We start from the raw sequence: 72089 nt of genomic DNA, 5'->3' as shown, positions 1-72089 counted from the left end.
ATTGTGCACATGTTTCCAGGTTATTCAGGCTGACTTGTCCATAACAGTGTTAGAAGCATTAAATATTGTAAAGGCATCCCAGGGGCTGGGCTGGTTAGGAGGCTTCTATTCTTTGGCTTAGATGGGCTTGCAGGGGGGGCCTTTTTCTGGTGCGAGCAGGTCAGTTTGGATCTGATGGGATTAGGCAAAGGGATGAACTGGGTCTGACTATGGTCATATCTAAAAGACGGGGAAGGAAAAGAGGGTGCAGCCTCCATTTTGTTTGACTGATTTTCTCCATTTCAGTATCTTGTAAGCTAACAAACCCACAAAAGACTATGAAAGCTGGAATGGGTTGGGTCCACAGGGACTTGGCAAATGAATGGGCAGCAGGTGGACAATACAGAGCTGGGCCATCACACAGCACAATAAAAATAAACATTCAGAATCTGGCTCATAAGGGGCTCCAAATGCTTACAAATATTGTAACTTACCAGAAGCAAAAAAGGGGGAAGTTAAAAATTGAATAGCCTTTTTTCTTTTTTGTATTTAATTACTGTCAAATTTGTCTTCCTTTTTTCTTTTTTCTTTTACAATATGCACAAACAATATTAAGTAAATGGCTTAGGACCTGGGTACTTACGAGATCACCTTCTGCTACCGATAGCCTCCCACCGGCCAGTTCGCTCCCACAGAAAGGGACCCCTCAGGGTACCGTCGATCAAACAATGTCAACTGGCGACACCCAGGGGGAGAGCCTTCTTTGTGGGGGCACTCGCCCTCTGGAACGAATTGCCCCCAGAGATACGGATGATTCCTGACCTGCGTACCTTTCGTCGTGCTCTCAAGACGTTATTGTTCCAACAAGCTGGGTTGGCCTAAATATTAATTTTAATGGGTTGTTTTTGTTTTAATGATGTCGGGGCCAAATTATTTAATATGTTTTTAAATCGTTTTTAAATTTTATATATGTACTTGTTTTTATCTTTGGCTGTGCATCGCCCTGAGTCCTTCGGGAGAAGGGCGGTATAAAAATTAGATTAAAATAAAAATAAAATAAAATAAACAATACAGCAGAGTCTTTAAAACTAAGTAATGAGCTTAAGAACAAAACCTTTATCATACAACAAATACTTTGATGCAACCTCAGATACATTATTGATAACTTAAAATGTTCTTTCAAATAATAACTACATTTGGTTTAAAGGAATTTAATCTTTTGTTACAAAGGGAACTGATGTTGATGAACTCTAATGTTGCATACTTCATCACTGTGAAAAAAACTAATACTGAGACAAGAAAAGGAACCACCAACACTGTTGTGGTTTTAGAAATATTGTTTAGTATACGTTGTTATCATCATTATTATTAGGTTCTTATTCTACTCTGTTTTTAAATCAAACTCAATGTAGTGAACATACCTAATACTCCTTCTTCCTCCTTATTTTCCCCACAACATCTCTATGAGATAGGTTGGGCTGAGAGATAGTGACTGACTCAAAGTCACCCAGCTGATTTTCATGCTTAAGGCAGGGCTAAAACTGCTGTTTCCTGGTTTTTAGGCCAGCGCCACACATTTTTTCTTCCCTTTATATAACTTAAAAATAAAACAATGGTAATACTTGATAATGTTTCAATTTCCCCCTTTTGGGAAAGGCAATGAAAAAAGGGAGGGAAAGGGAAATATTTCTTACCACCTAATCTTTCTGAGTTTTTTTTCTTCTTCATCTTTTCCTCTCATGCCTTCCCATCTCTCCTGTTGTCTCTACATCCAAATATGGTACACAAAGCACTTAACATAATTTTGGATAGGCTGGGCACACCCTAACTCTAGGGTATGTATTACCGCTGAAAGTTTTTCCGGACTATGCCAAGCAAAATAACATCTGGATTTTGTTTTAAGAGAAAGAAGCAAAAAGCTTTCTCCTACAAATGAATGGGAAAGTGGGGAAAACAGATGTATTTACAAAAAAACAGGGTAAGCTCACGAAAAGTTGCCTAAGTTATACTCAGAATTAGTCACACTAGCTGCAATAGGATGTGGTTATAGTGTAAAAGAATTTTGGGAGGGTGCAATCCTGCATAGAAATCAGGCAAAGCTTCAGCCCCAGATGGTAGATTAGGAAGAAGTGAATGAGACACCCACACATAATACCTTCTTACATGCTTGATGATGTGGAATTTGGGAAGACATTGGGGGAGGATGGATTTACTATATGAGTATTTCCTTATTCCTAAAGGTTCCATTAATGAAACATGCAGAGAAGAGGGAAATCCCAAACTGCCAAGGAATATTTTGTGAGGCAAGATCTGACTATCCTTTGAGTAATGCTAGCAAGATAAGCTTATCAGGAAACAAGCTGACTATTGATGGGCACTTTAAAAAAAGAAAAGAAGCATTAGAGATAAATGCGTCTATGTGGTCTCTAAAAGTTGGCAGTGACTTCACCGTCTATATTCAATCAAAGGTAAATGATTTCAACTAGAAACACAATGTGTGTGTATACAAATGCACCACATGACATACATAAGTACAAAGGAGAGGAGCTTTGATCCCAGCAGAAGAAGACAAAGTGGATGCATAAAGTGGAAAATCTGAATGGATGAATTCTGTATCTACATATAGACAGGGAACAGAAGGGGAATACCCAAATGTGGCAGAAAGGCTTGTGCCCAGAGTCAGTTGGAGATATGGGAATATGCTACAACAACAACCAGCTTCTTTGTGTAAGTTCAGAGCATAAGAGAACAGTGGCAAAATGTTAGCAGGAAACAGCGAAAAGGGGTACAAGGCATAAATCCAGGTATATTTCAGTTCCATCTTCTCCAATAAGAAGTTTGATGAATGTGAAGAATAGGTTGATCAAGCAAGACTGAGGGGCACCTGCCTTCTGTTCCCCCTACCTACTATCTATATAGCAAACAGAGTGGTGCTCACTAATTATATTGATCCCCTTAATAGCAATAGCACTTAGATTTATATACCTCTTCACAGTGCTTTCCAACCCTCTCTAAGTGGTTTATAGAGTCAGCATATTGCGCCCAACAATCTGGGTCCTCTCTTTAATGTTAGATGTAGTAGGATTCTTTGGCGAAATTGGATCAAATAAATTCTCCAACATTAGGAGTTTCCTGTTTGCATAGAAGAAAAACCGAGCTGAGCTATTCAGGCCATCTGTGTGATCTTCCCTAGTTAAGCTCATTTGTTAAGTCATGCGCCTAGGTGCATCAGGGAGTGGCTGATGACGTTTGCCAGGTCAAAAAGTTAACAGCACAGAAACTCCTCCATTTGGATTTATTTCCTTTTCTTTCTTTTTTTTCTAACCTCAGGCTGTATGAGTGCATGCACTAGTTTCTTGGCAAATTCAGTATAGTGAGGAAAACTGGGAATATTTTGAATGGAAAAACTGACATGAGAAATAGTCACATGTTTCTTATGGAATCACTGTCCTAGTTAGTACTTTGGCTCCTGATCAAACTTTAATTCACTCCAGTTTTAAAAAATAAGTTATAGTATTTTAAAATATTAAAAGGAAATTAAAAATAAACATTCCAGTCAAGCTTATTTGGGAGTATGCCTCATTCAGGTTAATAAAATTTGAACCCAGATAAGTGGATATATCCACTTACTTGGGAGTAAATTCCAACTGAACACAGTAGTATTCACTTTGCATGAAAATAGGATTGAAATTTCAATAGTTAGGGTTTTTTTAAACAAAAATTCTAATGCCATATTCGCATCCTTTAGTTTAGCATAGTTAGTTTCCAGAAAATGTTTTAATAGTGGTGATGATAATAATAAAAGTCTCTTTAAAAACCACAAGCACATTACAGTATAAAAAAACTGTTTTATTGGAAAACAACACATATCCATTAATTCTTTAGATATCAATAGAACAAATTAGATTTCTGGATAATGGATACTACTTTATTGCCATTATTTCTACTTCTTAGTTTTTCAAAAATGGCTGGAAATAAATGATAATAGCGACTTCTAAACCAGAGGACTTTGGAGATGGTGGGGGGGGGGGGAATATGAATTTGTATACCAAATAATTTATTTTGACTAACCTATAATGGAAATTCATCTTTTCAACAATGAATGTCGGCAATGAAGTTATTTTTTGGCTCTCAATTCCAAAAAGTGTTAATTTTAATACATCTCACTATCAAAAACTATTATACACAAAAAAGCCTTGTTGAATTACTATTGATTCAATGCATTAATAAAGATGCACAGATATTTATATATATATTTTAATACTTTGATAAGTGTACTGGTGCATAATTGGTGTCCTTTGTAATGCAATCCATATTCATGTATTTATATTTTTCGGAAGAGGAATCTGAGGTTTCAGACCTTTAAGACTTCAGATTTTTAAACGGCTTTTTGCTCTAAGCACTGAGGAGCAAAAGACACAACTGCTACTAGTCCTGCATAATAAAAAGCTACTCACCTGAGCTCCATACATAAGTGAAAGAAATAAATTAGTCTCACCTAAGTTCTTATTTCATACCGTGTGCATTTTCCTAACTATCTGGAAATCTAAGCAGTTCCAGGATGGGGAATTGAAAAGCCATCAAGTCACCTTCCCCCTTAGAATAGCTTAGAAGCCCAAAACCCGTTAAAATAAAATGGAGAGTTCCCATTGAAACTGAACATTCCCAAAATTCTACAGCATTTAAAAGAAAAGGTAAGTTTTAGTGCTGTTTTGAATATGCTTCCACTGAGACATACCATAAATAATTGGGCTCCACTGCTAAAAATAAATGAGAAGGTGGCATCACTGAAGTAGGGAATCAGTTTGGATTCAGTGACACATGCCCAGTGGAAGTCCTTTATTTAAATCCCATCAATTATCAGTGGAAATAAAACAGGCTTTTCCGACCTGACCTGACCTCACAAACATTTTGGATTAATATTCTCATAACCCATGACCGGTACAGCATGTAGCACCGGACTGAGGAAGATGTATGACTAACTTCTTCTAGTTCTAATTAATACAAGGCACACTTCAAGAGGAAGAAATAATCTAAACCACAGTGTTCTTGTTTGCTTTATGTAAACATCTTCAGATTATGAGAATGATTAAATATCTTAAATTAGCAAATTTGTTACAGGTGCAGGAACACCTAATTTCTCATTTAACTCCTCCAATTTTCTTTCTTTTCTCTTTTTAGGCTCTATTTTTTATTATGTTTAAAAAGGATAAGATTAAAAAAAGAAGGTTATGGAAAAGAAAGGTAAAAGAAAAAGCAAAAACAGGGTGCAAAAGGAAAGAAAAAGAAAAGAGAGAAAGGAAGAAAAAGAATAACTTCCAATTTTCTTTGCTACAAATACAGATATAAAATACATTAACCTCTTACATGAGAAACAACAGTGATACACAGTATTTCTAATGTCATAAACAGTTTAAACATCAAATCCCAAAATTATATTTGACACTCCCTTATACATCTTAGTCAACTCTAATTTTCATTAAATTGGTGGAGCAATTCATTAGGCATTCTTCTGTGGGGTATATGTGGAGGGGGGAGGAAATATTCTTTTTTATAACAATTATTTGGTTAAGTTGTACAGTTGGGACTCCTTTTTTTTCTGTGAAGAAAATTTTACTAGCTTCCTGTTATGCAGCAAAATCACCTATGCTGGAATGGCTGTACGGATTTGGGACTTTTGTACCTATCCTTATGGATCCATAGAAGCGGAGATATAATTCATGTTTTATTCTTTTGCTAGTTCTACACACAGTTAAAGGGATAAAGATAGGGGTGAAATCCAGCAGATTCTGACAGTTCTGGAGAACCGGTAGCAGAAATTTTGAGCAGTTCAAAGAACCGGCAATTATCACCTCTGGCTGGCCCCAGAGTGGGGTGGAATGGAAATTTTGCAATATCCTTCCCCCAGGAGTGGGGAGGGAATGGGGATTTTGCAGTATCCTTCCCCTGGAGTGGGGTGGTCCACCAAGCGACGCCCACAGAACCGGTAGTAAAAAAATTGGATTTCACCACTGGATAAAGGGTGACCTCAAGGATGATTTTTGTTTTAATTCTTGCATGTTTTTTGAATTAATTATTTTTACCATTGTTTACCTACTGTTTTATCTAACATTTTCATTGTTGTTTGTCTACTGCTCTGGACAGACTCTTTGGAGAGGAACAGTGCTAGTAATAATAACAACGATAATATCTAGATAGGGATTGGAACCTGAAGAACCACTTGATTTAAGTGATCATAAAAAAAATTATTACAAAAATTATCACAAAGCTAATTAGTGCTACAAAGTGAAGTTTAACTCCATGGATGGATGCATACATCATAATTTGCTTCCCAGTCAGAATTTTTCCAAGGATAATTTTTCTCAGGAGTAATTTCTATGATATTATCAATCCACTGTATCTACTGCTTCCTATTTTATTTTTCTCAGCCTTCCCAAGCATATTTTTTTCTGGTACATCATATATTCAAAGTGTGTGAGTTTCAGTTTGCTGGTCATCAGACTGCCTAACTACCCTGTTTCCCCCAAAATAAGACATCCCCTGATAATAAGCCCAATCGGGCTTTTGAGCGCATGGCAATAAGGCCAAGCGTTTATTTCAGGGTTCAAAAAAATATAAGACAGAGTCTTATTTTTGGGGAAACATGGTAGTATAGGGAATTCAAAAGGTTAAGGAAAAGAAAGTTACGAATCTTTTGAATATATTATTGATCTGTACATGTTATACATGTGTTGTTTCTGAGCATAGTTTCATTATCAGTATCATTCTTTTTTCCCTCCTGTAATGGTTTATGACTAAACAAAGTTATTTGTGCTTTCTATAATTCCTATGTCTCTCTTGATCATTTGGGAGAGCATCGCATTCTAGATCAGTTCCTTAAATACAGTATCCTATATTTTTTTCTTTATCAAAGGATCTCAAAGTATTTATATGGTAGATTGATGAAATGTACATGGTGGAAGGCTCAAATCTCCTCTTTCTGAAGTTTTCTGGGTTTTCATATCCTGATCAGTGGTGAGTTTCAAAAATGTTTACTACTGGTTCTGTGGGTGTGGCTTGGTGGGTGTGGCATGGCTTGGTGGGCGTGGCATGATAGGCATGGCAGGGGAAGGATACTGTAAAATTTCCATTCCCACCCCACTCCAGGGGAAGGTTACTGCAAAATCTCCTTTTCCTCCTGATCAGCTGGGACTTGGGAGGCAGAGAATAGATGGGGGCGGAGCCAGTCAGAATTTTTACTACTGGTTCTCCGAACTACTCTAAATTTCCACTACCGATTCTCCAGAACTGGTCAGAGCCTGCTGAAACCCACCTCTGATCTTGACCCAATTGCTGGCTTTGAATAGTGGCCTGGCAGTTCCTGCTGCAATCAGTTACCTTTCAGGTGACACCTTACCTGGTGCCCAACCCACAAGCCCAAAGTATGAGAGAGAAGAGAGAAGATATCTTCTGTTATTTTCTTGGTGAATAAAAGGTCAACTTCTTCTGGCCATGTAGTGAAGAAGTGCAGTAATGGGATCAATCCTTCCTTTGGGAACCACCTCCACCTCACAAGAAAGAAAGAAATCTAATTGTATGTTTTAAAAAAAGAAATAAAAACTAGAAAGAATTATGATTTTTTTACTAGGCATAATTCCAAAATGTATTAATAAAAAAATCACAGTTTACTAAAATATATATTAACAACCACAAGGATAAACTTAGGATATCAGTTTGAAAAGAAATACATTACCAACAATATAAGACTCGGAACTTTAACTTGGAAAATATGAAGTAATGGGAATTCAACAGCACATATTCACAACACAGGTTTAACAAATTTAAGCAAGAGTAGTTTCTATATATACCCTATATTATGCAGCAAGGCAAATATAAATATTTAAAGAATAGTTTTTAAGAGGAAAAAGAATTGACTAAAGGACTTAGAAGAGAAATACAGGAACATTTTAAATGTTTATAGCATTGTATATTGTAGGAGTATAACAAAGGGGAAGTTGGAAACTAAATATTTATTTATAATGTTTTTAGAAGCCTTTCTTTTTTCTTTGTATCTTTAAATACAAAATAGTGGAGATTTGGGCACTCAGATATTTTCTCCTATTGTTAAATAATTCAATTTACTTCGTTCTTTTTGGTTAATTTCCTTATCATTTGAGCACTGACTGTACAACCTTCATAACTGCTTGGTCCACTTACTGATATATTTCAGCATTAATTATTTTTATCTCCTTTGTTTTTTCTTTTTATTTATTCATTCTCTATTTTTAAAAAAATGATTAATATGTTTAAAAAGGCAAACCTTCATAACTGTACAACCTTTATAACTCCTTGGTCCACTTACTGATATATTTCTGCATTAATTGTTTTTATCTCCTTTGTTTTTTCTTTTTATTTATTCATTCTCTATTTTTTAAAAAATGATTAATATGTTTAAAAAGGCAAAGGCCTGTTTTACTTTAAGTATGACAATGTAGTATCAACATAAATTATAGAACTGCCCAGATCATGTCATGCGTCAGTTTACAAATTAATTTTAAAAGAAAAAATCCAAACAAAAATACCATATTCCAGACAAACCACAGGATGATATGGGCCTGGGACAATGGAAAATTGTCTGCCTTAATCTCTTTAAAAAACTAGAGTGGTTTCAGATTATTATCAGATCACAAGAAAATTCTAACAGAGAAAGATATATCATCCTGAATACAGCCTGAAGGATGACGAAAGGCTGAAATTATACCCAATTCTCCAAATTTTACAGAGTATAAAGCATCATACAGAAGAAAGAAACCCTAAAGCAAATTCCTGACTATACAATTTATCATTTGTTTGTGGCTTTCCAGTCAGTCCTGTCTTCTGGTGTCTGCCTTGATTAACCCCTGAGGTTTTCTGAGCAAGATTTGTGAAATGTTTTTTCCTTGCCTTCTTCCAATGGTTGAGAGAGAAGGATTGGCCTAAGGTCATCCAGGTAACTTCATGATGAAGGCAGGAACAAAACTTCCAATCTCCCGTTTTTCCACCTGGTGCCTTCAACCAGTATAGGTAGTCCTTGATTTACGACCACAATTGAGCCCAAAATTTCTATTGTTAAGTGATACATTTGTTGAGTGACTTTTGCTCCATTTTACGACCTTTCTTGCCGAAGCTGTTAAGTGAATCACTACAGTTGTTAAGTTAGTAACACAGTTGTTAAGTGAATCTGGCTTCCCCAATGACTTTGCTTATCAGAAGGTTACAAAAACTGATCACATGACCCCAGGACACCGCAACCATCATAAATATGAGTCAATTGCCAAGTATCTGAATTTTGATCACATGATCATGGGAATGCTGCAACGGTCATGCGACAAATGGCCATAAGTTATTTTCCAGTAACATTGTAACTTCGAACTTTCACAAAATGAGCTGTTTTAAGTCTAGAAGTTCCTGTATAACAAACTGGGTCTTAACCAGTGGTGGGCTGCAAATTTTTTAATAACTGGTTCTTTGCCTTAATGACTGGCTGAGTGAGTGTGGCTGGGTGGTCATGTGACTGGGTAGGTGTGGCCAACTCACCGTCACTCATGGCAAGGTGGGGTGGCGCAGGCTGGCTGATGTTGCAGAGACAGGCTGATTTCCTATGTACCATTCTGAGCCCCTTCCCTCCCCCTTCTTGGGCTGACAAAATAAAAGCCTTTCTAAAGATTGCGACTGCCTGCCGAGCCTGCCTGGCGCATGCTGGCAAAAGGAGGTTCTTGCACAGAAAAAAAAAGAGGTGGCGGCTGCAGGCTTCTCGGGGGGGGGGGACATGATGAGGCGAGGCTTCCTTTCGGGTCCTGCTCTGGGCTTCTGCCTGCTCAACCTCTGCTCCGCCTTGAGTTCCGCATCCAGCCCACAACAAGGGGGGCAAGATGCGGGCTGGCGGGGAGCCGAACAGTGACGGCTCAGCCCTGGCTTGCCTTCCCCTCTGCCACCAGCCGTGGAAGGAAGGTAAGGTTGTGGGACGAAGAAAGAGACAGTCATGGGGGAAGAAGCGGGGAGATTGAGTAAGGGCCAAGGCCTCTGAAAGAGAGGAAACGGGTTGACCCAAGGCGAACAGAGAGCGGGCGGCATGCGGGAGGAGGCCCCGGGAAAGGCCAGAGCCGGGGACTGGCATATCCCCCAACCGAGATAAATAGAGAGCAGGCGGCACGCAGAGGAGGCCAGGGAAAGGCCAGAACCAGGGACTGGCGTGTCCTCCGACCCGAGGCGAATGGAGAGAGGGTGGCATGCAGGCGGACGGATGGTGAGAGCCAGGCCCGAAAGGCAGCAGAGCCTTGCCATTTCCACTCCGAGTGGCCCTTCGGCTGAGCGCCTTATTTTCATGGACAGCTGCTGTGAGCAGAACGGGCATGGTGCGGATATCAGCTGGGCCACGTGGCCGGCATGGTAGGCCGCAGCGAAGGCAGGCAAGCAGACGAAGCATGCAGATCAGCTGGACCACGTAGTCTGGGTGAGCGAGTGAAGGAGCCAGAGAGTAGCTGGGAACGGGCATGACTCAAGCCACCAGCCAAGGTGGATGCAGTGAGATAGGGTGGGGTGGGGTAGGAGGGGCCATCCAGTAGTGGCATTTGCCGGTTCGGCGAACTGCGCATAATCTTAACTACCGGTTTGCCTGAACCGGTGCGAACCAGCAGCAGCCCACTCTGCTCTTATCTAAGTATGTGTATAAAACTATGGAAGTTTCTTTGTTTACTTTCCTACGTTTCGCCAGCTGCATCTTTATGGAAGATAAAATAGATTGGTCTGAAGAAAGTAGTGCTACACTGTGAAAGTAATACTACATTGTGAGGCAAGCCCTGTCCCCTTTGTAGGTACATTATGATGTCACATGCACATCAAAAAGGGAAAGATCTTGCAACATAATGCTGCTTTCACCATTCCAGAATGAGACTGCAGAAACCCATTTCCCAAACTTTAATTAGAGGCTGATGGGAACATGAAAATCCTTTTCCAGCCTTAGTTCATGAATGACACTGGAGTTCTGCCCACCAAAGGTAAATCAGAGAGACAGAGATTCTTTCTAGGAATGGCAGAGGTTGGAGAAACTACCTGAATCACAAAGCCATCTCTCATTAATAGAGGTGTGCAGTGTTCATCTAATTGTGCAGGCTGGCACCAGATGGATTTTAAGCATAGGTTGGATGTATTTGGTATCTACTGCATATATTTTGCTGTTGGGATTTCTGGATTTCTGTCTTGTTTATTTCTTGTACTGTCTTTTTCTTTACCTTGTTGAGTTTTAGCTTGTTCTCTTTATACTGCAAACCGCCCAGAGTTGGTTTGGAGTGAGGTGGCACTGAAGTGGACTTAGTCAATCAGCCAATAAATTCACAACAGCAGCAGCCTAAAGAAAAAAGGATGCATTTTCCAGTTTAAAGACAGAACCTACGGTCACCCTTCCTTTCTTTAATTGGTTTGCCAAGAGAGGGAGGAGGATCACAATGTCACCTTGCTGCATTCCCAGAGTAGTAGCAACATTTGACCTTTGAGCACCAATTTCCTTAATGTAAGAATAAGGGATAATTATTTGTTGGTTTCAGGAGGTCTCTAACACTAAGTTTATAAACTGAATTTATGAACTAAGTTACTATACTGTATGTCCAAGTGAGATTAGTTCCAAATATTCTAATATTTCCATTAGGAAATGTTAACTATAGACATGATAGTAACTGGATTGTTCCTCTGGGACAGTTTTTTAAAAATGTTATCTGAGGACCCCTGGGGCTCCCTCAAGACCATCTAAAGTCCAGGAAATCAGAAATATTTGCCTGATATTAGATACTTGGAAAGATATTTAAAGATAAAACAGTTACTCTTCTTATGTTTTGTTATACACACACACACACACACACATTAATACCTAATAGGTTTTAATATTGATATTTTTACATGATAAAATATTCCATGAATGAATATTAACTTTTAATATGGTAAATATGATAAATATAACCCATACAAGCCAAAGTTCTTTTGGGATCCTCCATAATTTTTAAAAGTGGGGAGGGTCCCAGACTCTAGGACATTTGGGAAGTCACTGAAGGACATCGCATCCCCACCTAGTTGATGGAACCATCTCTCCTGACCTTCTGAAAGTCCCTTCAAATCTGGTCCTGACAACAGGCTTGGGGAATCTCGCAAGAGAGCCATAATTTGATTAGACAGCTGTAATTGGACGCTGTCTCTTAGCCTTCTAAAATATTATTTTTGGTCCTTTTTGAATATTTCTAAAATTGTTTTGTTGTTGTGCGCCGCCGCCCGGAGTCATGCCAATGTGCGATGTGTGGCCATATAAAATACGATCAAGCCATCAATTTATGAGCTGTTTTTTTCTGGTGAATTGTAATTGGAGCAACCTTCTTCCATTTTGCCCCCTCTCCACGCTCTATCCCTAGCAATCCGGCCTAGCTGTGCTACAATGGTAATTGAGACAAATCTGGAGTCCCTGGGATTAGCCCACGGCTTCCTCTTTCCCGAAAAAAAATCCCTCCTAGAAGAACCGGAAAGAAAGAAAGAAAGAGGTGGAAATCTTTCGGCAACCCCTTCGGGCTGAGCTGAAGCCAGGTGAGGAAAGACAGACACGCGAAAGCTCGCTCTCTTTCCAGCGAAGCCTGCCAGGGTCGGGCTGAGGTGAGGCCCAGGAGCGGGGGCGGAGCGCTTCAAAAAGGGGCTGCGGGCAGAAGAGAGGAAAGAAGGGCAGCGCCAGCAGCACCGGGGGCCGGCAAGAGAGCGGAGGCGACAGGAAAGCGGGAGAGCGGCACAGACAGAAGCGCGTCGGGGAAAGGGCGAGTGAGCGTCTGCCTCCGTTTGCTCCTCCGGACCATGGGCGCCTTCGTCTTCGGCGCAAGCTGGCTGGGTTTTCTCCTGTTGCTGCTCCTGCTGTTTCTGCTGCTGGTGGCCTCGCTCAGCGGGAGGACTAGGTGAGTGTCTGGCGGGATCCATCCCGCGGGCGTCCAGGGAAGGGTCGGGACAGGTGGGATCACACCATAGCCCAGAAACAAGTTTGGGAGATCGGCATTGAATGTGGCTTCCGTCCCTGACAGGTGAGATCGGTGCGATGGTTAAGAGACCTTACAGGTGAATCATAATCATAATCATAACCTTTATTATCACTGCACAACATATGTCCAATGAGATCGGTGAATCACTTTACGGTGCTTGGAATGGGTAGGAAGTGTAATAGAAGGCAAGAGCTTTGCGGGAAGGGAGTAATTTGATGGAGGGAATAATTTGAATTACGAGGTGGAGAAACAGGATCGGGTAAGTTTTTCTCCTTCATCAGACAGGAAAACAAGCTCATCCAACCTGACTGATGGAAAAGTCAATGCTAGGAAAGGAAGTACAATACTTTATCCTATCATTAATTGCATGGTTATACTTTACCCCATCACTAATTGCATGGTTAATCAATGGAGTTAGAACAGCATTGAGGTGGCTTCAGTTGATCTCAAAATAACTAAGCCTGAGCCTGGTTAGTAATTGGATGGAAAATCACTTGGAAATACCAGGGTTTTTGGCGCAGGTAGGAAATCTCAAAAACATCCTCCATGAAGCAGTGGTAAGCTAGCCTTGAAGGCTGCCTGCCCTTTTTACACATACAATCTTGTTTAACTGTAGTTTATAGAATAAATCACAATTGGATAGATTCATACAAACGTTAAACCATTATGTCGTGAGTTAAACTATTATGTCGTGAGTTTTAATACATAATAGTTTGTGTTGACATTTGTGTCAACCCAGCTAATAAACGAGAGGGCTTTTTAATAAGAATATTAGACGATTTTTAAAAAATCATATTGATTTTGATTGCATTGTTCCCGGGAACAGAATCATAAGCCTATCTGCTTTAAATAGGAGCTAAAGGCTCTGACTATATAGAAGGGAGCTTTTATGCTTGATAGATTCCTGGGACTTCCCAGGATGGTGTAGATAAACCTTTTTGGGATGATTCGTTATGCAACTTCTTTTGTTCACGTAGCATGTGCCCGATACGCAGCTCTTAAATCTCACCTGGTATGTGTGGGTGGGTGTTGAGAAGAGAGTTATAGATTATCTAACTACAAAATGTTCTATTTTATGCTGGAGTCCCCAAGTCTGCCCACAGTATTTTCCTTGGCACCCACCAGAGTTTCTACATTTCTTGATTGGTGGAAGTGGTATTATAGTACTGTTGTTCCAATACAAAAATTTTCCAGTCTGGAAAATCCAGTGCCAACTTGTGATGCCAGTTTTATGTCTAAGAACGTCTGTGGTTCTTGAGTGAGCAATAGAGACACATTGTCATATGAAAATGCCACTCACAACTTATTTTGAAAAGCGTGGTTTGTACAATTTTAGAAGATTTAATTTAAGCCAGGTAAGCCATGTCTGCTATATTAGTATAGCATGTTAAGCTTGTTTGGTATTAACCATGGGCAGGAATTTGTGCTTTATGCAAGCTAAATTCATTTGGTGAGTTTAGAATACAGTATATTGTATGAACCCAAAAATGGTTAATTCAAAAGCATCTACAGCTGGTACAAAATGCAGTTGCATGGGCAGTTAAGTCTGCTCTTCAATTAGTGCAGGCTCTATGAGCTGCTGGTTTTAAACTGTGAAGCCCTTTATGGTATGGGGCTGAGATTTTGAAGGGCCATCTCTTCCCCATTATACTGCATCTACCTGTCCCATTGGGTCCAACAGAAGAGGCATATTCCAGAGTCATGAACTTGAGATGGGTAGCTATATAAATTGAGATATTAACAATAAATAAACAACATTAAGAAAGTTGTGCAAACATAGCCATTCTGCACAATCAAAAACAGATAAAATTAGAGTGTGTGAGGAGAGCAGCTAAAAAGGAGATGTGCTAGAAAGATGCTATAGAACAGAACAATTGTCTCCTCCCCCTCCTCCCCCGACGTGGACTGTTTTTGCCTTAGCTAATACACTATGTTTGTTTCTGTATGGAATGTATTTTCCATAATAGTTCAGACTTAGAATTCGTATGAATATTGCAATGGTAAATATCTGTTTTTCTTTCTGAGCATCATCCCTTTGCTTCTGGCAAATAGAGTATTTTGTAATTTTTTGTAAGATTGAATACTTTTGTTTAGCACTTGGCACTCACTGTTCTTTATTCTGTTTCTTGACCAAATAACTTCTCTGCACCCTTTACTAGTTTGCATCCTAGACATTGGGAAAAAATGAGCAAACAACCTATCAAAAATGTTTAACATGACATTTGGCTTGTAGTTCGTTCATTGGCAAATTATTTTTCATTAAAACTAACTTGGCATCCCATCATTTGGAAGGCATTCTGACCCCACATCCCCAACACCCTCACAATGCCATTTCATGGATATTTATTTATTTGTTTGTTTGTTTGTATCTTGCCTTTATTGTTTTTACAAATAACTTAAGGCAGTGAACATATCCAACACATCTTCCTACTCCTATTTTCCCCACAACAGCAATTCTGTGAGGTAGGTTGGGCTGGTTCAAAGTTACCCAGCTGGCTAAGGCGGGACCTGAACTCACAATCGCCTACTTTTTAAGCATGGTGTCTTAACCACTAGACCAAACTGGCTCTATTGCTATTGAACTCATCTTGTTGGTTTGTAGCAAGAATTTTTCTCCAGTTTAGATTGATCTCAGATTTACACTTTTGACCTGGATAAAGTGTACTTCTGAACAATATTTTCTTCCATTTAACATATAGATACAGTTTTCATATGCTTGTACTTACAGTGTATACGAAAATGTCTAATTGGAACTGAAGAATTGAAAACTCCTTTCCTTCAACTTAGTCCTTGAAAGCAAGAAATTAGGCAGTGTCCCTTTACTGAAGGGAGTGCTGATCTTTTCAAAACTAGGTGTATATTATGTGTATACATGTGCGTGTGCATACATACAAAAATTAAGCAATATTGGTGGAATCTGACAGCAACATCTGGAAGCCCATATGGCATTCCGTATCATAAAAAGTTTATTTCTCCATATTATTAATTTTATTAATGTTTTGAAACTCTAATCCCCTCTACTGTAGGAGTGGCTTCACTCATTCTTTTAAGTGCCATTGTGGTTCGTTGGGTTTTAGGTCTAGCATATGTGAAATTCACCATGGGTTAAAATCATGGCTTAGTGCAGTGTACAAATCATACCAATGTGTATTAGAGGCTGTTTAAAAGTAAGCCATAAAAATAATATAGGAAAAGAAATTAGCCCAAATAAAACTGGGGAAAAAAAGGTTATAATAAAGCAAAGGAACTTTCTAGAATAGTTAATCACTATAACCATAACAGAACAGTTTTACCAGATGCTCAAAAGACCTTTTAAGAAAATTAATTGCATCTATAAAGGAATTCTGTTACAATAACAGAAAATTTTACATCATCAAAACTCTTGGCTATTTCTGTTACAACAGGATAATATATTTGTACCTCTTGACAGCTATTTTGATAAAAAATGTATGCACTGATATGTGTAAGTCTTTCCAAACCAATGCTGGAAATTCCAATGTATGGAAAGTAATTTTATATAGAGACTCCAGGTTCTGTCAGTCTGCTTGCCTGCATGATAAGTCTCTGGAAACTGAGCAGAATGGGTCCTCATTCAATCTGTGTAAGACCATCTCTCAAAAGAAAAGCCAAGTTAAAAAACAGATGGACTCCTGCTAGGATCTGGTTAGGGGGAAAAAAAAAGTCAGCCAGTATACCCCAAACACTGCCAATTCCTCCATTCTAAGCTGTCCTCCCTCCTGGTCATATGATCCAGAGCAAAGAATATTTATCTCGTAGACCTCTACACACAAACACAGACAAAAGACAAAAGGAGAGCAGAAGCATGCACATAACACAAGCACCCACAAAAATGTGACATATTATTTCATCGAAGTAGCAAGTTCATACAGATGCTTCTTTATGACCAAAGAGTTGAGAACAAACCCAAAAGTTGTGCTTTTCAATCTTGACAACTTTAAGATATATGTACTTCAACTCCTTAGAATTTCCCAGCCAGCATGGGGAATTGCTAAGGTTGAGAAACACTGCTCTGTACGTTTTTCCTACTTGTATTTTAATTGATGCATTTAGGCCAGAGATTAACAATTTGCAGCTGCAGTGTAGCAACCCCCATTTCTGAGTTCTTAGAGTCACAACTGCTAACAATTTGCATGCTTGCTTCCCAAAAAAAAATAAAGTAAAAACCCTAAAATGGACAAAATATTTGGAAAAGGAACCTTTCCAAACGCCATCCAAAAATCTAGAGAACCACACTTCCTAATCATAATATAATGAGTATTTACAACAGAGCACCTATGGTTTGTACCCATCGGACAGCAAACATCCCAGATGGGAAGAGGGCTCAAGTAGTGAATTAGCCTGGACTCACCACATAAGCATCAGAGGACAAAGTCTGACAACAATACCCCCCCCCATACCTTTGAGCCTTATATAGTCTAGACACGACCTGATCTTTTGTTTTATATCTCCGTCTCTGCAGTTTGTTAGATAATCTGACCACCAAAATGCTCTCCATCAAACTCTTTGAGTTTTGCACAATCTTGGCAAGCCTTTGTTAAATTAAGAATGGCTGCGTTCAACAAGAATTACTCATAGGTAAAAATTATAACAGATGGGTTGTATAACTCTTAATCTCTGGGATTGTATTCTTTGCTCTTACTACAGTATGTCATTGTTTCAGGTCTGTTGGTTATTTTGCCCTAACATATCTAAAATTACTCAAGACATGCATGTTTCTTTTTTAAAAAGGCCAGCAATTGTATGTGCATATATGGATGGTTTAATGCTGTGATGCCATTTTTTAAACTTACATTTTGTATGTTCCAATGTTAGAGCTATCATTTATAAAGAGAAAATAAACTGAGAAAATGTCCCTTTAAGTTTTTAAAAATTCTATCATATTTCAAATTAAAAGTAACAAGTTATCTCTGTATACTGAGTGACATTAAGCGCTACCCAAGTCTTTAGAAATGTGGGTGGATTTTAGATTGAAGAAATTCTCTATTAACTAGGGGGGAAGCTATGTGGTTTTTTATAATTGCATTGTAATGCAATATTCTTCATGTTTATTCAAAATAAGTTCTATTGATTAAAGGTTGACTTACTTGCACCTATATTTAAGATTCAAGATTTATGAGCAAGTTTTTCTAGGATTAATTAGTTGTAAATTATTTTGGCTTGGTCTACCCAAATATGGGAAGGAGCATACTGCTTCCTTTTCGCCTTTCAGCCCCAAACCAGGAGCCCTCAGGCAGTCGCTTTCATGACAAACTATTTTGTGTTAATTTTATATTTACTGACAAAGAAATAAAGGGAGACTAGTATAGATCTATTTCAAGCTATTTAGCTCTTCATCAGCAAGCCATACATACATTCGAATCCCAGAAGGGAATGATTAGCTGATGAGAGCTAAATAGCATGAATAAATTTAATATATATATATACATACATACATACATACATACATACATACATACATACACAGAAGACAAGAATGGATAGGGAAAGCCTTTACAGAATTTTAGCCCATGTTATTCCCTGTCTTGAAGGAAGTAACTGCAAACAAAAAAAGGAAAACCAAACAAATAATTTGTTCTGAAGGATTAAACATTCTGAAACTTTCTTATAATGGGCATATGCCTTCTTTTACAAATGCCAAGTACTTATTTGAAAAGCTGCCAAATGGTACTGATCTATTTAGTGGTATCTTCTATCCAGATAGAAAGTCTACTTCAATTGGAATCCCACATAGATCCTGTAAATAAATAAACAGAAATGAAGAATGAAGAAAAAACAGCAGCAGCGATCTTAAATTGTCTGCTGGCTCCTGAACAAGGTTAACAGAAGGCCTACAAGTCCTTTGGCTGTAGTCTACCCTGCAGTTGGATGCATTGCATTTCCATGCTAATATTTGGATCGTCTCTATCTTCCTCAATCTTGTGTCCCAAAGATGCTTTTTCAAGAGGCAACTGGACTTTTTTGTTTTTCTTTGAAGAGGTTTTGCTTCTCAAGCTCTGACTGGATGGTGGGGAATGGGAGGATTTATACTCCTTGGAGACAGCTAGTCATTTGCATTCTTTTAGTGAGTTGTTAAGCTTCTTGGATGGGAAGCCAAATGTCTTCAAAGAAAAACAAGAAAGTCCAGTTGCCTCTTGGAAAAAGCACCTTTGGGACAACCATGACCTGGATGACTGCGAATCTCCATAGACATCAATCTTGGGTCCATTTCTGTCTTATATCTAAAGTAGGAATATTGTTTTGAAAAGGTCAGCTCAAGGGTATATGGCACTGATGGCTAACCTTTTTGCTGTTGCATGCCAAAAGGGGGAGGGAGTGTGGAAGGGGGTGCGCACGTGCGTGCCCACACCCATAATTCAATGCACCCCCATGCATGTGCGCCTGACACCCCCTCTGGCGCTCCTCCCGCTTTTGGCATGCAACGGCAGAGGCTTTCTTGGAGCCTGGGGAGGGCGAAAACGGCCTCCCCCACCCTCCTGGAGGCTGGAAATGGCCGTTTCCCAACTTCCAGTGGGCCCAGAAGGCCTGAAAATCAGCTGGCCAGCGCACGCATGTGCGCTGGAGCTGAGCTAGGGCAACGCTTGCGTGCCCACAGATATGGCTCCGCATGCCACCTGTGGCAAGCGTGCCATAGGTTTGCCATCACGAATATATGGCATCCCTAGGCCACATTAACTATGGCACCAACCTCCCGCTAATGTGAGGATTTCCATTTTTGGAATGATTATTTTAACATTTTTATGTCCCTACAATAAATTTAACATTTAATCATTTTTCTTCTGGCCTCTTTTTTGAAAAGACGAGAGTTGTTGATGCCCCCTAAGCTTTGGTGCCCTAAGCCAGTGTCTGCTCAACCTTAAAGCTGGCCTGGGGAAGACATACTGTATTAATGTCTACAATGCCATTTCACACATGCCTCTCTTGTCACCAACAGACTCACTTCTTCCCTGACAGTAAATTTTAAAGTTTCAATTTTAATGAAGTGGTAATACTTGGGAAGAGGATACGTTGGGGAGCAAAGTGCCAGCCTATAATCCTTACATTTATTTCCAACAATCCTATCAGGTCTACATAGGGCCCCAGAGCACTGTTAGGAAACGAAAGAGGTGGATTTCATAAATATATTAAATGAAGGGGATTAAATAGCATAATGGACTGGCAAAGAACATCCTAATAGATTAAAGAAATTCACCAGTTGGCATGCTACTGAATAGAAAACACATTGTACCTGGCACTTATTTGTGACTCACCCAACCTCCCACATTACAATCAATTCCGGAGTTAGAAGTTTCAACAAGCTTCCCCTTGTTAAAAAGTTACAGGTCTCACTAAGGTGTGTACCTAAACAGGATCTTGGATCACCACACCAACTTTTTCAGAGGAGAATACTGTACCCCTGTATGGCTTAACAGCTGCCATACTAGTAAGCTAGACGTCAGACTCAACAACACCATGAGGATTATAAGCGGATGTATTAAAACCACTCTGACTTGCTGGCTTCCTGTTCTGAGCCATATAGCACTGCCAGCTTTACAAAGACAAGATGGACTTCTTCTTCTTGTGCCATATCCATCATCGGATAGTGGCAACTAGTGAGAGAATACAGAAAAATTATGAACAACTCACTCCTACCGGTGCATGTCAACTTTTTTCATTTATCAGCAGGAAGGCTCAAATCCAGGAAGCCACCACTGGCACTTGCCCAAGATCTGGCCAACAACATCGATTCCCAATAGAAAGCCAAATGAGTTGCTGAACATCCAGGCCTAGGAAGACATATAAATGACCCCACAAAAAAGGTGACAGGCTTTGAATTACCACGCCAGCAATGGACAATCCTGAATAGGATTCGCACCTCACGTGGCGTTTGCATAAATGGGGCATAGCATCTTCCACTCAGTATGACTTTGGGGTCCCACGTCAAACTGTAGATCATATTGTGACAGACTGTTAGCTGAGGGTATATACTGGTTCAGTATCTGATTTTTTTTTCATATAAACGAAGCTGCACTTCAGTGGTTAGATGGCCTAGACCAGGGATCTCCAACCTTGGCAACTTTAAGCCTGGAGGACTTCAACTCCCAGAATTCTGGCCTACAAAATACATTGGTATTTGAAAATAGATCTTTTTAACCTTTATCTTTTATTATGCTTCATTAATAAAAGTGAAATGTTAATATATATTGCAAGTCCATGCACGATATGCCATACGCTAAACAAACAGCAAGGAATTTAAAAGGAAAAATACAAATTAATTTGCAAACAAATGCATTTCCTCATTACATACTTACCATTTGGCTGGCTTGATTGTTCATAGATTATTATAATATATATACATCCTGGAAAATTATTTAAACATAATTTTTAAAATAATTTTAAAATTTTACATCAGTGTATACACAAAAAGTTGACAGTGAGACGGATGGCACGTAAATTTAATAAATAAGTAAAAATGCTCTAAATGTCTTTTTCGGAGGAAGGCTGTATATTTGGTGAAGGAGGGATGGTTAATGCTCCACTGAGAGCAAACTACAAAAATTTACTTTGTAGGTGTCTTTAGCAAACATTGTACTAGAAATCTTTAGCTTATAAACTTGGAAAGCCGTTCCTTCTTTCTGTCCTTGTTGAACTAGGAAACATCTTTTGTCATTTATTAGTCTCTGGGCTGAAATCTAGAGGAAGGCAGAATGGCAGCACAGCCAAAATAACTTTCTCTATTTTTAGAATCAAACAGCCCGTAGTTTATATTAGTTAAGCAGTTGATAGCCCATAGTTTATATCAGTTAAGTTGTTGGTTAGCAACTGATCTCTATGTGATCTTTTGGGATAAACAGAAACATATTTCTATTAAGAAATGCACTGAATTGAATTTATTCAAGAAATCTGGAAACTAAAACCTAGGAAAATATTGAATTGTGATTGCTCCATCTTTTTCATTCTTGGTCAAAGCAGCTGGCAACCTTAGAAAATCAATGATGTTGCTTTCAGCCATACTTGTAAAACTATTTTCTTTCTTCTCCATGGATTGTTATATATTTCAAGGACAATAGTTGTATATGAACAGATTGCTCGAAAAACTTGAGATCTGTATCTGGGGCTGAACGTCTTCTCAGAGGAGAAGCCATGTTGGGAGGGGTTCACCATTTGGGAAGAAGTTCCATCTAAAGTAAGGATTTGAGGTATGAAAAGAATGGAGAGACTAAAATGCTTTTCATTCAATGTATTAACTATATTTTATTTTAACATTTTTACTGGATGAAAGTGGCTCAGAACCCATGGAGGAAATAACTACACGACCATAGATTGAAGATTGAGCTCAGTCTGAATTTGGTGATATACAATATGGCGAAGCAACAAAATAGCATAAGACTGTCAAGAGAGGATTTCTCGGAGCCTTGAAAATTCTGCTTTGGGGTTACGATGTACCTAGCATTACAGATGAATATGAGTAGATTAGTATAAATGACAGCATTGAGTTCACAATTAAAGAATAGCCTACTGACTGATTCAATAGAAGCTGTTTTGTCTGACCTTTGCTGAGCTTGAAAAAGTAACTTCAGACCTGGTTAGTACATTGGTGAGAACTGCTAAAAAATGCATGATTATTGGCTATAATTGAAAAACATCCAAGAAGAAGGCAGTGGCAAGTTACTTTTGTATTGCTAGCAAGAAAAGTTTGCTAGTTAGAACAATTAATCAGTGGAACGACTTGCCTCCAGAAGTTGTGAATGCTCCAACACTGGAAGTTTTTAAGAAGATGTTGGATAACCATTTGTCTGAAGTGGTGTAGGGTTTCCTGCCTGAGCAGGGGGTTGGACTAGAAGACCTCCAAGGTCCCTTCCAACTCTGTTAATCTATTCTATTCTAAAACTACAGGTAGTTCTTGACTTACAACTCTTCATTTAGCAATCATTCAAAGTTACAACAATACTGAAAAAGGTGATTTACTGGTCCTTGCCCTTACAACCATCACTGCATCTCCACCGTCATATGATCAACATTTATAATGGCTGCAAGCATCTCAGGGTCATGCGACAGGGATTGTCTTGTCCAGTCTACACATGCACACACGAACAGGGTTCAACAGTTTTATTTCACTATCAATAAGCCCCTTTGTCATTCCCCGCTGCAAGTGCAGTCCTTCAGTAGTCTCTTTCCGGCCAGTCACAGTTCACTTGCTTTTACAACACAAAAGAGGGGGGAAAACATGAACCCACCCCAACCCAAGTATGCATGGGCACAACCAAATTCCAGCAAAGTTGATGCCCCTAGGCACACCAAAGTCAATGGGAAATCCAGGAACTCAAGGCATAGAAAAATTCAAATGAAGGCAATGGAGTCAAGACATGGAAAATCCAAACAAAGGTAGTGGAGTCAAGAGCACACACGAATGACGGAACACAAATTATTGTTTCTGACAACCACCCAGTTCCAGACCCTGAGATAAATAAATGCTGACTGGTGCACTTCATTAGGAGAGGAGAGGCTGCCTCCTTGCGAGTAGCCTCACTGACCTCCATTGCGCTTCCCCCCACTCAGCTTTGCACACCCTGGAATCAGATGGGGTGGCAACTCCTCCTCTTCTGTGCCACCCTACTGCACCTGTTTTCCTCCCTGGCCTGTGCAAATGGATGGTTGCCAGCACTGACCAACTGCAGCTGTGCTCCTTGTCCAGACTGCCCAGCCAGCTGTTCATCCAGCTGCGCTCCCTCTCAGATTCTCCCAGTGTTTCCTGCACCATTTTTCCTTGTTCCATTGAGCCCTCCAAGGTCCCCCTAGTGCTCTCCATAATCCCGCTCTGATATTTCCGGAACTGGAACCATTACTTCTTCAGCTGACTTCTGACAAGCAAAGTTAATGGGGGAAGAAGCCAGATTCACTTAACAATTGCAGTGATTTCCTTAACTACCATGGCGAAACATGTCATAAAATTGGGCATGACTTGCTTAACAACTACCTTGCTTAAAAATTGAAATTCTGGTCCCAACAGTGATCGTAAACTGAGGACTATCTGTATATGGACATATCCATATGGGGGCAATAAGCTGACTTTGTATAAAAAAAGGAACACCGCTTTGGGGGGGGGCAAAAGCCCTACTAAGCAGGTATATACAAAAGTATGAAGGCTATTGCTTAACACATTGTAAGACGCCCTGAGTCTCCGGAAAATGGCGGCATATAAATCGAACCAATAAATAAATAAATAAATAAATAAATAAATAAATAAATAAATAAATAAATAAATAAATAAATAATAAATAAATAAATAAATAAATAAATAAATAAATAAATAAATAAATAAATATCCATGAAGTCAGTGTAACAGTAGTGGGTTCCACTTTCCTTCGCTACCGATTCAAAATCGGGAGCGTGCACACGTGCGCGCTTGCTTTGCTCATGTGTGGCGCTTCTGCGCATGCAAAGAACCTTCTGCACATGCACAGACCATCCATGATGACGTCTGGGCGGGTGGGCGGAGCCTCCCAGGGCGAATCGGTAGAAACCCACCACTGCAGTGTAAGCTAAATTCATCTCAAAGGAAATTCTATTTATCTTCCAGTAATAGGAATAGATTAGGAACGAATAGTTATATTTCATTCCAACAAATATAAAATGACAGTATAAAGCAGGGGTGAAATGCTCCCGGTTTGGACCGGATCACCCGATCCGGTAGCGATGGAGGCGGGTGGTTCAAAGAACCGGTAGCAAAAATCCCTGCCCCCCCCCATTGCCCAGCTGAGCCGCGCAATCATCAGAGGCTTCTTTTTTATTTTTAAAAGCTGAAGAGGTTATAGAAAAAATGCTTTTAAAAGTAAAAACAAAGCCTCTGCCGATCAGGCAATTCAGCTGTGATCGTCAGAGGCTTTAAAAGCATTTTTTAAACAACCTCTTCAGCCAAAGAGGTTGTAGAAAAATGGTTTTAAAGTAAAAAAAAAAATTGGCCATGCCCACTCAGTCATATTACCCCCACCCCCACCACCACACCAAGCCAGGCCCACAGAACCGGGAGTAACAACATTTACATTTCACCACTGGTATAAAGTGACTGTTAGTCCTTATGCTTAATAGCAAATATTCAAAGTGGAAGACATCAAATGCTTACAATTAAAATTGCCATTAATTTTGGCCAAATTATGTTGTGCTCTCAGTTCCATCAGTTGAAATATAACCCTTTCCCACGCTTAATTTGCAATTAAATAGGAACAATGCTAAGACTTTATATAGCGATACAATAGCTTTTATTTTTTTCACATGATAGACAAAAATAAAGCATCTCAGGTTGTTCTCCATATGTTTTTTCCTAAGCTAGGAAAAACTACATCCGTTAGACTTCTACCTGTAGTGAAATATTCACCTACCCAGCAAGCCAGAAGTTCAACACATCAAAAACTGTGCTGAACCAAATTAAGTTTCGAAAGATTTATTGAGGAAGGGTAATTCCTTCATTTTGATTCTTCAATTCAGGATTGCGGCTTTCGGTCCTGAGGACTACGTTAAATATATACAAACTTTTTCTGATTTATAATGTGCTTTCAATTAATTTCAGACATCTGCATCCCATTAAATTAATCTTCATACTGCCAAGATGCAGCAGTTAAACATGGCACAATTACTATGGGAAACCCATCTGCTAACCACAAACATGAAACATTTTGACGGGGTTTTTTAAATTGTGATACATTTATCTAAATTATAATTTATCTAACTAGGGCTCTGTCTTCTCAATATGGAGGGTAGTTATCTGAGCCAATAATTCACCCCTTAAAACAGTTTCTTAATTTATTTTTCTCTTTAAACTTCTGCCATATGACGCCACTTACCTCTACCATAATGAGAGGGTTGTTTGTTTTTTTAAAAAAATGGATTTTTGATAAGCTATTATAGGTGACATGCTTTACTAAGTTTAGCACTAGAAGCAAATCACTCTGCAGACGTAACTATTCTTACCCCCCCCCCCACCCCTATCATAGTTAATTTGCTTTGTCCTGAGGATCCCTGATATTCTTAAGCATTTTGGATATTTTCCATGAAAGGTTGTTGAGGATAGGAAGCTGCCTTGGACTGCTCTATACCAACCTTCCCCAATTTTGGTAAAAGGCAAATTTGTGGATTTTAGTTTTTACAATTCTCTGTAATGGCTATTCTGGGAGTTGAAGTCCACAGATGCCCAGGCTGCCAAGATAAAGGAAGACCGATATAAATTAACTGCTTTCTCTAGCTCAATGCTGTCTAAATTGACTGATTCAAAAGAAGTGTTTCTTGGGTTTTCTATTAGTTTTCTAGAAAGCTGTTAGGATTGATCCTGGAAACCTGGAGTGCTGGGTCACAGAAGAATTTCTTTTATACAAAGCTTGTGCTTCCGTGTGATAATTTCACAATCATTGCCTTGTGTAACTGCAGCAAACAATCTACTTTGTTTTGTATAGCTTAACCTCATTTTGATGGGGTTGAGAAGACAATCCTCTGCTGTCTTTAAAAATGAAAAATGAAACTCAGTATTTAAAGGCCAGTCCGGCTGAGGTTCAGTATGAATGTTTCAAAGCTACCTTTCTGTTATAGCCTTCTTGGTGCACCAAGGATACTCTGCATGCTCTGTTCTGTATGCTTTTCTTATACAGGTAGTCCTTGATTTATGACCACAATTGAACTCCAAGTTTCTGTTGCTAAGCAAATCATTAAATGATTTTGCCACATTTTACAACCTTTCCAGGGGTGGGTTCTAAAATTTTTTACTACCGGTTCTGTGGGCGTGACTTATTTTGTGGGCATGGTTTGATGGTCATGTGGCAATTCTTTAGGATTTAGCAGAGGTACTGATCTACCAGGCTTTTAACTGCTTGCAGAGCTGTACCGGTCTACCCATTTGTTCTTGGAGTGTTCCGGTTTACTCATTTATTTTTGGAGGCACCGGTCTACCCATTTGTTTTTGGAGGCACCGATCTACCTATTTGTTTTTCGAGCGCACTGGTCTACCACCACACTGCCTTTTAACACTGATCAGCTGTAGGGCGGCCCTTTGAAGCCCTGCGGCAACAGTTTAAACAGTTTTTTTCCTTCTAGCCGATCAACTGGGACTCGGGAGGCAGCGAATAGATTGGGGGCAGGGCCAAATAAAAGTAAGAATAACGCGGGGGGGGGGGTGGGAGGGCCCAGTTCCCGAACAAAGAGAACCAGTTCGGTGACATCATATCGTCACTGCTACCGGCTCGGCCGAACCAGGCTGAACCGGGAGGAACCCACCATTGAACCTTTCTTGCCATAGTTGTTAAATTAGTAACACAGCTGTAAAGTGAACCTGGCTTCCCCATTGGTTTTGCTTGTCAGAAGGTCACAAAAACTGATCACATGACCACGGGGTACTGCAACCATCATAAATATGAGCCAATTGCCAGGCATCCAGATTTTGAACATGTGACCATGGGGATGTTGCAGTGGTTGTAAATGTGAAAAATGGTCATAAGTCACTTTTTTCCACTGACGTTGTAACTACGAATAGTCACTAAATGAAAAGTTGTAAGTCAAAGACTTCCTATATGCATCTTTAGATAAGATTCAGCCCCACTAATTAATTAGACTTTTGGAACTCTACACGGGGAAGTCTAGCTAGTTAGAATAGTTCTCTTTTTTTAGTAAAGCTGCCAAAAACTCCACCCAACTTCCTTATTTAGCAAAACACCTGGGCTATGAATTCCTCAACTGGCTGTTTTACAAATATCTCTGTCACAGCAGCTGTTTCGCAAGGGCGGGAATTGACACGGAAAAATAAGACAGTAGAAACTTTTATGCTTTTTACTATATACCGTGACATTGTTTACAGTAGTAATATACAACATAGGACGTGTCAGATTTCCTCCTAAATCTCCCTCCTAGAAATTCCCTCTAGTTCTCCTGCTTCCTCTTCCTTTCTCTGCGTCACTTTTCATGAAGCAATTGGACAATCATTTCTTTGAAATGATACAGGGTTTCCTGTTCAAGCAGGGGGTTGGATTAGAAGACCTTCAAGGTCCTTTCCAACTCTGTAATTTTGTTAGTCTCCTTCCTCAGTTTGTGGCCCTGACAGGAGAGAGAATGAAAAGAAACAGTGGGCTAGAATTTGCTGTAGTGAGCTCAGCTTGCATTGACTTCTTCCGAATACCTTCTGCTTGTCCATTGGGGGAAGAACTTTCTCAGAGTCAGCTACCCAGAGTCAGCTCAGAGTGTTTCTCTGAGACCATAGCTCCATGATGGCGAACCTATGGCACGTGGTGCCATATCTGTGGGCAAGCAGGTGGCACACGGAGCCATATCTGTGGGCATGCGAGCGTTGCCCTAGCTCAACTCCAGCCCGCATTGTGCTCTGGCCAGCTGACTTTTGGGCCTTTCTGGAAGTCGGGAAACAGGCCATTTCTGGCCTCCAGAGGGCCTCCGGGGGAGTGGGGAAGGCCGTTTTCGCCCTCCTCAGGCTCCTACAAAGCCTCTGGAGCCTGGGGAGGGCAAAAAATGGGCCTATAGGACCCACTGGACCATCAAGTGCCAAAAGCGGGGTCGCACAGGGGTCGCACATGCATGCACAGGGGTGGGGCGCATTGGATTATGGGTGTGGGCACATGCACGCTTGACCCCCCCCCCATGCTCCCCCCTGCTTTTGGCACGCGATGGCAAAAAGGTTAGCCATCACTGCCATAGCTTATCCACCAACATCTACCCCTCTTGGCTCTTTGGTGAAGCCACTGCCTATGGCCAGTCAGGTCCCCTCTTCTTATTCTTGACATTGGGTGGAGTTTTCATCTCTTTGGGTCTTTACTTTCTGTCTTCCAGGGAAGCCACTCCTGCACTTTTCTTCTCTTCACAAGGAACTAACAACTACTGCACATTTATTTTTTTCTCTCCAGACCATCTCTCTAGCTACTCTGTGCCCCCCCCCACAATGTTTCTCCCTCTCCTCTTCTCCTTCTTTCCTCTCTTCTCTCTCTCTAGTTTTTAGGTTACAGTAGTAGCATAATAATTGAGGAGGTGGAACCCCCAGGGCTCTAGTACTGCCTACCTTTCCATCAAGCTGGACCAATGGGTCTCAACATCTCCCCACAACAGCCCTGGATAGCCCTGGCCAGATTCCTATTCCATTGGAGGTCTCACGCTAGCAGAAGAGCAGCCATGCCACAGCAGTAAAACCCATACGCCACAACAGGGGTGCTATTCAGCAGGTTCTGACAGGTTCTGGAGAACCGGTAGCAGAAATTTTGAATAGTTCAGAGAACCGGCAAATACCTCCTCTGGCTGACTGGGAATGGAGATTTTGCAATATCCTTCCCCCAGGAGTGGGATGGGAATGGAGATTTTGCAGTATCCTTCCCCTACCATACCCACCAAGCCACACCAAGCCATGCCCACCAAGCCATGCCCACAAAACCAGTAGTAAAAAATTTTGAATTTCACCATTGCGCCACACCCTCACTTTCAATTGTTGCTAGAGCTGTCACATGGTAGCTTCCGGCTTTTGTGTTATTTAACTTTAGCTAAGACTTCAGGACAATGTATTTTATGAAACAGTGGAGAATGATTAAATAGTAATGTGGTTAATTGTTTATCTATCTTGATATGGTTTCCAGGCGGCCTGATGAACCTCCACTTGATAGAGGTCACATTCCTTGGCTTGGGCATGCACTGGCATTTGGTAAAGATGCTGCCAAGTTCCTCTCTAAGATGAAAGAGAAGCATGGTGATATTTTCACAGTGAGTATTTATAGGACTTAACATTCTCCAGGGTGCCACAGTTCACCTCCTGCAGGACACAGTGTTGATAGGCATTCATTGAATGCTACCTTGAAAATCTTGTAAACTTCCTGGAGTCCTTATACAGGTAGTCCTCAACTTACGATCACAACTGAGCCCAAAATTTATGTTGCTAAGTGATACATTTGTTAAGTGAGTTTTGCCCCATTTTACGACTTTTCTTGCCACAGTTGTTAAGTGAATCATTGCAGTTGTTAAATTAATAATACGGTGGTTAAGTGAATCTGGCTTCCCCATTGACTTTGCTGATCAGAAGGTCGCAAAAGGGGATCACATGACCCCAGGACATTGCAACCATCATAAATGTGAGTCAGTTGTCAAGCATCCGAATGTAAATCACATGTCAATGGGGATGCTGCAAAGATCAGAATCCGGAAGTGGCACGGCGTTACTGGCTGGGAAAATGTCGGGCTCCGACGAGCTCAGCAAAATCCAGCCAGATGAACCGTCACCAGGGGGTCTTCAGACCGAAGCTGTCCTGTAGGAACAGTGAAGAAAGAGAGGCAGCTCAGGGTCTAAAGAGGGACAGGCAAGTCCCATGGATAGCCCGAGAAACTCTCTCTGAGCCGGTGAGGGGGGCAGCGATCAGAGTGAATCGCCATGAAGCTGGAGCCTCTGGAGCAAGTCGAGGACTATCTGTATAAAGGTAGGGTATAAACCTAATAAATGATTTAAATAAATAAAAGTGCAGCACTTCATTGATGGAGTTTTACATGGCACCCAGATGATGTCACTTTTGAGTTGCCAGCCATCTGAGTTATCCCACTGATGCTTCCATGTTCTTTCCCACTGAAATCTGCAAGAAGAAGGCAGCATAGTTGTGTCACTGCTAGTACTGCTGCCATCCATCTAGATGTGTTAAGGAGGTCAAGTGTCATTGGCCAGGGAAAGGAATTATTAGCAAATAGGGACGCTGTGGCTCAGTGGCTAAGACGCTGAGCTTGTCGATGGAAAGGTTGGCAGTTCAGCGGTTCGAATCCCTAGTGCTGCGTAACGGGGTGAGCCCCCATTACTTGTCCCAGCTTCTGCCAACCTAGCAGTTCGAAAGCACGTAAAAAATACAAGTAGAAAAATAGGCATCACCTTGGTGGGAAGGTAACAGCTTTCTGTGTCCCTTTGGCATTTAGTCGTGCTGGCCACCTGACCATGCAGATGTCTTCAGACAGCGCTGGCTCTTTGGCTTAGAAACGGAGATGAGCACCGCCCCATAGAGTCGGGAACAACTAGCACATATGTGCGAGTTTTACCTTTAGGGATACCTTTACTTTTAGCACTTGCTCACCCTTGTAACTTAGGGAACCAGATGAAGCTGATGCAATGCTGTAAAGTTCTCAGACTTACTATTCTCCCACAATGCTTTGGTAATAGTCAAGCCCTTTGTGCTCCCATTTCTCTCCAAACACTTAATAACATATTAGCCTTTGGACTGAAGCATCCGCTAGCATTTTATGGGAATCTAATGCTGCTTATTTTGCCATCAAATGGTGAAAAGGGAAGATAAATCAAGGGATTGACTTGATTAAAAGGCAAAAAAAGGCATCCTGTCCTGTTACATTTCAAAAATCATTACCTCTAGAAGATGACCTGCTAATCTTAACTGAACGAGGATGTCTATTACAAAAGGAAGTTGCTTTGATTTTAGGTAGTCAAACACTCTTATTTAATGGCAGATGAAACCAGGAAAGGAATGTTTTCAAAAAGAATAGTTCTTTAAATGACCTATTTATTTATGTATTTGCATAATTTCTACACTTCCCCTACAGGGGGAAAAAAATTCCAGGGCAGTTTATCCAAAATTTAGAATACAATTCCAGTGGAAGAGAATATAGTTTTTCAATCATCTTCCAAAGCAAAAGCACAATAAAGGTAAAGGTTCCCCTTGCACATGTGTGCTAGTCGTTTCCGGATCTAGGGGGCGGTGCTCATCTCCATTTCTAAGCCGAAAAGCCAGCGCTGTCCAAAGTCATCTCCGTGGTCATGTAGCCCGCATGACTAAACGCCAAAGGCGCACAGAACGCTGTTACCTTCCCACCAAAGGTGGTCTCTATTTTTCTACTTGCATTTTTTATGTGTTTTCGAACTGTAGGTTGGCAAAAGATGGGACAAGTAACAGGAGCTCACTTCATTACGTGGCACGAGGGATTTGAACCACTGAACTGTCGACCTTCTGATCAACAAGCTCAGCCTCTTAGCCACTGAGCCACCGCATCCCACAAAAGCACAATATAGTCAGCCTATTCCCATATGCAGGGGCTTGCGACGATATCAGAATGATGAAGCATAAGACATAATGTACTGCAAGTCTCTCCCCTTTTAGATTATGTTAAAGAGCAGAATTTGGAGCAGGGGCCATGTTTGTTTGGTTGTTTGCCTTCCTTGCTCTCTTTCTATGGATGCCAATAGCATTCTTGGGAAAAGAGATCAAAGAATTACACATATGATTACCATGTAATCAAGGTAAGGCATAAACACAATGATTACAATTAATAATAGAATGGAAAGGAACACTTGAGACATTTGTTGGGATTCTTTAGAATATTTATTTATTTATTATTAGTCCAATTTATATGCCACTCTTCTCCATAGACTCAGGGCAGTTTACAATGCATTATAGCAATAGCCTGCATACTTTTATGTATATACCTGCTTATTAGGGCTTTCGACCCCTACTAAGCGGAGTTGTTCTATACAAAGCTGGTTTATTGCCCCCACAATCCGGGTCCTCATTTAGTATTAGCTACCAGTGTTCCTCAAAATTTGTGAATATTTTAAATAGATAAGGATTCAAATAAAATAGAAGAAAGGAGACCTGATGGAATGTAGCCAGTTGATTTTGAATAAATCTCCATCTTTAATTCCAAGATATGAAACTTCTATTCATTCCTTAAACCCAGAGCAAAAACAAAATCAATTAAAACTGAGATGGGCGATACTTGATCCTCCAGGTGTTCCTGAATAACAGCTCTCAGCATTCCTCAGGAGTGGCACAATTTCTAGAAATCAAAGTTAATCCTTTTTTTTAGATCATTATACGGTGCCAAAAATGTTAGTCAAATGTTTTTTACTAGGGACGAATTGTGTACTTAGTCATATGCAAACATGTATAAACGCTAAATTTGGAATATGAATTGAGTTTCAGTTGAAGAGTCTTTATATCTCTCTCCCTCCCTCCCACTATCTCTCTCTCTCCCTCCCTCCCTCCCACTCTCCCTCTCTCTCTCTCTCTCTCTTTTCTTCTATAGTAATCCCTACTATCCATGTTTGGGGGAAGCTTCCTTTATTATTTTTTTATAATTAACTCAAAGTGGTGAACATATATAACGCTCTTCCCTTCTCCTATTTTGCCCCCACCAACAACAACCCTATGAGGTGAGTTGAGCTGAGAGAGAATGACTGGCTCAGAGTCACCCAGACAGCTTCATTGATACCATTAAGGGCAGTGGTGGGTTCTAACCGGCTTTACTACCGGTTCTCTTTCTGCACGCGCTTCGCGTTGGGAATCTTGCTCCATGCAAGCGCGTTGGGAATCTGCCCAGCTGAGGTGCGGCAATCCACTCTGCCGCACCTATCAGCTGGGTTAAAAAAGAAGAAATAAAAGGTAGGAATAATGCGGGGGCAGGCGGGAGGGCCCAGCTCCTGGAAAAAGAGAACCGGTTCAGTGATGTCATATCGTCACCGCTACCGGCTCGGCTGAACTGGGCCGAACCGGGAGGAACCCACCACTGATTAAGGGACATGACCTATTCCAAAATCTCTTGAATTATGAATCAATCATTTGATTGTTCTGATCGTTGTTCATACAACAATTCTAAGGGCCTTCTTTATATGGAAATTTCATTATTGAGATTCAGGAACCATTTAAAATGTATCCTAGTATAAGCATATCCTCTAAAGTTGCCCTCCTTTTTAATATAATGCATTAGATGCTGTGATATGCAAACTCACAAGCACTACAAAGACCACCGTTTGATCCTCAAGGACAGTCAAGGCAGTCTCTTTAGCATACCCTCCAGATCTTGTTTCTAGCTCCACTCTTCAATTCTTGGGGGTTCACAAATTCTCCATCCTTGAAGCAGGGTCTGGTTTTGCATTGAGCAAAATGTTGGATTAGGAAGCTATTGAAAAATTTCATTCAAGACTTTGTATAAACTGTAAGATCTCAATTCAGTCTTCAGTTGAATAGGAATCATAAGATTCCTAGGGGTTAGGGTTGGAAACAGGATATGATGAAATCTCTGTCTTTTTTTCAAAATTCATTGGTTTCTTTACATTGATGTACTAGATTAATTCTACATGACTAAATGTAAATTGTTTGTTTAAGGTTCAAGTTGCAGGAAAATTTGTAACCGTCTTATTGGATCCCCTTTCCTACGAAGTGGTTCTTTGGGAATCAACTGCCAAGCTGGACTTTGGCCAATATGCACGTATGTTAATGAAACGGATGTTTGATGTGACGCTCCCGAATTATGATTCTAATGAGGAAAAGGCCATGCTAAGACCGTAAGTGTAAATTTTATAGGGGAAGTACTTGCATCCAAGAAAGACATGATACTGTATGTTCTATGAATTAAGTATTTTGAACACTCATTTCAGGGAATTCAGCATATAGGGTAGCATCTTCTTTTAAATATTGAAAAATTGAGAGTCAAGTGTTCATCTATAACGTGTGTTGGAATGCATAAACCAGCCTTGTCCAGCCTTGTTAATAAAACCTTGATAAGGAATTATACATAGGAAATGTTTCTTCAGTTACATTACATTCTTCCTTCCAGTCAAAGGCATTATAAATCTTGAGATAGTAAACTTAAAAAGAACATTGCCTTTAAATTCTGATAATAGAAATATAAAAAATAATGTAATTTATGCTTAGGATATTTATCAATCCAAATGTACATTTTGTTTAGATCAACCAGCTCTATGCTATTCTGGAGTTATGTTGATTTTATACACAAGTTTCCCAAATATACATTTTTCATTTGCAAATTTCTGAATATTCCACATTCTATATGGAACTGTCCCAAAGACTTACTTTTCTTAATTAACTTTTCCAGGAAAGGACAGATTTTCCAGCTAACTCCATTTGCTTCTACCACCCATCCTATACTGAAATTTGCTTATGGGAATCAGACTCTTTTTGGCAGATTTCTTTTACCACTATATCTAGGACTCCTAAATTCCTCTTCCTGTGCATTTCCCATGGCCCTGCTTGCATGGATTTTTAACACTACTGTCTTTGCTAGGCACTATCAGTGCTTACAAAGTATTATGGATTGCAGAAAATAACTCGGAGGCTGAATTCAGCCAATGGGCCACTGGTAAATCCCCATTGAAGAAATTATTTTAAACTGCAATCCTAAACATACTTGGGACTAAGTCCCATTGAGTTACAATGCAATGTCTGTTGCTCCAGTGGGGATTGCACCGAAATCTTTAATCATTTCTGCATAAGGCATGAATGTTCTCTTTTTCCAGGGATGCGGTGGCTCAGTGGCTAAGACGCTGAGCTTGTCGATGGAAAGGTAGGCAGTTCAGCGGTTTGAATCCCTAGTGCCGCATAATGGAGTGAGCTCCCATTACGTGTCCCAGCTTCTGCCAATCTAGCAGTTAGAAAGAACATAAAAAAATGCAAATAGAAAAATATGGACCATCTTTGGTGGTAAGGTAAGAGCATTCTCTGCGCCTTTGGCATTTAGTCATACCGGCCACATGACCACAGAGATGTCTTCGGACAGCGCTGGCTCTTCGGCTTTGAAACGGAGATGAGCACTGCCCCCTAGAGTCGGGAACGACTAGCACATTTGTGCAAGGGGAACCTTTACCTTTAAGGTTTTTGTTGAGTCAGACTATCAGAAACTCACAGTGACGTCTAGCTAAGTTGCCAAGTTTCTAAGGTTTATTTAAGAAACCTCTATTTGAGGAATCCAAGTGGGAAGCAGACAGGAGTTTCACAAAGTACTCTTGTGTGTTTCCTTCTACAGAACTCTGAAGGACAATTATCTTCACAGCCTGACTAAGGCCATGTGCCTTAACTTACAAACCATTCTGCTTCCTGGACCTGATGGAGCCAGTGGGCAGTGGAAAGAGGAAGGCCTGTTTCACCTCTCCTACAGCACTATGTTCAGGTGGGTGTAATGTTTCTAAGTCCTTTTAAAAAATTTTTTTTTTAAATTGGGGTTCTTGGTACTCTGAGCTTGGTTGTTTCCTTGCAGACATAGCTGTTCTGACCTAGGCTTCCCCAAACCACGAAGCAGACTCCTTGTCCCAACAAAACCCCTTTTTATTAAGTCACTGTGAATTTCTCTCATTCACATCCAGCAAAGTCTTTCAAGGGTGAATTTACAGTCACAGACCTTATCTGGCTTGGAGAGCTGCCAGGCCGATATCTTCAAAACACAAGGCTGTACTTGGCAAGGAGTCTTTGAGAGTCACGAAGCAATCAAGCGAACTAATAAGAGCAAGGTGGCACAGTAGACTAAACTGCTGCTCTTAAAGTAACACTTAACTGCCAGCTGCCTGCAATTATTGCGAGTTCAATTCTCACCAAGCTCAAGGTTGACTCAGCCTTCCATCCTTTCGAGGTAGGTAAAATGAGGACCCGGTTTGTGGGGGCAATAAGCTGATGTTGTATAAAATAGAACACTGCTTGGGGGGCGGGCCCAAAAAGCCCTACTAAGCAGGTATATACAAAAGTATGAAGGCTATTGCTTAATGCATTGTAAGCCGCCCTGAGTCTCCGGAGGAGGGTGGCATATAAATCAAACTAATAAATAAATAAATTGTCTCCTGCAAACTCCACTCTCCTTTCGCTCCTCTTTATTCCCTATGGAAGGGGCCATTCACCGTCCACCTGTGCCTTTACTCCCAAGTCGGCCCTTGTTCCTTAGTTATTCCCTTCTCCTGGCAACTCTGCACATGTGCACATCAGGAACAGGGTCCAGCTGTTCTTCTACCCCACTGATATCCGACTCCAAAGGCAGCTGATAGCTGTCATACGGCCCTGGCCCCATTTTTGCCTCTGATGCAGAGCCTTCCCCAGACTCCAGGACTGGCCCATGTTCCTCCCCAACCTCATCACTGTCTGAGTCTGCCACTAGCTCCGCTGGCTGCTGGCGGGCCACAACAGTAACTAAATAACATCATCAGTGCTCTAATGCAGCAGTGATGCTGTTTCCTAGTGCAGCACTGATGAAGTTACCTAGTTTGGGTAATGAAATGTCTGCGAATAAAACTTAATATTTTTTTATTAAGTTTCATTATAAGATAAAAGTGCATCCGAACAAAAGTTAGAAAAGTAGAAAAAAGAAAGAAAAGTGCAACGAGAGAAAAAAGATAATGATTTCTGATTTTCTTTGGTGCAGTAGATTACAAAAATAATACAATCTTTTACTTTACATTTGACAAGATTTCAAGCCGTTTCTATAATCACAAAATCATTCCAATCACCAAAGCTAAAACCAAAGTTCCAATTTTTTTTTTCAGATTTGAGTAAAAAGTCCAGAAGTGGTTTCCAAATAGAAACAAAGCCAGACAAATACTTTTCTTTAATTAAAACAATGAATGTTTCTGCTAACTCCATCACCTTTACCATCCATTCTTCCATTGTGGGAATTAGTGTGTTTTTCCATCCTTGTTTATATTAGATTCTTGCTGCTGTCAACACATACAGTAACAAAGTTTTGAACTTTCATTCAAATTCCTTATCCATCAAACCTAAAAGGAAAAATTCTGGTTTCATTATTTATATTTATTTTAAGATAAATATGCCAATATGCTTTATCATAAATTCATCAGAGATGATAAAAAAATACCCTCTTTACAGTTGCATTGCCAACATACATTTGAAATTCTCCTACACATTTTTTGACAACTTGTCAAGTGTTAAAAACTAATAAGACACATTTGTACATCCTGAACAAGTTTCCAAGGAGGTCTGCTTGGGTTCAACACGAAGAGTTGAGAGGGCCTCCAACAGGACCTCCAGTGAGGGAACTTAAGGCCAATGTCTCAGCCTTTTTGCTCTTGTTTCCTTTTCCTACTCCTCTGTTCTATTGCAGGTAGTCCTCAACTTACAACAGTTCATTTAGTGACCATTCAAAGTTACAAGGGCGCTGAAAAAAGTGACTTATGACTGTTTTTCACACTTACATTGTAACCATTGCAGCATCCCCAAGATCATGTGATAAAAATTCGGACGCTTGGCAACTGGTTCATATTTATGACAGTTGCAGTGTCCCAAGATCATGTGATTCCCTTTTGTGACCTTCTGACAAGCAAAGTCAATGGCGGAGCCAAATCCACTCAGCAACTGTGTCACTCACTTAACAACTGCAGCGATTCACTTAACCGTGGTGGCGCAGTAGTCAGAGTGCAGTACTGCAGGTTACTTCTGCTGCCTGCTGGCTGCCTGCAATTTGGCAATTCAAATCTCACCATGCTCAAGGTTGACTCAGCCTTCCATCCTTCCAAGGTGGGTTAAATGAGGACCCAGATTATTGGGGGCAATATGCTGACTCTGTAAACCGCTTAGAGAGGGCTGTAAAGGACTGTAAAGCAGTATATACTGTACTTTTCGGAGTATAAGACACACTTCCCCTCCCTAAAAGAGGGTGGAAATGTTGGTGCATCTTATACACCAAATACAGCCATTTTTGGCCTCCCGAAACCTCATCCTGTGCAGCCTGTTTTCACCAAAAACAGGCCCATTTTTTGCAAAAACAGGATGTGCAGAGGGTTTGGGAGGCCTGCAGAGTGCTCCTGGAGGCTGGAGAGGGCAAAAACGTGACACGTGGGGGATTTGGGAGGCTAAAAATGGAGGTGTTTTTTGCAAAAATGGGGGCGTTTTTGTCCTCCCCAGCCCCCAGGAGCACTCTGCAGGCCTTCTAAACCCTCTGTGTGCCCCATTTTTGCAAAAAACGGGCCCATTTTTGGCCTCCCAAAACCTCCACGTGTTGGGCCTGTTTTTCACAAAAACAGGGAGTGCAGAGGGTTTGGGAGGCCTGGAGGCTAGGGAGGGCAAAAACTTTTTTTTTCTTGTTTACCTCTTCGAAATCTTGGTGTGTCTTATACTCTTATTGTCCGAAAAATAAGTCTTCTATTGCTATTGCTAACAACTGTAGCAAGAAAGGTCATAAAATGGGGCAAAATTCATTTGACAACTTAAGTTTAGCAACAGAAACATTGTGCTCAATTGTGGTCGTAAGTCGAGGAGTACCTGTTCCTGTTCTCCTCTCCGAGTTAAACAACAGAGTAGTGCCAGAAGAAAAAGAAACGTGGCAAGCTCCCACTTGCTTTGCTGGCTGTCTCAATGTCTGTATGTGATCAAAGCATAAAAACAAAGAAGCCGACAAAAGCAGAACAAGATAGGTAGTTCCAATGAGCTCGTTTGGCTCTCCTGGTATCTGGAAGGGGTTCTGCACTTTTTCATTAAACAAAGAAATTGAAATCGAGTGCTCTTTCTTATAGTCAAGATTTCAATGATCTGCTCTCACACAATGGAGCTACCAAGCTGCAGAATGTTGATAAAAAATGTTTATTGAATGGCTGCATATGAATGAACTTTATGCAACATGCATAGGAAATGTCATGAAAAAGCAACATACAAATTTCAGCTGAACATTTTAGGCACGTAGGGGATCAAAAAACAGCCATGATCGCATTTCAGAATGTAGGATCCAGTTTCCATACACAATCCAATTTCTTGTCCAAAACGTACTGTAGATCACATTGTAAACTACTAAGACTTGTGCTCAGTTATGGCTTTTAGAATGAGAGAAAATTATTCTTCTCTTTCTGATTAATTTCCTAAAGATCTTCCAAGTACTGCTGTCTTGTATATAAGGATTAGAAGGGAGCTTGGAGATCATCGAGTCCAATTCTCTGCCCAGTATAGAAATTCATTATTCCAAAATACCCCACAGTTGGCCTCTAGCCAATCTTTAAGATTTCCAGCTAAGGAGAGTCCATTATCTCCCAAAGCTTTCTTTTTCCTTTGTTGAACATTTTTTATTGTTAGGAAAATGCTTTGCAGTTGAGACCTATCATATTTTTCAGAGTATAAGATGCACCAGAGTATAAGACGCACCTTAGTTTTTGGGGAGGAAAATAAGAAAAAAGCTGATTGGCAGGTGGATTGGCCTCCCAGAATACCCACAATCAGCTGTTCCCAGAGGTGAATTTTAGCAACAGGTTCCTTGGTTGTGAGCTCTGTGCCTTGCTTCTTTTTGCTTTTTTTTCTGCCTCTGAAACATCTGAAACTCTGTTTCAGAAAAAACTTTTTTTCCTGCCTCTGAAAGCCTCCAAAACAGCTTCACAAAAAAAGCCTCTGAAGCAGTGGTGGGTTCCTCCCGGTTCGGCCGAGCCGGTAGTGGTGATGAACCGGTTCTCTTTGTCTGGGAGCTGGGCCTTCCCGCCCGCCCCCGCATTATTCCTACCTTTATTTCTTCTTTTTTAGCCCAGCTGATAGGTGCGGCAGAGTGGATTGCCACACTTCAGCTGGGCAGATACCTAACGTGTGGCGATGGCGCGCAAAGCGTGTGCACAAAGAGAACCGGTAGTAAAGCCAGTTGGACCCCACCACTGCTCTGAAGCTCTTTTTGGGGGATTCTTTTCTGAAGCTCTGTTTGGAGGCTTTTTTTTTCTGAAGCTCTGTTTGGGGGATTCTTTTTTGAAACTTCCTTTCTGATGCTTTTTTCAGCCTCTGAAATCTCCGTTTGAGAAGCTGGGCAGGGCTACATTCAGAGTATAAGACACACCCAGATTTTCACCCTCTTTCTTTGGGGGAAAAGGTGTGTTTTATATTCCGAAAAATACAGTAAATAGATCTAAGATCATTCCAAGTTTCCTGGTACCTTATCATATTGTTTGTTTTTCTATGGACACGTGCTGTGGCACATTAACATAGATAGCTTTTGTTGTTTTAATGTTTTATGTTTTAACCGATGCTTTATAGTTTTTAAAATTATCCTCTGGTAAAGTTACCCTGTGGTAAGATGGGCGGTCAATAAATTTGACAGACAGACAGACAGATAGACAAGCAGACAGACAGTTTTATAGTTTTTAAAATAAATGTATATGTCTCTTAATTTTTGATTGGGTGCTGGCTAGAGTTGTTTGAAGATGGGTGACTATATAAATGTTTAACTTAAATTAAATAAATGCTCCAGTTTGTCAATGCCCTTGCTAAAATATAGTGCCCAATACAAGACACAATATTATGTATATGGTCTGATCACTGCTGATGTTCTGCCCCAGCTACAGACCCCAAAGAACGCAGCACACACAAAGTCTGTACAAACCTTAGTTTACTAAATTAACTCAGTCTTTTTCAAACAAAGGCTGTTAATTAACTTTCTTAACAGCCTACAAGAACCCAAAGAATAAATAATCGTAATCTTACTATGATTGGCAGAAAGCCCAGAAGCAATTTGCAGGAAACTGATAAGAGAACTAAGATCAAGACGCAACGGAGAGTGAACGAAGTTGTTCCCTGCAAATTGCCTTAGTGGTCATCCTTCCTTAAATAGGCTAAGGGAGTGGCCAATTAGCCCCAAGCCTTACTCTCGAGGAGACCTCCTCCTGAGGAACCACTCCTGCCTTTTGGCAGCTCTGCGTACCTGTGCATCGAGAAGAGGCTCCTCCTCATCTTCCTCTTCACTTATGGGAGCTTCTGGAGGTTCTGAAGGCCCTGGCTGAATCCCCGCCTCTGGCACCACATCTTCTCCAGCCTCCTCATTGTCTGACTCGAGTGCCAGCTGCACAGGCTGCTGGCGCAGCACCACACCAGCCTCCTCGCTGTCGGAATCAGCTACTAGCTGCACAGGCCGCTGACTGGCCACAACAGCTGAATAGAGCAGTGTACCACCAAGATACCCAGAACTTTTTTTGCAAGTACTGCTAACCATACTGGATACCATACTATCATATACTGTTTCCCAGGGGTGGTATTCACTTCCCTTCGCTACTGGTTCACAAATGTGAGCGCGTGCCCATCGCACATGTGCAGAGCGTCAACGACGGGACATGATGATGTCCCGGTGGGTGGGTGGAGCCTCCCACAGCCGCCGCTACCGGTTCACACAAACTGGATAGAACCGGATGAATACCACCACTGCTGTTTCCTATCTAAATGAAAAACTCTGTATTTGTCTTGAAATTCATTTTTCTGCTTAGTAGCTATTATTCTAGCTCTATTTCACAATTTTTAAATAATTGTTTTAATCGCTTCCCTTCCTAATCCTGCAGAGCTGGATTCTTGACATTGTATGGAAATGAAAGCAAGAATTATGAAGATGTTAACTGTCAAGCTAAAGATCGAGCTCATTCGATGGAAGTTTATAATGTATATTATAAATTAGACCGATTTTTGATGAAAGCTGCCCGGTCGACTTTAAGTGGAGGTAAGTGTCATTGGTAAAAGAAATATCACTTTTAAAATGTCAATGCTTTGAAACCTAAGACTAAACTGAATTTACTTCTTAGAATCAAAACAAGAGCTACATTACATATCTGCAGTGTGTTTGCGCTTCTTATTTAAATGTAACTATAATTTAATTAAATGTAATATTTAAATTAGAATGGTATGTGCAGCAAAAAAATATTAATAGCTAATTATGAGCAAGTGCTGATTAATAATTAGAGATTTTGAAACCAGGAAACTGTACATTCTAGTCCCATTTTAGGCATGAAAGCCATTCGGTAATCCAGAGCAAATCATTCTCTCAATACAAGCCATCTCATAGGGTTAAGTTATTCATAAAAATAATAAAGGTAGGATAAAAAAATAATAATTATTTTTTAAATAATGTCTCAGTAGATTAAAATAACAATAATGTGTCGGCAGATTGACAGATTGTTCATAGTTCACTTCAGAAGATGTATCTGATCTAGATAATTGTAATCTCCAAAAACATATGTTATATAGAAATATATGTAACGGAAAGTTAAGTGATGTGATCATTTTGAGATCTATTTCAAAGGATAAAGGTTTTTTTTTTTTTTTGCTACAGATTATTGATTTTTCAGTGGGACACATCTACCATTGGAAGAACATGGTGTTAATCCATTCAAACCTCACCCCCATGTTCAAAATTCAATTGGGATCCATGATATATATAAGTAGATAGTTGAGATGGGTGGGTGGGTGGGCAGGTAGGTAGGTAGGTAGGTAGGTAGGTAGATGACGGACAGAAGGATAGGTAGGTAGGTAGATAGGTAGATGACAGGCAGATAGATAGATAGATAGATAGATAGATAGATAGATAGATAGATAGATAGTTGACGGACAGAAGGATAGATAGATAGATAGATAGATGACGGACAGAAGGATAGATAGATAGATAGATAGATAGATAGATGATGGACAGAAGGATAGATAGATAGATAGATAGATAGATAGATAGATAGATAGATAGATGACGGACAGAAGGATAGATAGATAGATAGATAGATAGATAGATAGATAGATAGATAAATAGATAGATGACGGACAGAAGGATAGATAGATAGATAATAGATGACGGACAGAAGGATAGATAGATAGATAGATAGATAGATAGATAGATAGATAGATAGATAGATAGATAGATGACGGACAGAAGGATAGATAGATGACGGACAGAAGGATGGATAGATTATAGTATAGTATAGTATAGTATAGTATAGTATAGTATAGTATAGTATAGTATAGAGCTTCCATGTTTAAATTCATGTCTATATTTGCACTATACCTAGTATTTTAATAGGAATATCGTAGCTGCTTTTTCTCTATTAAAGGGGTTTTCCCAGGAACAAAACAAGCAAACAAAACAACAACTATAAAACTACTGAGTAAATGTGATTAATTAATAGAATAAATGCAACCTTATAAAAGAGGTAATGGTAGTAATCTTATTATTGTTGGTGAAGCTTTTTCTTCCTGAAAGAGTAGTAAACAACTACATCATTTAAATGGCACTATTGGGAAAAGGGAATTTACAAGAGGAAATTTACAAACAGTAGATGGTGCCATTGTGCAATCTTTTAGATCCTTTTCATTACAGGCAGTTGGAATGGATAGGTCCATCCAGCTTTCCTCCTCTTGCAGGATGAGATAATAGGGTAATTTTATAACGATTCTGTCAGTGTTTTCAGTCCAAGCTTACAAAACAAGCAGAGCTCTCTTTCTTGCCAGTGTTTAAATTAGTAAAAGTGTTTCAAAGAAAAAAAAATACTTGTAAGTAGGATATTATGCTTTTCAGATCGTGATGTACCCTTTCATCATCAACTTGAACTCTCTTGCATCTATCATCACATTCCAATAAAATAAACATCTTAAAATGAATGCTGTCATTGACAGCTGCAGAAATGACTCAAATGCAGAATCTCATGTATTATGGCTTGCCACCATTTCTCCTGCATGGTGATCCTTTGAAGGTCCTCTGATCTATACAGGTCTGGACCTGCACCTATAATTGGCTAAGACCTGCAATTTGTTTCACCCTTAAAACTGAAAAATACCTAATGAGAACTAGAACGTAAACCACAGAATAGAGGTCTAGTCTAGTCTTTAGCTAGTACATATGCCTTGTTCGATAACAGAGTGCATAATGTTTGAAAAGCTGAGATTGACCCTCTTGAGGCTAGTATGATTGAGGCTGGATTCCTATACCGCTAATTTCTGAGGAGTTGAAATTACTTCTGAGTAGATATGCCTCAATGAGAGCCAGATTGATGAAGCATCAGGCTAGAAACTAGGAGATGGGAAATTCTAGTCCTGCTTTAGGCACAAAACTCAAATTTTTTTACTACCGGTTCTGTGGGCGTGGCTTGGTGAGCGTCATGTGGCTTGATGGGTGTGGCAGGGGAAGGATACTGCAAAATCCCCATTCCTTCCCCACTCCTGGGGGAAGGATATTGCAAAATCTCACCCCACTCTGGGGCCAGCCAGAGGTGGTATTTGCCAGTTCTCCAAACTACTCAAAATTTCCACTACCGGTTCTCCAGAACCTGTCAGAACCTGCTGAATTTCACCCCTGCACAAAACCAACTGTCAGTCCCTCTGTCTCAGCTCTTGCCAAGAAAACTGAAAGGACTTGTCCACCATCCAGGCAATCTCTCTCTCTCACACACAGAGAGAGAAGAGGGGGCGGGAGGGAAGAGGAAGGAAAAGGAAAAGGAAAAAGGAAAAAAAAGAAAAGCCATAGATTGCATTATTTAGAGGAAATAGATAATGTACAATGAAATCATGTGTAAATGTTTATCAATTATTACAGCACCTTCTCAAACAAACACAGAAAACATTTATGCTTCCCACAGCACTTTACCTGGGGAGTACAGTTTATAGAGAGTGAAGAAATAAACTTGTGTATGCACCAATTCTGTTAATGAATGTCCGTAAGAGACTCTGTAGATGCTACTATACCTCCTACCTGTGGTCCCAGGTTGATAAGCAATAGCACCTGCCTCACTAATCACATACAGCTTGCCTCCATCCCTCCCTTTTCTTTCTTTCTTCCTCTGACTTCTTGATCCCTGATTTAATCATAGAAGAGGCTTTCTCAGCCTGATACCTACTAGATGTAAAGAGCGTGCAAGTAATGAAGGTACACAAGACCTGAAAATAAATACATCCTGAGTGATCTGAGCTAAAAACTCAGACATAATGTTTGGCTTTGAGGATCGAATTCTTGCTCACCCGTGAAATTCATGTGGTAGCATGATGGAAAGCTACTTTCATTTATTTATTATCCCTCTTCAGTAAGAACCACAAAGGCCCCTGCCAGAAGAAAGAGAGAGAATAGGGAAAATAGTAGTATATAAATTAATAGATAATACAATTTACGATAACTAAAAATAAGTTAAGCTTAGTAGATGGAAATTTAGGATTAGGTAATTTAATTGTATTATTAACATTAATAGTATGTTAAAGTATATTGTGAATTTAAAATATTAAGGATTAGAAATTGTGAGGATTTTGAGATACACTCCCAGGATTGATTAAATATTGTTAATATTTGGCTTTATTAGTAATGCTACACATTTGGAATATTGAAGTTATGGTGGAATAATGAGTAATTCTTAAAATATTAAATATTAGTAATTTAGTAGGGGATAACAAATACATAGGGCAAAGAAATGTTATCTATGTTTAAAGGAGCCTTGGTAGTACAGTGGTTTAATGCACCCTGTAATTAACACAGCTGCCTGCAATTTCTGCAGGTTCGAATCTTACCAGGCTCAAGGTTGACTCAGCCTTCCATCCTTTCTAAGGTAGGTTAAATGAGGACCCAGTTTGTGGGGGCAATAAGCTGACTTTGTATAAATATACAAAAGTATGAAAGCTATTGCTTAACGCATTGTAAGCCACCCTGAGTCTCCGGAGAAGGGCGGCATATAAATCAAATTTTTTTAAAAAAATGAATTAATGGGAAAAATGATAAAGAATTATGAAGAGAAAATAGTATTGTTGAAGTTGGAAGATTAGGATTACACATACTTATTTATATATTATTGTTAGCATTGTTTAAAAAAGATTTGACCCAGTCAATACATTGTCCACAAAATATATATGGTGTGAAAAGAAAATTGCAAATAAAACATGTTTGAGAGAGAGAGAGAGAGAGAGAGAGAGAGAGAGAGAGAGAGAGAGAGAGAGATTATAAATTTATTTTCATAAAATATGTAATAAAAGTTGAGAACATCTCTACTTTACGTGGTTGTTTTCAGGATAAAATAAGATAGGCCTTCTGATTTTATTGGAGGAAGGCCCCAATAATCACCACCTATCATCCATATTTATATCTTTGGTACTTCTCTGTATAGTGGAAAAACAGAAATTTTACAACACCAGGAAGGATCTTTGGAATTTATTTTCTATGGAAAGACTGGACAGCCGAGCAAACCGAAGTGTTTGGTTGAACATCTATAAGGAACACTTGGTAGACCTTGGTGTGAATGAAGATATGCAAACTAGAGCCATGGTACTGCAACTCTGGAGTACTCAGGTAAACATGCAATTTTACTTCCTGCATTTCATCCTCTTTATGGTTTCTCAATCTTAAGTTCCATCCTCTTACACGAACTATTTATATGCAAAGGATAGAGTTTAGAAAAACATACCTATGGCCCAGAATCAATTGAAAAATATAAATATTGTATGTTAATATCAGCCTTCCATCATGGACCACTTGTTCCTTATTAACACTAATGGCAGGACATAATGTCTATGGAGTTTCTCTCAAAGGTGCTTTTTTCAAAAGGCAGCTGGACTTTTCTTGTTTTTTTTCCTCCTTGAAAATGTGTCACTCCTCATCTAAGAAGCTTCTTCAAACTGGATGAAAAACGAAAAGTTTTCAAGGAAAAAACCCAACAAAAGCCCAGTTACCTTTTGAAAAAAGCACCTTTGGAGCAGGAAAGAATGTACTCTTATCTCTGCCAGCTGGAGATCTTTAGTGGGGTTCTGGAAGGAATGAAAGAATCGTCAAAAGGAGAAAGTGGATGAGGCCTCACTGTGTATCTGGGTTCTGACCTAGGCTCCCTTAACAAGCAGGAGGCAGGAATTGGTCCTGGTAAAACCTCTTTTATTTACACGACTGTGAATTACGTTCATTCAAAGTCAGCAAGGTTTGTCCAAACAGTTTTTCAAAGGAATATTTCTCAACACACCTTATCTCATTTGGCAAGCTGCCACGTAACTTGTTTCCAACCGCAGTACAAGGCAAAACTTGGCACAGCATCTCTCAGAGTCATTGAACGAACGAATTGTTTCCTGCAAAAGCCCATTCCCTGTTTGCTCCTCTTTTATTTCCTGTGGGAGGGGACAATCACCTCCAAGGTGTGGCTTTACTCCTGAGTCGACACTGCTTTCTGAGTTGTTCTTGTCTTCTGGCAGCTCTGCGCATGCGCACACTGGGAACAGGCTCCAGCTGTTCCTCTGCCTTGCTGCTGTCTAACTCCCTCTCTGCCTCCGACGCAGAGCCCTCATCCGAGCTTTCCCCAGCCCCCAGGACTGGCCAAAGTTCCTCCCAAACCTCCTCACTGTCCAACTCTGCTGCCAGCTCTGCTGGCCACCGGTGGGCCACAACATTGGGAAAAGGTGCATGAGAATGAGCGGGAAGCTTGATGGTCTTGAGGGGCAAAATGGTTCCTCATTTATTGGTGATCATTGATGACAAATACCCTGATTTTTTTTTTTTTGAAAAAAATAACCCCCATGTGTATACTACTCGAAATACTATTAATGTTTGTGTAGTGTCAGTCTTCAATTGGGATAATCAATACTAGGCCTGCCAACATCTCCAATAGTGGACTTCGTGTTTACATCTTCCTTTGATGTGTTCAGGTTGGTAAAGGGTTCCCTGTATGGAAAATCTATCCATCTGCATGTAGATGATTGGAATTGGATTTACATGATTAAAAGTAGTGACCCCCTAAAAAAAAAATAGAGGATTGATTTTTTTTCCCCCTTGATCCCTTTGGAATTATCTTCCTTTGACTGCCACAAGGTACATAAGTAAACTCAGAAAATATGTGAGTTTCTATAGCAATAATTGCATTTTTTTTTTGTTCCAATGTTTGGTTTCAAACAGTCAGCCCACTCCTATTTTCTACCTTCAGTTTTAGAAACGTTGAACACGGCAGACTGTAATGAGAGATGCTCTAATTCAGTGTTTTTCAAACTTGGCAATTTTAAGATAGGAAGACTTCAACTCCTAGAATTCTCTAGCCAGCAAACTGACTGGGAATTCTGTGAGTTGAAGTCCACACATCTTAAAGTTGCCAAGTTTGAAAACCCCTGCTGTAATTCATGTAAAACAGGCTGGGAAGGCTGTTTTTTAACCCATGTCTCATCTAGAAAAGAGACCTGCACGCTGCAGAAGACAACGTTGAAACAAAGCAGAGATAGATCAGATCTCTGAACAGGAGGTATAGTTGAAAGAGAGGCTGCAGTGTAGAGAGGGTATGTACAGTAAATTGGATGTACAGGAAGTTGGCTTATTTCCCCATGAGGAAGAAAGATTGAAAATAAAATCATTATAATAACGTTAATAGTATTATAATCATAATGGAAGAGAAATCATTTATCAAAAGTAGAGTACCGTTACATATAAAACTTCTCAGTTGCAGTTCTTTGTGTCTTTATGACTCTGGTTAGAAAAGTTATTGAGTAGCTAACAGGAGAGAAACCCTTGCATGAAATCTTAAAGGAGTGGTTAAAAATATGGAGCTAAATGGATAAGTACTCTGATATTTTATAAGATGGCTCATATTTTTTTTATAGTGACAAATGTGAATTTTACTCTCAGGAACCCCTTGAACCTGCATACCAAGGGCACACACAATACTTCAGTGGCTAGACCTCTTTTTTGGCACACCTAAAAATAATAAAAAGTACTGTGTTTGCCATCTCAATGTTTTTTAAAAGGACAGGTGAGATTTCTGAGTCAAATATGAAAGATCTGTTTCTTGTTCTTTAGCACAGGGGTTTCCAACCTTGGCAACTTTACGACTTGTGGACTTCAACTCCCAGAATTCCTCAGCCAGCGCATGCAATATAATTGGAAGCCCTGATCTAAAATATTTAATTTCCTGTCCCTCTCATAATAATTATCCTGACTTGTGTTAGCAAATCTGCTCCCCAAGACACTCCAAGCTTCAGTTCTTATACATTGAAAAGAGACAATAAGAATTTTTAGAATGCAGCTTTCAAGGCAGCAAGAGAGACTCCCCCCCCATCCTACAACATGAATAGATCCATTTGGTCACCACATTTAATAATTAAAAGCCCGGATGCACTTTGATTCTCTTGCCTCCACCCCACTTTTAATGGCTGCACTTTAATTAAAAGAACAGCCATCCTTAAAAAAAAAAAAAAACCCAAGCAAGAACAAAATCTTGCATCTCACCCTTCCAAAATCAGCATGTATTATTTATTCTTTGCACTTCTCTCTATTGGATTTGATGTACTCTTGATGTACTTGCAATCAACAATAGTGCTGTATTGCATTTCACTTCATCTCAATTTTAATAAGCAAGCAGAGAACAATAGGAAATGCTGGGGCTTCCTGTTTTCTGTTTCTCAGATTCTGAAATAAGCATTCCTGTGAGATGCAGTGGTGAGAAAGAATGGCCGTGGTTAGGGAATATCGAGTTGTTCCCAAGAACCAAGTCTCCATATTGCACTGCTTAAAGCTGGCTAGCCAGCTTGCTTCCTTGTTTGTTTGTTTGTTTGTCTGTTTATTTATTTACACTTACCACCTGACTCCAATCTGTTCGTTTGCTTATTAAATTTCTATGCTGCCATCTTCCCTATAAGGTAACTCTTTGATGGCCCATAACATAAAAACAAATTTTAAAAATACTGTATTTTTCGGAATATAAAACGCACCTTTTTCTCCCCAAAAGGGGGTGAAAATTTAGGTGTGTCTTATACACCGAATGTAACCCCGCCCACCCACTGGCCTCCACCCGTTGGCCTCTGCCTCCCAGCAGTTATCTCCTTGCGAGGAAACAGCAAGAAAAAACAGCTCCTTTCAGCTTCAGCACAGGCTAATTAGCACAAGTTGATTGGATCGACCTCCTGACTCTCAGCTGATTTGCCCTCAGCTGTTTTGCGCAGGACTCTGCTGCTTGCTGCAAAGAGGTAAATTGCTGGAGCAGATTTTTTTTCCCCTTGTGCTAATCAAGCTATGCTGAAAACGAAAATGAAAGTAAAGCAGGCTGTTTGATGTTTGCTGCAACGAGGCAAAATTGCTCAGAGGCAGAGGGAGATTTCTTTTTCTTCTTTTCCTCGCCAAAAAAGATAGGTGCATCTTATACTCCGGTGCATCTTATACTCCGAAAAATATGGTAAATAAGCAAAAAGCATATAACAATACCAATAACAAAATGGCTAACCCAAACAATGAAACAAACATGTCATAGACTGGAAGGGACTTTAACCATCTTCCTGCTTGTCTCATTTTCATCTGAACTGAGAAAAGATTTTACGCACATAAGGATGACCAATATTATAAAAGGACCTCTAAACAACATACATGAGCAAGGTGACATACGTCACCTTTAGAATGCTATTGAATGCCTAGAAGATGGAACTAAATGGATAAGATTGAAAAGTGATACAAATTGAAAATCAAATACTTTGGTCTCTGCTATTTTACCATCATTCTTTAGGGGGGAAAATGGCAAGATACAGAATTTGAAAAGAACACGAAAACCAAATGCAGCTCTTTGGAATAATGACTCTGACAGTAGAGATATCTTCATGAAATCTGCAGGTTTTAATAGCTGGACAGGTTTATAATGGGAGAGGCATACTCAGCTTTGCCCTTGGCATGGTGATAGACTATCCAAGAAGTTCCTTTTTTTACTTTTCTTAATTGTGGCCACTAGAAGTATCTCAGAACCACATGAAAGGTGTTAGTGTCCAAAATGAGCTGTCATATCTCTTTTTTAAGTTACCAGGGGAAATATAACAGCAGTCTCAGTAATGAAGAATAGTAGGAATACAGGTTCCTAGAAAAAAATGGACATTAGGAATATTCTGAGTTTTTGTATAACCTGGGGGTTCATGAGGGCTCCCACACAACTGCTGTTTAGCCCAATTTATTAATGGATTGGAGCAGGGGTGGGTTCTAGTTACCTTTACTACCGGTTTGTAATAGGATCGTGCACACGCGCTCGCTTCGCATGCGCAGATCGCCGATGACGACATCCGGGGCAGTGGGCAGGGCCTCCCGCCAGTTTTACTACCGGTTCTTGCGAACCAGTCCGAACCAGGGGCAACCCATCACTGGATTGGAGGTGTCACAAATGCAAAATTCTCAAGAAGAGCACTTCAGTTATTATTCCAGTTTCCAGCCCAAAACATCTGTATATTTTTTTCCTAAGTGCTAGGAATATAAATCATTTTAAAACTATAAAACATTTCAAAAATAACCCAGGAGAAAAAACAAAGGCCACTAGATCTCTCCTTGATTTAGCTAGTGAACAGTTTGCAGGCAATCCAGGTTATTATGTTCAGATTTCCCCAGCATTTCTCCTCCTAGTAGATGCCTCCAAGCTTCAAAGGCTACCTTTGCAGTCCTGATCCTGGATAGTATAGTGCTGTTCTAATGGGTTTAATTTTCTTGAGAAATAAAGCTCTATGTTTTTGCTGCATCTTATAGCAAAATGTCTTACTGCAAAAATCAGAAGTACTAGTGTCCTTTATAAAATGGCCAAGTAGGATCAGGATATTGCAGGATGGGCTGAGTAGAAAAAGACCTCCTTTAGCTTTTTTTAAAGTTTCCAGACTAGGGTTTTTCATCTAAATATTTTAAAACCAGTGGGTTAAAATTTGTTGTTAAAGTGCAGTGATAATTTGCAAAGCCCTTTAATCTCTGTATAAATCTTAGATCTCCCTCAAATCATGGGGAGTACTGGGATTCCTGAGAAAGGAGAGCTTGCATGGGCATAATCTGATCCAAGATCTTAGACACACCCTTCTTACAAGTGGCAGCCCGGATTTCAGATGGTTCAACCTCCCTGTGGTAGGTCATGACACTGGAGAATCCCAAGAAATCAGAATATGATCCAATCACGACAAAGGAGGTAGCACAAGCTCCCGCCATTTTGGATCATATTGCCACTGCTCTGACAGGAACATCAAATCTAGAATGTGACCATTGTCCTGAGTCAGACTTTGGATCAGTGGTGGGTTGTCCCTAGTTCGGACCTGTTCGCAAGAACCAGTAGTAAAACCGGCGGGAGGCTTCATCCCACCGACCCCAACGTCATCAGAAAGCTTCTGCATATCCACAGAAGAGAGAGAGAGAGAGAGAGAGAGAGAGAGAGCAAAGTAAGCACATGCGCGGCCCCATTGCGAACCAGTAATAAAGGTAAATACAACCCTCCCCTGCTCTGGAAGGTCTGGGATAGGCCCAAGGCTGTCATGGAAGCTATGAACTTCAAAGCCACTCAGACGCCATTCTCAGGGAAGGGAGATTAACCTTAGAGTCGTAAATCTGGGGACCTCCACGTCCAACCTGAACAAATGGAGTCAAACAGCTCAGGCAGGGAAGTTGCTATGCAGCATGGAAGTTGATACAACAGCAATAATCCCAAATGATCCTTAGAGCCTAACTTAATGAACTGAGTCTCACAACCAGGGATCTGTGAGGCACAGCTCCTGAAGTCACAAGAGATTCCCTGATAACGATTCTCATAAATCTTTCCCTACCCCAGAGTTTTGGTTGATACCACATTGAAATACAGCCGGGCAAATTTCAGAAAGGAAAACCCCCATTTCAGAACCCAGCCAAGCCTTGGTAATACAATGCTGGTTTGCTAAATGTCTATGGAGATTCTCCATTCTCATTTTGGGTCATGGTTGTCCCAAAGATGCTTTTTTCAAGGGGCAACTGGACTTTCTGGTACCAAAAAATTCAGTTGCCTCTTGAAAAAGCATCTTTGGGACAATGCTGGTTCGCCCTCTCATCCATAATTTAACTGTGGATGAGAAAAGCCTTATTACAGACTGAGCTGGCATTCAGTAGCAGCAACTGAAGGCCAGGTTGAGAATATGGTTAAATGAGTACATTAAGGTATTATGAAATTTGTTAGATTTCTAAAGCAGCTATTAGTTTGTGTGTATAGTATCGCTAATACTGTGGAAGGCTTAGGGTTATTTCTCAGCTTTTCAAGGCAGTCCTTCTAAGGCCACCCTGTTGTTCATTTATTAAACTGCTAATGTGGAACTTTCTTATTGAAGGTGAAACAGACCCTGTTGATTTTAACCAAAAGGATATTTAAATTGGATCAGATTTTGTTGCTTTGTGATAAAGTTCTATATGTGTTCTCTGGCATTAAATTCTGTCTGATTCCTTTGTTGTTTCTTTTTTAGAGTAATGCTGGCCCAGCAGTTTTTTGGCTTCTCCTGTTTCTTTTAAAACATCCTCCAGTCATGGCAGCAATTCAAGCTGAAATGGAAAAACTATTTAGAAACAGACGATTAGCAACCAGGCCAATTTGTGAGATAATCAACCAAGACGTTTTGGATAGCACACCCATTTTTGGTTAGTAACATGTCATTCATCTAGCCCTGAGCAATTTAATTCCTTAAGTGTCAGTTAAATATTTACCACTGTCATCACTGGATCTGGGAAAGCTTCTTACACCATCCTATCTGTCTCTTTGATTTTCTTTACTTAAAGCATAGCGAATATCAGATTTTCCCTTTAGCTGTCTCCATGTTGTATCCAGTCTTTTTATCTTGGTAAACATGTGGAAATGATCACCGAGAGGAAGGCAGCAGTATGTGCCTAGGTGCCATGTCTTTCAAATTCAGGGTTGGCAAAGTTTGAGAGAAAATCCCAAAAACATCCAGTGACATCCAAGATGACCTTGAAATGAGAGCTGTCTTGGGCAGGAAAAGCACCCCTGCATAGGATATAATGGAATTATTTATGGAAGCCATTATTGTAGACTTCATTTATATTACAGTGGGGAACTAACTTTCCATTTGGTTCACAGCCAGTCAAGTTAACCAGTCTGATCATTGTCTCTGTTTCCCTTGCTGTATAACCCCAACAATCTTTTCAGTAGCCAATGTTTAATGAAAAAATAAAAGTATTCTCTTATCCTGTTTGTAGCTATTCCTGCACCCTTAATAGTGGCTGTTAACCATGAATTAGCTATTAATTCAGGTGTATAGAACCCCAGACGAGGGTTATAAATTGAGCTAATCAACAATAAGCCAAAGTTGCAGATGTTGATTAAAGAGAAATATCTTACGGTAACTATAATCTGATCTATTGAGGATTGGGCTGCATGGCCAATTGGAGTTTATGCATATGATTGTATGATGGCATATACTTAATCAGCAACCAATGTATTGCAGTGTCAAAAGCTGTATCTCAGGTTAAATGGGAAATGTTCAGTATGTTCCATCTAACTTTCAAGGTCTTCTGCTACCACTGTGCCCTCTTTCTCACATTTCATCTCATCCCTAGTCTGAGATTTGCAAAAAGTACTTTCAAAATGTAGTAAGGGGACCTCTGAAAAGACATAGCAACCTTTCAGTAGAGGACAGAATTGTAATTTTAAATCATGACATTTAACTCTCAGATTCCTACAATTTCTTTGCCCCAGTCACGTCTCCTTTAAGAAAATGCAGATGATCTATATTTAGAACTGCTATTAAAACTAGCAGTAAAGCATTTTAATTGCAGTCTTTGTGCTAAAGATCAGCATATGCCTCGCAAAAACCCCTTTATAAATACAAAAAGAAATCGCCAATAATCCTATTAAAATCAAAGGCTAAAGTAAGTTCCATGTTGTCAGCATCTTAATACAGTATTAGTCTCAGCCGTAGGTATATAGAAAAATGTGTTACCTCTCATACAAAATACATATCATCACATAACATCACATGGTGAAGGTAACTGTTTCAACACAACTGAACTGTATGATTGGAAACTGCCTTTTCTCCATGGGAAAATTCCCAACACAAAAAATAGATGAATGGGTAAAAGAAATTGTAGCATTATCTTTGCCCTCTGCTGATTCGCTTTTTATAGAAAGTTTTTTTCTCTCCCTCTCTTCATTCTTGAATAGAATAGAATAGAATAGAATAGAATAGAATAGAATAGAATAGAATAGAATAGAATAGAATAGAATTTTTTTTTGGCCAATTGTGATTGGACACACAAGGAATTTGTCTTTGGTGCATATGCTCTCAGTGTACATAAAGAAAAAATAAAATATATTCATCAAAAATCATCAGATAAAACACTTAGTGATAGTCATAGGTTACTAATAAGCAATCAAGTCATACTAGGAAACAATAAAAACAATATAAGTTTTAAAGATACAAGCAACATGGATATAGCCATAAGTGGGAAGAGATAGGTACTAGTAAGGATGAGAAGAAGAATAGTAATACAGTCTTAGTAGTTAAGACTTAGTATTGCTTAACGCGTTGTAAGCCGCCCTGAGTCTCCGGAGAAGGCAGCATATAAATTAAAGCAAAAAAAAAAAAAATGACAGTGTTGTGGGAATTAGCAGAGTGATAGCAGAGTGATAGCATTCAGGAAAAAACTGTTGTTTGTGTCTTGTTCTGGTGTGCAGAGTCCTATAGCGTCATTGTGAGAGTAGAAGTTGAAACAATTTGTGATACTGCGGTATCACAAACAGTGGTGGGTTGCCCTCAGTTCGCACCGGTTCTATAGAACCGGTAGTAAAACTGGCGGGAGGCTCCACCCACCAACCCCAATGTTACCAAAACGCTTCTGCGCATGTGCAGAAGAGGGTGCATGCGCGCGAGTGAAGCCAGCGTGCGCGCGGCCCCGCTGCGAACCAGTAGTAAAGGTAAGTAGAACCCACCCCTGATCACTAAGATTACATTGCTTCCAGATCTATGGTCCGATTACACTCTGGGTATTACATATAAGAAATGTATAAAACAGGTATGAACACTTCTGCATATCATGCAAAGTTTTTCAACTGTACTTGAATAAGTTACAGTTGACAACGTTTCCATGATGTTCTAAGCCACCAGAAAAGAAAGGGGGAAAAAACCTCCACAGACAATAAACTGGATGCAGTATGCAAACACTATTTATTATTAGATTTTTTTTTTTCATCCTGCCTTTATTATTTTTATAAATAAGGCAACAAACATATCTACTACTGCTTCCTCCTCCTATTTTCCCCCAAAACAACAACCCTGTGAGGTAAGTTGGCTGAGAGAGAAGTCACTCAGCTGGCTTTCGTGTCTAAGCCTGTAGTAAGAAGCAGCAATCTAACGGAATTATATTCTGGCAGGTTTTCTTAGGACCCCAATGTTAGGACAAGAGTTCCTATTACACTTTCTTTATTGCTGGTCTTGTTTCTAAAGGATTTGGCATGATGGGAGTTCGGGTGGCAATTGCGGTGCTGTAAATTGAGCTATGGTTTCTTCCCTGCACACTGATATCATGACAGCCTATCCACACCTTTGCTCCTGGGCTATTTTGGGTGCCATAATTTTCCCTGTGGGTTTTCTGTTTTCTACAGACAGTGCTTTAAATGAAAGCCTACGTTTGTCAGCCGCTCCTTTTATCAGCCGAGAGGTCCTTCAGGACATGGCCCTGAGACTGGCATCTGGCAGAGAGTACCACCTGAGGAAAGGAGATAGGCTTTGCCTCTTCCCATTCATAAGCCCTCAGAGGGACCCTGAAATCTATGAGGAGCCAGAGGTAAAACAGTGCTATTCTGAATCCCGTTTCCCCTGACGACTTTGCTCTGATGTTTGTTTATGCTATGTAGCTTAACTAACTGTATTGAGCAAAGAACTGTGATTATTCTCAGTGCACAGCATTCTTAAGACTTGCCAAAACTACAGGGAATGACATAATGGCAAATCACCTGAGGGAAGAGCTACATGTAGACATTGTATAAGTCAGGTTATGAAGCTAGAAGGCTGTGATCCCAGGAAGAGATCCCAGGAAAAGATCTGGCAGGCTTATCTTATAACTACCAGTGGGCAGATTTTCTCCCTTCATTTGCGGTAGAGCAGGGCTGTCAAACTCACGGCCTGCGGGTCGGATGCATCACGCGCTGGCCATGCCCACGCCTGGTATAGCAAAGGGGGTGGGGAAGTCCCAATACGTCACATGACGACACCGTGTCGCCGTGAGTTTGACAGCCCTGTGGTAGAGCCTTAAAGATCTGGAATGGAACGAGTCACAGCAGCCAGGTGGACGTGGATGAGTGGGTACAGCTGGGTGAGTCTTACTTTGTCAGCATGGCTAGGTAACAGTAACAGAGTTGGAGGGGACTTTGGAGGTCATCTAGTCCAACTCCCTGCTCATGCAGGAGACCTGTACTAGGGATTCGAACCGCCAAACTGCCAACCTTTCTGATCCACCCAGTCATGCCCATCTACCCACACCAACCCATCCACACCAACCTGGCTGTTGTGAGCCGTCCTAGATCAGGGGTGTCAAACTTGCATTGTCACATTGTTATCACATGACGTGTCACAACTTTTTCCCCCTTCACTAAAATGGGTGGGCGTGGCCAGCGTATGACACATCTGGCCCACAGGCTGCCAGTTTGACACCCCTATCCTAGACCCTTAAATATCTATTCTTGGGGGAATTTCTGGAAATGTCACTGCTAAAGACTTCTAATGATACAGCTGTGTTTAAACACAGTGAGTTCAGTACCCAGGTAATCTTCGACTTATGGCCACAATTGGGACAGGAATTTCAGTTGCTGAGAAATGTGGGTTATTAAGTGAGTCATCATGTGACCCAACCCAATTTTATAAACATTTTTACTGTGGTCTTTAAATAAATCATAATGGTTGGTCAGTGTATCACAGGGCTGTTAAGTAAATGATGCAGCGGTTAAGCAAATCCAGCTTCCCAACTGACTTTGCTTGTGGCTGCAGGATGCGATCACAAGATGCAACTGACGTACAGTAAATGTGAGCCAAATGTGAGCAGGTGCCCAAATTATGATCATGGGGGTGGGACAATGGTTGTAACTTCAAGGATCGGTTGTAAGTCATTTTTTCCAAGGATATCTCCGTGCTCTCGTTAAACAAACAGCCAAATGTATAAACAGAGGGATAGAATCAAGATCATGTGAAGTGTTAATACCACTTTATAATGCCTTGGTAAGGCTACACTTGGAATATTGCATTTAGCTTTGGTTGCCACGATGTAAAAAAGATGTGGAAACTCTAGAAAGAGTGCAGAGAAGAGCAACAAAGATGATTAGGGGCTGGAGAACGGTCTCCTAATGAAGAACGGTTGCAGGAACTGGGTATGTCTAGTTTGATGAAGAGAAGGACTAGGGGAGACATGATAGCAGTGTTCCAATATCTCAGGGGTTGCCACAAAGAAGAGGGAGTCAAACTATTCTTCAAAGTCCCTGAGGGTAGAACAAGAAGCAATGGGGGAAAACTAATCAAGGAGAGAAGCAATTTAGAACTAAGGAGAAATTTCCTGACAGAACAATTAATAAGTGGAACAACTTGCCTCCAGAAGTTGTGAATGCTCCAACACTGGAAATTTTTAAGAAGATGTTGGATATCCATTTGTCTGACGTGGTGTAGGGTTTTCTGCCTGGGCAGGGGGTTGGACTAGAAGACCTCCAAGGTCCCTTCCAACTCTGTTATTCTATTCTATTCTATTCTAAAATGTCAAGGACTAACTGTAAAGTTGTCAAAAAAAATAAGTTAGCTTCATATTTGGAGTGGGGAAAAAAAATCAGCCCACCAATGCATCAGTCTTGGGTTCTCTCCCTGCACTGAACGTGTGAACTGATTGCATCAAGAAAGGAATGCAGACCTTCTGTGGGTAACATTAAGATTCGTGATGGTTCTTTCATATCAGCTCAAAAATATGTTTTTTTTTTCTCATAAGATCGGCTCTCAAAGAGTTTTCCCAGGAACAAAAATAGTTTGGATCCATATTTATGATATAAAAATATGATGATATAATAATAGTTAAGAATGTAAAAACCTATCTTGGAATTCCTGTTTGGCTGTTGCTATGGCAACCTATTGCACGTCTTTAAAAATATATCAGTATCTTCCCCAGTTCAGAGAACTTGCTTCTCTTTTACTTCACCTTGTTAATTTTTTTCTTTGTTGACAGAGAGTCACACTAGAACCTGCTTCCTTTTATGAATAATTTCCCAGGAACAATGCTGAGAAAACCATGATAATATTATAACCCAAGTCCAAAATAAACAGTAAATCCTGTGGTTTTTTTCCCCCCTGGGACTGGGAAAAAAGAATCTAAATATAAAAATTCTGATTACTATCACACTTGAAGGAAGGTTAAGATCACAATACAAGAATTCCCACAAATATTCTACTACACACCAACACAAAGGTGATCTGTGGGAGGAAAACTCTTTTATCTATTCTTCCTTCTTCTTCAGCGTAGAGGGAAAAGGTTTGCCTTTCTGTTGAAGGCAAAGTAATGCATAGTTGTTCATTTAGGGAATTGCTGTTCCTTTTACCAGCATAACAAATTATTTTCACAATGTTCAGCAAGGCTTTATAACTAAATTTACTTTGGAGTGGAGCAGTATCCAGAGTGAAGATTATTTTTAAGTAATTGCAATCTTCTCTGTGTTGTTTTTTTTTTAAATAAAAGTATAAGGATCTAGTATGTTGAAGTTTTATTTCCTTCTCTATCAAATTGGAGCTCTTGTTCCTATTTAGGAGTTATGGAGGATAAAAATAATAAGGACAGGATAAAAAAAACTAAAATAAAATTGAAAAATCTAAAATAATACCTTATAGACTTTATCTTATGTAACTACTTCCATTTCTTTTGCCATGTTTTGCAAACAGTAAATATTTTTGATTGCTTCAAGACCTTATTATACTTAACAGGTAGACATTCATGGGATTGAAGTTAATTAGGCTTAGTTTATACCAATTTCAATGGGCCTGATTTGGATCCAGTTCCATCATGTGTCATATAGCCATTTCCTCTCCCATTTATTCTAGTTTAAACTTCTGGATGGAATTTTATACAGCTAAATATCTCAAGTAAGATGTTTTTTAAAAAAATATTGGTTATTTCAAATGAAAAGGAACATTTATCTAAACTTGTTTTTCAGAAGTTCATATATGACCGGTTTCTCAATTCAGATGGCACAGAAAAAAAAGACTTCTATAAAGGAGGACAAAGGCTCAAATATTACAATATGCCATGGGGAGCAGGAATAAATGTCTGCATTGGAAAGTTCTTTGCAGTTAATAGCATCAAACTGTAAGTGAATGCATAACACTGATAAAATACCCATCTCTAAGCATAGTATCATTTAAAGAAAGCCAGGGTTGGCTTGTAGCAGAAGCCAACTTCTTAAAGGCAAAACAAAACGAACAGAAATGTTCATTTGATTTGGTTTCATGGTGTGAATATGGATTGAATCGGGGTGGGCTGGTGGGGGTTTGCAGGGGTTCGGGAGAACCTCTAGCTAAGATTCTGTGCAGTTCAGAGAACCCCCAATCCCACTCCTGGCTGGCCCCTTCCACCCCACCCCTCCCAGGAGTCCTCATGCGGCCCATTTTAGATGCAGGTAAGCGCAAAGCGTGCGTGGAGGCTCAGGGAAGGCGAAAAACAGGCCTACCAGATGTTCGGCCCCCAGAGGGCCTCCGGAGCCTGGGGAGGCCGTTTTCTCCTCCCGGAGGCTCAAGGAAAGCCTCTGGAACCCATGGAAGGCAAAAATGCCCCCAGCACCATGGTGCAGGAGGCTGACTAGGCCACGCTCACCATAGCCATGCCCACCCAGCAACTGGGCAGAGAACCCCTTGCTAAAATTTTTGAAGGCCATCCCTGGATTGAATCCATTTTTAGAACTCTTGATGAAGTCTTCATCTGTTACTCAGATGATACTCCATCTGAGATTACTCCATCTATTTGTTCCAGAGTCAATGTTCATAACCACTCGGAGTAACTTCTCATGAAATGGGCACATAAATAAAATTTACATCTTGTGATCCATCAGACTGAAAGGAGACAAGATGAATGTCAACCACAAGTTCTGTTTTACATGCATGTCTGGTATTACTTTGCAATTCAAAGCAGGAAGCAGACATTAGTTTCCTTATATACCCCAGAATAGATTACTATTCACTGTTAATTAGTAATAGCCTGTCCTCAGTTTGGTAGTTGGTCTGTTGTTCAATTTTGCCTTAGCAAAATTTCAAGGATTCATTTACTGATCCATTTAGAGAGCTTACTGCTGATTGCCTACAAATATCTCAGCCCATACATACTGAGGATTTGTTGTGCCTGCTTTTGTGGGTCTGAAGTGACTGTAAGCCATTGTTTGTGTAAAAAAAAAAAAAAAGTTTCTCTGGATCTTACTGCTGGGTAAATTTGTTAAGAATCACACCTCTGGCCGCCAGTGTCTTTTAGAAATATCCAATAAAGCCACACATTATTCTGAGCAAAGCTGCATAAGATCAGCTGCATAAATTACGTTTAATAGGATAAAGACTCAAAGTGCAAATTTGCATGCTGTACAGCCTAGTTTTACAGTTTAAATATCCCTTCTTTTTTGGTTGAGGCTAGGTGTTTCTACTTCTTGATATTAAATGCAAAGTCAATATCATTGGCTATACTGATTTGTTTTTGCTTCCTCCTATTTACAGATGTGTTTTCCACCTCTTAAACTGTTTTGATTTGGAACTGATAGATCCTGCTAAGGAGATACCAGGCTTTGACACCGGGAGATATGGTTTTGGAATGCTGCAGCCAGAAACGGATGTCAGAATACGATATAAATTGAAAGACCAGTAAAGTGATGGTCCATTTCTCCAGTCATTCTGTCTAGTGCATAATCTGCAAACAAATAATGCTTGTTACCGTGTTTCCCGGAAAATAAGACCCTGTCTTATATTTTTTTGAACCCTGAAATAAGCGCTTGGTCTTATTGCCATGCGCTCAAAAGCCCAATTGGGCTTATTATCAGGGGATGTCTTATTTTGGGGAAAACAGGGTAGTTACCATTGGAATTAATTTTAGGGCTCCATTACTAAAATGGTAATGATTTGATGGCAAATAAGCCGCGGTTGCGCAGTGGTTAGAGTGCAGTACTGCAGGATACTTCTGCTGATCACCAGCTGCCAGCAGTTTGGCAGATCGAATCTCACCAGGCTCAAGGTTGACTCAGCCTTCCATCCTTCCGAGGTCGGTAAAATGAGGACCCAGATTGTTGGGGGCAATATGCTGACTCTGTAAACCACTTAGAGAGGGTTTACATAAAACACTATGAAGCAGTATATAAGTCTAAGTGCTATTGCTATTGCTAAATGTCTAATATTAGACCACATTCTGCCTTTCAATTTCCTGAAACTCTTCTCCCCTTGTAAAAGTGGCTTCAGTTTTTCTACCTCATTCTCAGGATGTTTCAGAAGTCATGAAGAAATTTGTTGTAATATAAGCTATTGTGGGTGAGGCTGTTACTTTTTCAGTTTGACCTCTCTCCATCACTCTGTAGCCTCTCAGGCTTACAATGACTTCTCATCTGAAAAAAGCCCCCTTGTGAAAAACAAGAGGTGTGTGTGTGTGTGTGTGTGTGTGTGTAGATTGTAGGACGAATACTTTACAATGAATTACAAGAATACTTCATTTCTCGTTGGGTACAATCATAATGGAATTAATGCAAAACACCACACTCCTTTTATATGGATTTTAACTGAAATTCCTTTCTGTGTTAAAAAAGAAAAGAAAAGAAAAGGCAGAAGCACTTTGTATAATCAGTTTGAATTCAGAAAAATATTCAGGTCCAGCGCTTCCATCGGTCTTTTTCAACTATGGTCGTCCAGACATGGTGGCTGGGAATTCTGAAAATTGTAGTTAAATGCAGCTGGAAAACATCACGTTAGAGAAGCTGATTTATGTTTATCTATGAAAGTGCAATTTATGCTATTCTGCAAGTTGCTGATATTTTTGATCATATCTTTGCAAACCAGTATTTCTGGGAGGGGGGAGAGAAGGGGAGATGTTGATGCAAATAGACCATTTCAAATAATACACGTGTGCATAATCCATTTAGATTGGCCTTTCTGTGATTAGGAAGCCAACTAAGTTCTGAGTGAATAATAAATATGAATAAAAATAATTTATTGGATTGAAAAGTAACTAAACTATTAACTTACCCTTCTATTCTTAGATTCTTCAAGAAAGATTTTTAAAAAACAATCCAAAAAACCCTGTTATAATATAGAAAGAAGCAGATAGTAACTAGTAACTACATCAAGAACAGTGTATGTGTGTGTTTACATTCATGTATGCGTGTGTATGAGAAACACACATACATTCCCCTGGCTACAGGGGAATCAGTGATGTCAAAATGGCAGACATAATGGCCATATGCACTCCAGACAGATAAAGGGGGCAAGGGTCCTACCCCTTGGTTGCACCTCCCATTTTGATCATGTTTATCTCCGCAGCAAACATAGCTATATAGCCCTGATGTTGTTAATTTGTGGCTATCCAGGATTTCCTACTGTTCACCATGCTAGCTTGCTACTGTTAAGAACAGTATTCCAAAAACATCTGGAGGGCTACAACTTCCCTGCCCCAAAACAATATTGCACACCCAACATCATCACAAAGCCACCTACTGAAAACAGTGTGTTTTTGAGTCAATATAAATAGTAGATAAAAAAAGCAAAACCACAGACCGCTGTTCTGTACCGCAGCATTAAAATGCTGTTATTCGGCCCAGGAACTAGCTTAAGGTATGTCAGCTTAAAGAAATGTTGACCACACTTTACCAACGTCTATTCTGCCCTGACAACAAAGCAGAATTGGGGTGTCTGTCCACACAAGAAGCTGTGGGGAGAAGTGGCATAGAGAATACCTCCTTTAATGTTACATGTAATAACAGCGGCTAGAATTATGTCTGCACAAAATTGGAAAAATGTGTATGTGTGTGTTTATGCTTCAATCTTCAGCTTTAACTTTAGAATTACAATTAATCCCTACATATTTGCAAACACACTTTATTGAGCATCAATAGAATTATGCAGCACTTTATAAGTTTGAATAAGACTGTTTTAACTATAAGACTATAAGAGTAATTGGACTGCATTTCATGCTATACTAGGGTTAGTTTATGGCTTATTGAACAACAAAGTGACCTAGTTCATCCATGACAGCCATTTTGGTGTCTGTTTGGTTAAAGATACTGGGCTAGAAACCCAGTTCTAGGCCTGTCTTAGGATGACCCTGGGCCAGTCCATTTCCTTCAGACCAGTGGTGAAATCCATTTTTTTTTACAACCGGTTCTGTGGGCGTGGCTTGGTGGCTGTGGTGTGGCTTGGTAGGCGTGGCTTTGTGGGCATGGCAGGGGAAAGATACTGCAAAATCTCCATTCCCACCCCACTCCAGGGGAAGGATACTGGAAAATCACCATCCCCTCCCCACTCTGGGGCCAGCCAGAGGTGGTATTTGCCAGTTCTCCGAACTACTCAAAATTTCCGCTCCTAGTTCTTCAGAACCTGCTGGATTTCACCCCTGCTTCAGACCTAGAAAGAAGGCAATGGCATTTGCCAAAAACGTTGCCAGGAAAACAGCATGGATTTGTCCAATGGAGTTGCTAGGTATACACACACACAAAATTCATATATCCAAATCCCAGACCATGGCTTACAAACCATGATAGCTAAGTTCATCTACTTTGAAACCGGTATGACTTCATGAAAAGTAAGACTCTAGCCCTTGTGTCTAATTAGACGTACTTCCCGGTTAGTATACACAACAGTTTAGCCCACATAACCAGCAGGACGAATCCTTCCCTTTCAAATGTGCCTTTAGTTACAGCCATGTTTTTCAAACTTGACAATTTTATGATGTGTGGGCTTGTCTATGGAGATTCTTAGTTATCCAGGTCATGGTTGTCCCAAAGGTGCTTTTTCAAGAGGCAACTGGACTTTCTGGTTTTTCTTAGAAGACGTTTCGCTTCTCATGTAAGAAGCTTCTTCAGCTTCTTGGATGAGAAGCGAAACGTCTTCTAAGAAAAACCAGAAAGTCCAGTTGCCTCTTGAAAAAGCACTTGGGACATTGTGTGGGCTTCAATTCTAATGCTGCCTGGGGAATTCTGGGAACTTATTTCCACATATCTTAAAACTGTCAAGTTTGAAAAACACTGGTTCATAGGATCTTCAATGGATTATATAGAGCAGTGGTCCCCAAACTTTCTGGCACCAGGGATCGGTTTCACGGAAGAAAACTTTTCCACGGACTGCGGATGGGGATGGTTTTGCATGCAACCTAGACCTGTGCAAGCACAGATGAAGCTTCACTTGCTCACCTGCCGCTTGTGTGGCCCATTTCCTAACAGGCCATGGATCAGTACTGTTGAGGACCCCAATATAAAGTACAGCAGGCACAGTGCTACACTTTTAATGACACCTAATAACCACCAAGTATGTTTATACCTGACTTCAGGCAAAAGCTACAGAAATCACTTCTATGGGAAAACCAAACCAAACTGCAACAAAAACACTTTCCTGGTGTTATTATTACATTTTCCCTTAAAGCTAGACTTTCATTTTCCAGCATCAAACAGAAGCAAGCAGCCTTTGGAGACAACAGTTCACAAAAAAAGTATGCTGTAATAAATGTATTAGTTTTTAAAAATCGTAAGAGTCTGTGTAGTTTTTGCTGCTTAATTTCCCTCTGGAAATATTTGTAGATGCTGTTATAAAACAAAAATAAGCAAATACTATTGTAAAACAGCTTTTTTAAATGAGAATTGACACATATCTTTAACAGAGCAAAGAAATAATCTCAGTATTAGAATTAAATAAAAGCTTTAGGGGAAAAAGAACAACAGAACACCAAAGTTAAAAAACAATGACGTGTCCTGTTGAAAGTTGATTTAGATCAGTGTTTTTCAAACTTGGCAACTTTAAGATGTGTGGACTTTAAGATACTATTCAGAGTTAAATCTTGAAGTGACCAAGTTTGAAAAATGCTGATCTAAAACTGTACCCATGAAATCTCATAGGATACTCTTATAAAATTGTTTATTATGCTGCTGTTGCTCTTTAGTTGTTTAAATTGTTTCTTCAGTTGAATTAACTGGTTTTATTTTCTTATGACCATGTATTGTTGGATGTTTTGTAGAAAGGACAGATATACATTGCCCAAAATAAACATAATTGTATTGGATGTGGAACTCATATTTCATTTTTCTGTAGTTGCATTTCCAACTTTTTATATCACTCTGTTATCTGATCAACCTCAAGCTTTCGAGGAGAACTCTTTTGGAAATGAAGTGGTGTTCTCTAAAGTTCCCCTCCATAAAGAGAATGTCTAAAGGCTTTAGAATCAGATTCATGCCTATGCACATTTAATATGTATTTTATGTTTACCAGCATTCTCAGTCCACTTCATTTTATTGCTTTTATACGTGTAGATAGGCATGTTTGTTTTCCAGAAAGGATACGGTAGAAAACATGGATTTTATATTCACAACTTTTTTTTTTAATTTTTTTTAAAAAAATTATTTAATAAACAAACATACATATACAGACGTAGACATTTAAACAAACTACATAAACTAACTATACAGAGAGGTCAAGTCTTACAGCTTGAACTTTAAAAACAGAGCTACTTCGGTAATTATATATCCATATATCTATGTATATTTATCTTTCATCATGTATCAATGTTTATACAACGATATTTCATTTTATTTCCTTATTTTTGTATCATTGGGTGGTATTCCCTTATTTCGTGTTCTTTTTATCTAACCAGTTGTACCATTTCTGCCAGATTAAGTAATAATCTGAATCTTCTTTTCCCTGTATCTCTTTGGTAAGTTTGTCCATTTCCGCACATTCCATTGTTTTTTGTATTATTTTTTCCTCTGATGGCGTGTCCTCTAGTTTCCACATTTGTGCGAAAGTGATTCTGGCTGCGGTCAGGATATGTATTATCAAGTATTGTGTCTCTTTTTTATAGTCCTTTGTCAGTATTCCTAATAGATATGTTTCCGGTCTGAGGGGCACTTTTTGGGTGGTGATTTCTTCCAGCTGATTTTGAATTGTTTTCCAAAATTTTTTGGCCTTTGGGCATGACCACCACATATGGTAGTAGGTCCCCTTCTGTGTTTTGCACTTCCAACAGTTCTGATTTGCATTGGGGAACATGCCAGACGTGCGGGGGGGAGATGCCACCTATAAAACATCTTGTATGTATTTTCTTTGTAGGGCACGGACATTGTCAGCTTAGTATTTACTTTCCACATTTTCTCCCAATTTTCTAGGTTAATATTATATCCAAAATTTTTAGCCCAAATAATCATATTTTCCTTCACCACTTCTTCTTCCAATTTGTATTTTAATAGATAATTATATATTTTAGTTATTAATTTATTGTCTGATTGCATTATAATTTTATATTCACAACTTTTCTATAAGGTAGGTCTGAGAAAAAGTGGTCAAAATCCCACACATAATCCATTCCTATTGCTCTAACCATTACACCACATATGGCATATGAAATATTGTTCATGATCCTATAATTAGTAATCTTTCAGAATCTGGTTTTAAATCCAGGGCTTCAGATGAAACCCTTTACATGACACTGAGTGACAGATCTTTTACATCTTAAAACAGAGTGTTCAGATAACTTTGAAAGAAAGATCATCCTGAATAGATTTAGCCTAAAGGATGAGACCTACGAAGGTGAAGCCAATAGCCCAGTGGTTATCAACCTTTTCTTCCCCATGGACCCCCAGTTAAATACATTTCGTGGCCATGGACCCCCAAGACTCAAGATTTAAATCACAATATTTCTTCAAGCCTTCGCAGACCTTCTGTGATGACATTGTGGCCCCCCCAAGGTGTCTGTGGACCACAGGTTGAGAACCACTGCAGTAGCCCATTGTTCTTCCTAGCATCTTTAAAGAACAGTCTTAGGCAGTTCTTAGACATTTACATTTCTCTTTAATATATGTAAATTCATGTGCTACTTTTACATTTCTCAGGGGGAAAGCACATTTGCTTTTTAATTTTTAGCAGTGACATTTTTAAACAGAACTACCGGAACAATCATGATGCAGTCCTATTTTTACCTGAAACTGAATCCCATTTCAGAAGGTGAATTGAATACTTTATTTGCCCAAGTGCGACTAGACACACAAGGAATTTGTCTCCGGTACAGAAGCACTCAGCGCTCATTTCAGAAGGTGCCAATGCAGGATGTCCTTTCCTGGCCTGGAACAAATGTTATGCTTCAAATAACAAGCACAAGCATAAATAAACGATGTCACTTTTATGAAGTTTTGGCCTTGTTTTTTATTGCAAACTTTCTTTTGGATAGGATTACATTTGTTCATCTTGAGAATACCTAAATGTTTTTTTTAACAAATTACAGGGTGGAGGTTTTCCTTTCTATTAGAATACACATGTGCTCTAAATACAAATGAATAAAGGAGTTTATTTGGATTTCCCAACCTGGTGATCTCCAAGTGCTGTAACAAGAACAACCTCACCCCCATATCTTCTCTTCCATCTCTCATCTTACTTACAGTTTGTTCCATATGAAAACCCCAAGTTACAAGTCCATGAAGTCTCGACCAAGCACTCCCATCACAAAATGTTCAAATTTCCTTAGTTTAATCATTATTTGAAAGCATTAGATTCAGGAGAAGATTACCTAAGAGGAAGTCCAACTTTCCTGACAAGCCAGTGGCTCTTAACGAAAGCCTGTGGTGGTTTGACATGGAGCAGCATCTATCAGAGATCTTTCAGCATGAATGAGCCAGCAGTGCAACTGATACTCATAGCTGTTCAGGGACTTGTGGTCTGAGGTTTAATGTATCCAATTACCCCAAACTCCTTTGCACCATAGCTCTTCCCATTGTGCACATGTTTCCAGGTTATTCTGGCTGACTTGTCCATAACATAGTGTTAGAAGCATTAAATATTTATTTAGATTTAGAATTATAGCCTTCATTTATTACCTTTTGCTACTTTGCATAAAATAATAATAATGAAGCAGCATAGATTATGAAAACTGGACCGTAGAACTCCAGACATGCATGGATACCCTCTATGCTCTGCATCTCATAACAATGTGCATCTACATTAGGAAGACTCATTACATTTGTACCTGAAGTGTGATTTATAATACAATGCCCATTGTTAAGTATTTGCATCCTCCAACACAGTATAACACTATAGCAATAGCTCTTAGACTGATATGTTGGTTTATAGAGCTTTACAACCCTCTCTAAGCCGTTTACAGAATCAGCATATTGCCCCTCAAATCTGGGTCCTCATTTTACCGACCTTGAAAGGATAGGAGGCGGAGTCAACCGTGAGCCACTGAGGATCAAACTGATGGCAATCGGCAGAGTTAACCTGCAGTGATATATTCTAAACACTGCACCACCACAGCTCCTTCACTTTTTTGATCTTTTTGTGCAAAATACCAATGGTGACTTTTTAAAAAAGTTTTTGAGCCCTAGTCAGAATCAGAAATTCAGTCTGATCAATAAAAGGAAACCAAAGCGCTGTGGTGAACATGATGTTTTTCATGTAGAAGATCTTAAGCTCAACAGCCCCAGCCCAGGGACAGAATTTGAGATGTTCTTCATGCAAAGCAGGTATTTTACAAGAATGTTCCCTCAGAATCAAGAATGTTCCCTGAGGTAGTGATGCTAGAACAATAAATAAGGAGGTTTGACTGATTAATGGCTGCCTTAAGGAAGGAGGTTGTCAGCCCATAGTCATGATATACAAATGCAGCAGAAGTGTGGACTGCAAAAATGTGGGAATCTCTGGTTTTCCAATGTTGCTGAACCACAACTCCTAGTATCTTTCACCATCAGTTCTGTTGCTTAGGGTTGCTGGATATTATAATCCAACATCTGAACAGCCATATCTTCCTTGCTCCTGCTGTGTATCACGATGCTCTTAATGCTGGCCTCCTGTATCTTTCTCTATATAGACATAAAAGAAATGTCTTTTTTTAAAAAAGGAACAATTCTTCAAGAGAAAGAATGATCTTACATCACTGTGATACTGTACTTGTTTTCTCTTTTCAGGGAGATTTTGTAAAAAAAAATATTATATCTTTCATCTCCTTCATGAAAGCCCTTCCAGAACTCTGCAATCTCATTCCCATCACACAGTAATACAATATACAATGAGAAGAAAACCCTGTCTGCCTTCCAAAAAGCAAAGATTTACACAGATAATCCTCATTTAATAACCCTAATTAGGAAGAGAATATCCTTCACTATGCAAAATGGCCATGAGCACAAAAAAACATGTGATTGCAGTGCTTAGCGACAGTAGTTTTAGTAGTCATGGTTGTGGTTGACCTCACACTTTTGTGAGAGGGGAAAGCTCATCTCCATTTCAAGTCCTCAACCCACTTCTCTCCCCCCCCCATATCTACCCTTTTGGCTGCCTTGCGCCGCCACCAGCCTGCACTCTGTTTACCCCTGCACCCTTGTCAACCCACCTGACCTTTGCCATCTTTTTTCTCCCACTGCTGAGTCATACATGACTGGCCCTTTAAGAGGCAGCTGCTGGCTAGGCAGTCCCAATATTGGCTCAGAGCAGCAGGGGGCAGCAGAGTACAGGGTCACCAAAGGGCAGAGATGGGGGAGAGAGAGAGAGAGAGAGAGAGAGAGAGAGAGAGAGAGAGAGAGAGAGAGAGAGAGAGGTGGGGTGCGGGTGTGTGTGTGTGGAATTGAAGCTCACATTGTGGTTATAAACGTGATGACTAGTGGCCAAATTTTGATCAAGTGACTGCTGGATGCTACAATGACAGTAAATCTGAGAACCGACTGCAAATACTTATTTGCTCAGCACCATTGTAACTTTGAATAGTCATTAAGCAAGGACTACCTGAATGGAATTTGTGTGCTGCAAGGTGGGAAATCCGAGAGATACAATGTGCTGACCAGTTGGGAGAAGCTCTACACATCCTTGTACCTGTGGTGAATTCTATTGTCAGGCAAATGGGCATTTAGTGGTGGGCAGCAGAGCTGAGGAAGTCCATTGTTAAAGGACATAGAATGTGGAAGCCATCACTGACAGAGCAACCTTGAGAACTTTAAGATGCGGGCACTTCAACTGGGGGATTGACTGGCAGGGTTGGCAACTCTGGGAGTTGAAGTCCATGCAACTTACAGTTCTCAAATTGAGAAACACTGTGAAAGATCAGCATTTCTCAACCTTGGCAACTTGAAAACATGTGGACTTCTGGTCCCAGAATTCTGCGACTGGAAGTCCAGACATCTTCAAGCTGTCAAGGTTGAGAAACACTAGGATAGATGATGGAAGGTTGGGGTTTCTTGGTGTTGCAATTTCTTTGTAAAGACATCCCAGGGGCTGGGCTGGTGAGGATGCTTCTATTGTTTGGCTTAGATGGACTTGCAGGGGAGGTTTGTCTGGGGCAAGCAGGTCAGTTTGGGTCTGATTAGGCAAAGAGATGAATTGGGACTGACGATGGTCATATCTAAAAGACAGGGAAGGAAGAGAGGGCGCAGCGTCCATTTTGTTTGACTGATTTTCTTCATTTCAGTGTCTTGTAAGTTAACAAACCCACAAAAGGCTATGAAAGCTGAAATGGGTTGGCAAGTGAATGGGACTTGGCAAATGAATGGGCAGCAGGTGGACAATACAGAGCTGAGCCATCACACAGCACAACAAAAATAAACATTCAGAGTCTGGCTCATAAGGGGGCCCAAATGCTTACAAATATTGTAGATTACCAGAAGCAAAAAAAGGGGGGGGGAGTTAAAATTTTAATAGCCTTCATTCTTCTTTTTCTTTTTTGTATTTAATTACTGTCA

At 39.9% G+C, this 72089-nt stretch overlaps 1 protein-coding gene across 1 annotated transcript; it reads left to right on the top strand.

Annotated features, from left to right (window-relative positions):
* The first annotated feature begins 12819 nt into the window (after window positions 1-12819).
* On the top strand, window positions 12820-62059 carry PTGIS (prostaglandin I2 synthase). Its single transcript, XM_070940040.1, has 10 exons — window positions 12820-12917; window positions 29606-29729; window positions 34111-34289; window positions 35768-35911; window positions 42030-42184; window positions 46587-46768; window positions 53647-53818; window positions 56799-56980; window positions 60372-60523; window positions 61912-62059. Exons 1-10 carry the CDS (start codon window positions 12820-12822, stop codon window positions 62057-62059), a joined length of 1536 nt encoding a protein of 511 aa, XP_070796141.1.
* Window positions 62060-72089: the final 10030 nt, after the last annotated feature.

The sequence above is a fragment of the Pituophis catenifer genome, unplaced genomic scaffold, assembly GCF_029215685.1.
Source record: "Pituophis catenifer annectens isolate HBS135680 unplaced genomic scaffold, rPitCat1.0.hap2 SCAF_3, whole genome shotgun sequence".
In the NCBI taxonomy this organism is placed as follows: Eukaryota; Metazoa; Chordata; class Lepidosauria; order Squamata; family Colubridae; genus Pituophis; species Pituophis catenifer.
Note: the sequence above shows the minus strand (reverse complement) of the source record. Positions and strands in the feature narration are given on the sequence as shown.

Excerpts from the sequence above, each read along its gene's own strand:
- PTGIS (XM_070940040.1), top strand. The coding sequence starts at position 12,820 with ATGGGCGCCTTCGTCTTCGGCGCAAGCTGGCTGGGTTTTCTCCTGTTG. Across the intron at positions 29,730-34,110 it reads AGCATGGTGATATTTTCACA|GTTCAAGTTGCAGGAAAATT; the intron begins GTGAGTATTTAT and ends TGTTTGTTTAAG. Across the intron at positions 34,290-35,767 it reads GAAAAGGCCATGCTAAGACC|AACTCTGAAGGACAATTATC; the intron begins GTAAGTGTAAAT and ends TTCCTTCTACAG.